This window comes from Gossypium hirsutum, chromosome A10 (assembly GCF_007990345.1).
Source record: "Gossypium hirsutum isolate 1008001.06 chromosome A10, Gossypium_hirsutum_v2.1, whole genome shotgun sequence".
NCBI lineage: Eukaryota > Viridiplantae > Streptophyta > Magnoliopsida > Malvales > Malvaceae > Gossypium > Gossypium hirsutum.
In genome coordinates this window covers 76882337-76953582 of record NC_053433.1, presented here as the reverse complement: position 1 = coordinate 76953582, position 71246 = coordinate 76882337, and the positions used below count along the sequence as shown (strand labels likewise).

Genomic DNA, 71246 nt, shown 5'->3' with positions numbered 1-71246 from the left:
AGAGCAAATAGCAAAACCAGGAGTGTTAGGGACTAATCTATAATTTTCCTTTTACTCAATTATCTACCTGTTCTTGATCTATACAGTAATTTATTTCCAATTATCAGTTATACATACTTATAACAGCTTATTTAATACAAATAACATCTTATTATAATTTTATTCAATTTAGTCCCTAATACCGAAACAAGTATAACTACCACAATTGAGATTTGTTTTTCATTCCAATTTAAATTATGTCCTTCTACATCCCTCAAAATTCCAAATTTACATGAATTTAATGTCACTTTTGACATATTCACAATTTAATCCCTAAATGCAAAATTAACAAAATTTACTTTATCAAATAATCCTTAAACATTTCATATCTTTCAAACCTACCATTTTCTATCAAAAAAATCTAAATTTTATCAATGGTAAATTTTAAAATCTTTAAAAATTTTGAAAATGAAGGTACGGGTTAGCTAAATTAAGCTACAATGATCTCAAAAACATAAAAATTACGAAAAACAGGTTTAAACATCACTTACATGCAAAGCTCAAAGGGTGAAAATGGAGAATCACAATTTTTCTTCTAACATTTAGCCAAGAGATGAAAATTGTACAAGATGACAACATTTTTTGCTTTTATACTATCATTAGTATTTAATCAATCTTAATAAATTAAACTAACCTTAATTAGTTTAAGTTAAACTTAATTAACCAATCCTTAGTGAATTCTTGCTCCATTTTCCACTATCTGAAAATACAAAATGGCTCAATTATTTAATTGGTCCTTGGAACTTCAGAAAAATTTATAGTGGTTAACTTTTATGAATTTTACAATTTAGTCTTTGTACTTAATTAACTATTTAAACACTAAAATTTCCGGTCCAAACCTCAAGTTACTTATATAATAGCTCTATTAATATTTAATGGAAATATTTATGAGCTCGGTTTACAAAAACGATGCCCTGATACCTCATTTTCCAAAACCAGTGACTTTCACTACGTGCCATTGTACTTTGACTAACTAACCAATAAATAAAATCTAATAAGTCACGATTCACTATTATATTATATTTAACTCATAAATATTAATTAAATATATCTATGGACTCTCTCGTTAGAATTGTGGTCTCGAAACCACTATTTTCCACAACACTAAAAAATAGGTTGTTACAATGCAACAATTAAAATAAGAAAAATAAAACAAACACACAACCATAAAAAAAATTTGACTAAACATGTAATTTTTCTATGAATGCCCCCCATACTTATATTACACATTGTCCCTAATGTGTATACCTCAAGAGAAGATAGAAAGGTTACTGGACTTCCCTGAATATCGTGAGTGCTCATCAATGTAGCTAGGGTCGTCCACTTTCTCATTGAAGGTCAATTTTTTCGTGTAATTCTCAAGTAAGTGGCCTACATAGAAAAACAAAAAACATACCAAAAATAAAATGTGCAATAATAAGAAAGTAAAAACTAGTAAAAAGAAAACTTATCAAATTTTGAGCGATCTGTATCCCTCCATAGAAGAACTTTCAAGAGGTCTTCAACATCTTGAATCATAGTTTGTTATTCATGAATAAATAAGGACCCTCCTTTGCATTTGAGCACATTGTTGTTGTCTTATTTTTTACCTTCTAGAAAGCCACATCACGAGCCACTTCTCTCCAAAGCCTAACCAACTCCAAAGCTTATTCTGAGATACTATAGCCTCTGGTATCACAAACTCGATGTCACAATGAGTCAAAGATACTCGAGCCTCACTTATCATTTCAAACTAAAAATGGATATACTCGTTAAGTTCATCAGTTGGCTCTTCCAAAACAATAGTTAGAAATTGCGTCAGTTCACCCACACTTTCACTTTATTCTGGTTTAGACTAATTTTGAATATCTAATTCTATACCTACTCCTAGTCCTAATCCTAATCCTAATCCTATGTCAATTGGAGTGAAGATACCTTCTTCATTTCTTAAAACCTCGTCACATTCTTCAACTCTAAATTTTTGTTGAACACGCATGTTCAACTCATCATTCTTAATAACGGTGGAATGGCCCTCATCCTTGAGCTCGAGAATATCATGCTTGACCTCTTCCATTGGAGTGTTCATTACAGTTCGGCATTGGACAACTTTCAATATTTGCTCACTTGGCATACTCGAGGAGGCATGGCTTTACATCCATTGGAAAATTTGGTCTAATCGACCATGTATTTGGTGCACATCAGCCTGCAACGTATGCACATTTTCCTCAAGTTTACTCACCAGAATAGTTAGGTAATGATCTTCATCAGGCTCTTTCTAATGTTTACCCTCATCCTCACAAGAATACAAGGAATATAGATCATATGTCAAGTTACTACCTACCCATCCTTGACTGTAACCATCCACTATATACGTGTAACCATAAGAAACATAAGGATACTCATATACTTGTCTCTCATAGTCATCATCATAAATCCAATGCTTCGTTGAATCTCCATTCGCCGAACTCAATTAACCTTCATAGTTGTATCGGTCACCCAACCACCTATATCCGTTGTTATTAAACATGATTAAGCTAAATCTTTAACAAGGCAAATAAAACTAAAAACACAAAAATAAAATATTATACAGTAAAATAAAAAGCATTATCAAATTTCATGGTCTTTCGACTAATATTGCTTCAAAAGTAACTAACCTGACTACACATATACACCGTCGCAATCCCCAGTAACAACACCAACAACTTGACCACCCTCTCGTTGCCATCACGAATGACAGGAGGAAATCAACAATTGAAGACAGCAATCAAATAAAATACTAAGTGCAGTGTCTACAAGTGTATCAAGTTAATTGTAATATAATTGTACAAAAGGGTATGGAATATTCCAAGGATCAAACCCAAGAGAGTCAGCGATTGAGCAAATCATAGCTATAAGCATGCAAAAAAAAAGAGTCTAACTAACTAATCACTAAACACTATAGAACGATAAGCCAAGAATAACTACACTAATTTATCAACTAATTAACACAATGACTAAATTGTAAAATATGCAAAGTTACTAAATTAACCAATGAATAACAAATGGTGGTTGATTGATTTTGATGTGGTTCACAAATCTTTCAATTAGATATCTAAATTTCTTAAACACCTAAAGTGGTTATGTTTTACCTCTCGGTCTTAACTTTACCAAATTAAACAAATTAGTCTGGTTTATCACTTGATCTCACTGGCTAACCAAGGACTAACGATGCAACACTCGAATTTCTAATTACCCAGAAATTAGAGACAAATGGAGGACTAAGTTGAAAGAGATTGTAGGTTGATGGCTTCTATTGGAAGAAACGGGAAAGCTAAAAAACTAAATTGGACATGGTTGAAATCTAATTCTGGTTCTTTTAATATGAAGCCAGCCAGTTTCTTAGTGGGAGACATCATAATTAGCCATGGACGGCTATTATAGGATTGGAAGTAGCACGAGAAAGGCTATAAATAGTTGGGAGATAGCTCTTAAGGATGATTTTATTTTTGACTTTGTACCAATTTCTCTCGTTCTTCATCTTCTTTAGTGGCTCGAAAAAGTAATCATGGAAGGTTCTTCATGAAGCAGACTTCATAAGGATAAAGCTGGAAAAGTAAGGAATCCAGCAAGCGGATAAGGTTCTTAACCCTTCTATGTATGTAAAAAAAAGTTAAGGACTTCAAAACCATTATAAAGGTTTTACATGTTTCTGGAAAATGGGTTTAGGTTAAGAATATTGAGAATAACCCATGATTTCTCGTTACAAGATACTACTTGGAGAATGGAAGCTCTAATGCTTGAGAAAAGGAATAAGATATGGGAACGATAAGGATTTAGGTGAGTTCTAGAATCTGAACCTGTTATTACGGCCTACGCTGTTCAAGCATGTCATGTTGCATAAGCATGACATATGATGATATGAGTATACATTGCATGTATATGGAAAAACCTTGAGGGAATAGAGGAAATTAAGAAGGGAAATAGGGAATGGCCCTATTAGATACCATCTTGAACGAAGTTCCAAACCTTGCGAAGGGAATACTGTAGTGTTCGAACATCAAGGTTAGGTGGTGTTAATGAGGTAATGGGAGGAGGATTCAGGAAATGAAAATTGTGGAATAGAATTTACTGCAACGACAGTATCGACTGGTCCTTCGAGGCAACACCGTGACGATGATATAGAGCGTAAGACCATGGATGAAAGATGCCATAGTAGCTAGTATAAGGCATATGGCGTAATACCATAGATGAAAGAGGCTATGGCAATCTGGTATATGATACATAACGTAAAACCATGGATGAAAGATGCAATAATAGCATGGTACACAATAAAAGGTATATGGCATAAGACCATGAAAAAAAGACACCATAGCCAAAAAGTAAATGGTATAAGGTATGTTGTATAAGATCATGGATGAAAGATATTATGACAGCTAGATTTGATGAGTAAGACCATGGTTGAAGGTAACTAGTAAGGTTGAGTGGAAAGCCCAACCAGAAGAAGGTATTATGATAAGTCGAGTAGCTCAAAGGATCGAGAGGAGTCCACAACCCTGATAAAGAACACTCACCTTGAGCGAGTAGGGAGTATTTTTATTTATATTTAATCTATTTTACATTGTTTACCCTTGCATGATAGGGTTATTTATGATCAATGTAATGACTCACTAAGTTCGTTTGAACTTACAAGTGGTTGACCTATGTTTGCAAGGATTATGAAGTTGATCGAGGACTCAGGGAAGGGGCCAAGCCAGCTGGAGTGGAGATTAGAGATTGCTGATGGATCAGGACATGCACATAAGAAGAGGGTACCAATAGAGGCTTCACCTCAGAAGTTATTATTGTGTATTTTGATAATGCCCTTAGGATTTGGGTAAAGAAATAGTTAGCTCTATTAAGTGTTGTAAGAAGTTCATCGTGATTAATCAATTAGACTAGAGATAAGAAATTTAAGAAACTAAATATTAAATGGCACAAAAATTTGGTTGTAAAGAAGTATTAACAATTTTACAATTTTAAATAGTTTTACAATAATTTGTTTTATAATAATTAAGTTTGCCAAATTTAAATATTGGTCCAATTGTGATGATGCATACTCGAATCCCGTGGATAGGTAAGGCATGGAGTGTGACAATGCATTGGTGCTCAACAAGATTTCCTCTCAGGCTCACTTGCCTAAATATTCTCTTAGAGGCGTCAATATTATGTTTTTACGTTTATTCAATTTAGTCTAATTTATTTCCAACTTAGTCCATCATCTAAAAATCAGCTTACCTACATCTCCATCAACTAACCCCGTTAGAGTTTAATTATCCATGCTAATAACTAAGCTAACAAACATGCAAGAAAAGGAACAGTCAACCATTAACATAAAGCTTGAGAAAAAGATAAAAGCTTGGATTTTTAATCTATAAAACTTAAAAGAAAAGTGTAGATGAACATTCAACAATAGAATGAAGTACAAGAAACATAAAAGTTGAAGTCTTTAACATATTAAACTAAAAGAAACTAAAATATATTAAAGTAAAGGCTGAAATGTCATTACAAGCAATGGAAATAGACTAAAAGTTCAAATAAACCTTAGCTACAATGATAACTAACTTGACTAACTTAAAGAACAATAAGAACAAGAAAAAAGTTGTAGAAAACTAACTCTACAGCTAAGGAAGATGAGAACTAAGAAACCCTAAAAATGAAGAAGAAGACCTAAGAGAACTAAAGAGAAAACTAAGCTAAACTAAGTCTAACGTGTATGTATCTCTCTCCTCAGCCAAAATTGGTTATTTTAGCAGCAATTTTTTACCCCTTTTATTGACCAAAATGCCCTTGAACGAGCCTTCATTGATTGGTGCTTTGGTTGGACAAAGACTACCGCTGGCATCATTTTTTATCCCCTCACGATAGCGATATCGCAATACCCAGGGTTGGATATCACGATATCGTCAACAATCTTGAAATGGAGTGCTCATTGGCAAGTGGGTATCGCGATACCCAAGGGAGATATCAAAATACCATTGTAGGTTGTCTTAATCTCGGGCCTGTTGGGGGTATCGCAATTCCCATGCTTCAATGTCATGATACCACTTCCTTTGGTGATGTTTTCACACAATTTCAGGCCACTTTTGAGTACCTACAACACTCAATCATATGTTAGGGCCCCCCAATGGCACAATTGACCAATTTGGGTCTAAAAATTGAGTAAAAAGAGGTATTTTCACTTCTTAAATTGAAAATCTAAAATCTACACTAAACTATGGAAAATATGCTAATTTGCCCGAAAATAAATTTCGTAAGTATAACGGGAAAGCCTAATTTGACATATAAAATTACAACAGCTCAACGATATTTGATTAATGTGAATATGCGTTGTTATCATATTATGTAAGCACCATTGAGCTCTTTTGCTCAGCATATGGATTGCTTGTTTCCGTGTGCAGGTGTTGATTTGGTCTCGAATTATTCGAGGAATGTCAACGACATCCAGCTCTCACATCTCAGCTCAGCCACATCTATGTAAAGTTTTGTTATTTTTATAAGTTGTAAAGACATGTACCTAAGTATTTAGGGTGATATATCGAGTCTTAATGTTGAGTTGTTGTTTTGATATATAGTTGTAAGCATGTTTTAGGTTAGTTTGTGACCTTTGATAATGGTAATTAGTTATATATGTGTTTTGGTTAAGTATCTAACCATGTATGTCCTTCTATGATGTATTGATTGTGATTATTTTAAATGCTAATGATGTATTTGTAAATGTTAAGAATATGTTTTATTATTGAGTGGAATGATGATTTCATATAGGTGTGATTTGGTAATCCTAATTACATGACCTAAGTTACATTTTTAGCATTTTACCATTTGTCTCGAGACAATTAGGTTATTGTCTCAAGGAATCAAGAACAAAATAATCATAATAAGCATTCCAGGGTATTGTTGTACTAGTTTTGAGACATCAATTGCCAAGTCTCAAGACAAATGTCCTTTTTGTCTTGGAACAAGTAAACATCGTAACTAAAGTAGATTTGTTATGTTTCAAGTCTCGAGGCAAGAGCTATTTTTTCTCGAGACATCTAAACATCGAATGCAATGGTCTAAAACATGGGAGCTAGATCATGAGACCTGTCTCGAGACACAAGACTTGATGTTCCAGAACATGAATCTCATGTCTTGAAATAAGCAAACATCGAAGCTAGGGTTTTGAAATAGGAGAAGCATGTTTCGAGACATGGCTTTCAATGTCTCGAGACACACTATTGAATTTTGTTAAATTGAGTTGAATTCGAATTCTACCTTCATAATTGAACTCGAGTAATTTTGGGACACATCAATTAAAGTGATAGGCAACTTCAATACATGAATACATTCGTAATTTAAAAATGTTTTAATTAATGCTTAATTATTTCATAAATCAACTAAGTTAATGTGGCAAACAAATCAAATGTGAAATGTCAAAAAAAACTCTTATTCTTTTCCTCTTTTTTTTAATATAAGAAAACTAGTTTCTAGTATAAATGAAAGTTTATCTCTCCCCGTAATCAGCTAACACGCGGCAAGATTAAAAGTAATGAGGTGGCTGTCGTTTATAGATTCACTGTACGTTTTCGGTTTTCACAATTCTCCATTGTTTTCTGTTTTTAAGATTTCTTCGAAAAATTCCATTTTCTTTGTTCCAAAGGTACGACCATTTCATTCAGTTATCTCTTGATTTAATTTTAAATTAATTAATTCTTGCCTTACACTGAGACCTGTAAATATTTTTCTTTTTCTTTTATCTCCCCCACAATTTTTCAAACTAAATTTAGGTTTTCTTTTTGGAACTTTTCATGATAGAGCAATATTCATTTGCAAGTGCATATATGTATAATTGAAGTGAAATTAATATGAAACTGAGAGACATTTAAATGCAAATTTTATGTTGTTGAAATTGGATCATGTGAAACAGATGGAAAGGTCTGAATCTCTGTCACCTCTAACATACAAAGGCTCAATTCCTGAAGCCATTCGTGAAGCTCAAAACCAGAAGAAACTTTTCGTGGTCTATATTTCAGGTAATGTCTTCCCTTTTCATTTGATATGTTTCTGCTTTTATGTAGTAGCAAATTCAAATTTTTGTTAGGTGTTAATTTACTGTGATCTGCACTCAATAAACTTGATTGTTCAGGTGAAAATGATGAGTCGAAAAACTTGGATCATTCAACGTGGACTGATCTTAAAGTATTTATTTTTCTTTTAAGTTTGTTTTTTTAAACATCAATTTAATTCTTTCTTTTTCCTTATAGTTCTTCTCTATATTTTAACATCTTGATTCAGGTAAAAGAGTCGTTGTCAAAGTATTGCATTCTATTGCATATCAGAGGAGGGACCACCGATGCTGCAAATTTTTCTGCCATATGTATCCTGATTATACCTGACAATTTGTATACCCATGTTGTGTTTGTGTATTTCGTCATATCATAATCGTGATTTAAGTATTTTATATTTCTATAGTTTTTAATATATTTTAATTCGTATGTCATGGATTTTGAAGCATTCATGTATTCCCATTGTGTAGTGTTAATTTCTTTGCATCATGTCATGTTTTGAGTTGTGTTTTAGTTATTTATTCTGGGTGGTATTCATATCATATGATCACATCTTATTTAGTATTGCCAAGTATATATTTAATAACATGATTCTCTTATGGTTACTCTAAAATCAACATTTTATATTTTTTGGCTTTTTGTTATAGATGCTAAGGGAATTTCTGTGATAGTTTTGCATCTAGCTGTGAATTAAGCTTTTGGAGTTGAACTGGTCTGCTATGTTGCTGAAGTACTTACTTTTCCTTGTTATGAACTGTTTTGTGTTGAGTGTTGGTGCTAAGGCTTATTTTATACCATTTACAGTTGGGTCCTTACAAAGAATTAATGTGCATGTACTCTTGAATCGTTTACCCCCCAATATATGAGTAGAAGAATTGGCTGTGGTCAAACTTTATTTTCTCTTGTTTGAAAGCAGTCTACCTCAAGGGTACTCTGTGCTTACTAAACTAGGTTTTTTGTTTCATATTACAGCTTTCAAGTTATCCTTCTTTGGATGATGAGTCATGAGTCCGTTGAAGATAATGAAAGCCTACTTCATTTAATTGTCAACTAATGTCTAATGGAATTGAGGAATAGTTCCAAACTATCATAGTTGTTATGTTGGCAGTCATGTGATATGCTTGATGGGAAAGAACAGTTGAAGATGCAAGTTTTAAGTGGGGAAAGGGAAAGAAAGCTTTTTTTAATTTTTATCTTTCCATATATTTTTCAAACTCAATAGTTTCTTTATTATCCTTTGATTTCTCCATCTTTTGAGATGTTGCGTCACTTCACCTTTGCATTAGCATTTCCTCCTCACTCAGTACTCTTTGTATTATCCTATGATTCCTCCATCTTTTGAGACTTTGTATCACTGCACCTTTCCATTAGCGTTTCCCATTAATACATCACAGCATCAACAAAAAGTTGGATGCATCACTACACGTCTTTGCTTTGTACATTGAATCTTTTCCTTTATTTGATATGGGGTTGAGTTCCCTTGTCTACTGTTTCAACGACCATTTATAATGTGCATGCTAAATGAAACTGGTTTAAGTTGATATTTCTTGTTTGCTATTGTAAGTACCTATCACCAGTTTCAATGAGAGAACAATTCCTTGCATCAACATGTTACAGATCCACAGAAATCTATCCCCTGCATAACAGCAATTGGATTTAATGGTCTACAAGCTTGGCAAAATGGTATTAAATTTTCTTCTTATGTAAAACCATTTTTCTCTTTTCTCCCTCCTTTTCAAGCATGTAATGTAATATGCACAGAAAAATGTTTTAAATGGTCAGTTTTTTTTCTTTTGGTTGAACTCTTCCAGAAGGGTTTGTCAGCGCTGAAGTTCTGGCATCCAGTCTAGAGAAAGCATGGTTGAGTCTTCATATCCAGGTATGCTAGTGATGGATGACTTTAGGACTATTATCCGGTCAGTGAAGAGGTGCTGTGTGTGCATTTACCAAATCTAGTTTATGATTTCCGGATTTCTTAACTGCAGGAAACCACAGCAGCAGTACTTGGTGCTGCACTTGCTTCAAAGAAACTTGAGTCATCTAGCTCTGGAGCTTCTACTGTTAGCCAGTCCGAGCAAGGAAGTTCAAGTACTTCTGTCCCATCAACCACAATGGATGGGGTTGACCGGTCCTTTGAGCCTAAACCAGCAGTTACTTCTGGGGTGCTAGAGGGAAAAAATGGTAGTGAAAACACAGTAAAGGTAAATTTAAATGGTTGTCTAGATTAGAGTTTTCTAGTTTTTGTTTGACTATGAGAGTTATGGTGGAAGAAAAGCACTTCAACCCAGGCTGTGGTGCAAAATTAAGGGGCTTGTTACCACCACCCCAAAAAGGGACTTACTTTGAAACTTGAAAAACTTGATATTGGATTTCATTATTTTCCCAACATTTCAGGAGAAAATTTCAGAATTGGTTGACCAGGGTACTTCAGAATCATTTAGCACTGACAACTTGACTAATGTTGTGGATGAACAATGTAATGTTTCTAATGAAGCAACCAGGACGGTTGGTACTTCTATTACCTTAAATCCAGCAGTTCCTGTATCTGAGGATACATCCTCTTATCCTGGAGGTGATTGTTTCATCTCAGTCAAGGGCATTGATCATCGGTCAAGTTTTCCCGGTGGGACTGCACCAGAGAAAGCCATGCAACATGGCAGGCAAGATGGTGCGTCTGAAAATACTGCAACCACAAATGTACCAACTGATGTTCATTTAAATATCAGATTACCTGATGGCAGTAGCCTACAAGAGAAGTTTCCTGTGGGCAACACCCTGAGAATGATAAAAGACTATGTGGATAGAAACCAATCAAGTGGCATGGGCTCTTATGATCTTGCCATTCCTTATCCTCGCAAGTTATTTGGTGATCAAGGTATGACTGTGTTTGTGTGTACATCTTTAAAATGAATGTAGCTTAGTTAGTTTTTGTCAGTTTGAGATTTTATTACTTTTAGTTAAACAGTGCCTGTCCTCGACCTCAAACTGGTCTTTAGAAACATGTTGCTCATGGGTGTTATGCATTGTAATTCCATAATTCATATGCCTTCCAGTTCTGTTTGTGGATCTTTCACAATATGTTGCTTATGTATTATGTTTAAAAGGGGTTGGACATATATACGTGTGTGTGTGTTACAGAAGATTATGTTTTTAGTTTTATATTTGATTGCATATCTAGGAAGATTATTGGTTGTTAGATGCTACTTGTATGCTTTATACAGATTAATGTTGTTCTTCTAGTACCTTCTTTTTCCTTCTGAATGTGTACTTGTTCTATTTTCCCTACTTTCACATTTATTTATAGATGACAAACTTTGTCGATTGTATTGCATTTGAGACGTTTTGGACTTAGTTGAAGTGTTTCCTGAAGTTTTAACTTAGCATTGCCTTTGCATATGAGGAGCGTTCCTTGTCTTCAGAATATGCTTATGAAATTGCTCTTATGTTGATAAAGGAGCATTACTTTGTAGTGTCTACCATTCACCACTACTATTTTCCTTTTGCCTACAGATTTGAGTACATCTTTATTGGACTTGGGTCTGCTTAACAGACAAGCACTGATAGTGGTTCCACGTCAGAGAAGCACTGGCTTCCAAGGGCAAAGATCATTTGCTGACCAAAGAAATTCTACACCTTCTGAAGCTACTGCAGGAAGCAATGGGGGATATTTTGCATACGTTAGAAGCTTTATGTCCTATTTCAATCCTTTTTCTTATCTTGGTGGTGGTACTGGTACCAGCTCTTCAACTACTGGACCGGAATCTCAAAGTGGCATCTGGGAATACAGTGAGTGTCTGGGCTGTTGATATTAAAATTTTTATACTTTTGGGCCTAAATCCTTGAGCTAAAATGCTTGTTCTATGACCCCATTTATATCACCTAAATTTATTTAAGCCAACCATAGACATGCATGCATTATAGATAGCCACAAACGCGGATAAGTGTTTTGTGAAGAGAGTTAGGGTTAAAGCATCGAGGCAGTCCCTAATGAAAAGGGCAATTTTTTTTATTTTTCTTGAAGAGTGATAAGGGCAATTTAATCCTTGTATTGTAGAATTATTAATTTAATTCTTGTACGTTTTGATATTGGTGCTAAAAAGTAAATTTGATAACAGTGTAATGAAAAATGTCAAAATGCTGGTGTGGACGTTTGAAAGACCTACAGACAGAATTAGAAGGGAAAGATAATATATTCTATTAAGGAACATATGGTTTTTCAGATTTTAGAAGTTCACATCGGTATTTAGACAGTTTTCCACTAACATTACTATCAAATTTACTTGTTTGAACCAATATCAGTAGTACAAGAATTAAATTACTTTAGCTTTCTAGTATGTGAACTAAATTGCAATTTTGACTATAGTACAAAGACGACTTAAATACTTAAAACCAGGGAGATAGAGAGCAAACTGGCATCCATATCCCTGATGTAAGAATAAGCAATTTAGGTTGAAGGTGATCGATTTGGTTTGTGGAATGGGAACCAGAACCTAGAGCACCACCTATGATTGAATATGGCATATGATCAGGTTCTTTTCTTTCCTTTTTTAAGCAGATTCATTTATTGTTGTGCATAGGATTTTAAGAATCATAATAGAAATCTTATGAGGTGGTGGCTATCTAGTAGCACGAGATTGCATTCATACGTTTTTTCTTTCTTTTTGGGATCTTGAGTAACCATGTCACAGCTCATTAACGATCCAAATTTTGGATCGTGTAATCCCCCATGAAACTCGTAGTGGTCAAACAGAAACTCTTGAAAATTGCCTTGGCAAAGTATTTTCTCATGTTTTCTGGATTGGCTGCATCTATAGGTCCAAACCCTACACTGCAAAATAACTTGGCTGGAGCAAACAGGACATATTCACCTAACTCGACAAACAGAAACAGTTCGACTGACAGCAGGAACAGACGACCCACAACATCCCGATATGGTAGCAATATTCACACACTAAAACACGATGAGGATGACAGCCGTTTCTCGGATAGAAATCCCTTCTGGAATGGAAATTCTACGCAGTATGGTGGCAATAGCGACAACAAATAATCAAGGTCAGCTAGGTTTTCTACCAAGGTGTTTCATTCTGGTAGGTTGAAGTTAAAAATATGATTCTTGCTCTTTTTCATTCGCCTGTTATCTCTGATGTTTTAAGTATCTGGTTCAATAGATTGATTGTTTGTGAGTAATTTCAAATTCATAATTTGTGCTTACCTTTGCAACTCTTATTAGCTTTATATATATATATATCATATCTTTCCATCTATCAGTCATATCTTTCTATCCATGTGTGTGAGAATTTCAAGTTAAATTTTAAATTTAACAAAATTGTGTTATGTAAACGTGTAAATTTATTTTTTTATTTAAACTTAAATTAATTGATATTTAAAAACAAAGTTCGTATTATATTAATTTACTTCAAAATTAATAAAATTTTAATATGAAATTTTAATTACTTTATTTACATTTCAAATTGTTTAATTTTCTCCAATTATGTTCAAAAATAAAATAAACCAATTTACTTAATATATAGTTTGTTAACTTATAATTAAGTTATTAAATTATAAAGTTTTAAAGTGGTTTTTTTATATAAAATTTGTCACAAGGAAGTTTTAAATTTTATTTATAAGAAAATTTTTAAATTCCAAAATTTATAGAGAAATTTATAGTAAATGAGTATTGAGAAGGAATAATTATAGGAAATTAGGAATATTATTTGGTACATTGCTAGTGTAGTTTTTAGATTATATAAGTAATTTTATGAGGGTATAATAAAATATTAAAAATAAATATTTTAAGAAAAAAATGTCAAATTTTTTAAATTGTACAAAAAGATAAAAGAAGTTTTATTGTAGAAAAATATTATTAAACATTTAAGTCTTAAATTCATACATCTGTTAATTATTAAAAAATAATGCAAATGATAATATTAAATGATTGACAACAAAATAATTAATTTCATAATTATAATTGTAAATTAAGTTTTTTATTTGTAGGATGCAAAGGTTATTCTATGTGCTAATCAATATTAACTATAAATTACTTCCCTCTTTTATTCTCGAATAATGAAAATTTTTTATTTTTCAGTGAGTTTGTAAGTTAAAACCTTAAATTCTCACGAAAATACAAAAGTAGGATTTATTTAAAATAACAAATTTCTTTCTTTTTTGACGGAGCAACTACGCTCAATAACTGGTATATTTGGACTTAGCTCAATCTTTATTTCTAGCTCTGAATCTATCAAAGGGTGGTTGGCACCTCACTTAGAAACATAGGTGTTGCGCCTATCATGTATCAAATGTGCTTATTGTGTTCATTTGTGTATTTAGTATTTTTATTCTCAAAGTTATATTTATTTGATTAGCGAAATTAAATTTAATTAATTTACTTAATTAATTTTTTTTTACACTCAATTTTTATTATGTTAAAGTTATGATTATTTTATCGTACTAAAATACATTAACAATAAAATTAGTTGTCTTATCAAATAAAATTACAATGAATAATTAATTTAATTTTCACTTTAAACTTTAATTATTTAATTAAAATTAATTAAATAATAAGTCAAAAAAATCAAATCAATCACTAAATTATCTTGTCTCATGCTAGAGAATGTATTCACTACAGATAATGATATATGCAATTTATTTCTCTATTCATCATTTTAATTCTTTTAACGTATTAGTTCAAATGCAATACGTATAAGGTTGTGTTGAGTTAATAAATGGGTCAATTGGACATATGCAATCAGAACTCAAATAATTTGTAATCAAATTTCAACATCATTTGGGAATTGAGACAATCTTTTAAAAATACCATTATCGAATTCTCCCTAAGTATATACCATTATGAAAACAACTTGTAACCTTTCTCAACTGACGGCATTGTTATATATGTGTTACTCGCATAAGATGTCATTAATTTCATTGGGTTAAGTCATTAATTCAATATGATTCTATTTTGTCTCAGGATAACAGTTATATTTTTTTATGGAAAAGATAACTACTAATACATAGCAATTACATCATTTGTCCTAGACAAATAACATGTGATCACATTTCTTTTTTATCAATTACATAATGCTACTGAGAGAATATTATTATTCATAATTGGGTTACGAATTTCACTATTGTAAATAAAGTTATGTCATGTGTAAGTCATACACCAATATATCGGCTTTTGACTCTATTACCAATTATATTCAAGCTTTCAACATGTCAAAATATACGAGTTACATATACATTGTTAGTTACTTATAAGGATTGAGATAAATCATATTAGGAACATCACAAGTGAATAAATCTATAAACAGGTCTAGAATAAATTCAACTTAAGTCCTATCCGATTTATTGTCAGTCCAGATAACCATACCTATGTCCTTATCTTTTTCAAACTTATCTGATTCGATATCCAAGACAAAATATCTCCACAATCGGACCTAATAGACGTTATAATAATTCTTTAAATTAATTTGCTTAATTTTGATTATTCAAAGTATGGATAATTTAGATTATTTATTAATACAAATTCTCTTCTCATATCATAACTCGATTATATAATACAACTTATATTAATTAAATGTTAAATAATTAATGAATTGATATTTATTTATATATTTTAATTTTCGTATAAAAATTATTAAAAAAACATATAAATAATAATAATGTAAGCGATGGAATTTTATTAAATCAATCTATTAAAAAAATTACAAACATTAATGATGGTAGATACCAAGAATTTAATTCCGCCTTACCAGTCACTTAACCTTTTCCGAGTATAAGTTTACCACTTTTATGAGCTTATGCGAGCTACTCCACCCAAGTACATATATGTTGGCCAGCTCCCTCACTCATTTATGCCAAGAAGAAGTGTTAATGGGTCAAATTAAGTTTAAATATAATGTTAATATATTTTATATTTATTTAAAATATGAGTTTAAAATTTTATTCGATCATATTTGTAATTGTTTAACTCAAACTTAGTTTAAATTTGTTCATATTATTTTTAAAAAAAATTAAAAATACATATTTAAATTATTTAAATTTAATATTTTTATACATATTTTTATTTATTACATTTTATATATAATTATTTTAACATTTTTTATGTTTATATTATAATAGTCTTATATATTACTATAGATTTGATTTTTATGTGTTATAAATTATAAATATATACAACATAATATTAAATATTACAAAATTAAAAACAGATCAATTTAGATCAAACTTAAATTTTAAATCTTGAAACTCGAATCCGATTCATATTTTAAATGAACTTAAATTTTTTACTCAAATCTATTTTTCAGACTTAACATTTTTATTTAATTTTTTAAAAATTTTAGATGAGCTTAGGAGTATGAATAAATAACCAACTCATAAAACAGGTGCAATATTACATTTAGAGGCCGGTACATATATGCTTGTATACATTTGAAACATGGGTTGATTAGCAATTTTGGCAAGCTATACGTATTTATATATATATATATATATATGTGATAGGAATAGCTAATATTTCCCCAATTGCACTAGTAGTCGCATTGAGGTTACCGAAATTTATTTTACTATTCTCTCTCATTTGTTTTATTGGGCACGCATAGCCACAATTCACATGCCTCTTCAAGCCACCCAACTTTTCATCTTTTCAGGTCATGTGATTTTCTACATAGAACATAATATTAAAAAATACTTTATAATAAATAATTCATTAAAATATATTAATTTTATAAAAATTAAATTTAATTATAACATTTTCTTTTTATTTACATTACATAATTGAAATGTATTTTAGTTTTATTTATTTTTATAATTAATTCGTGACTCTAACTAATATAAAATATCACATATTTTCTTTATATTTATAACCAAATAAAATGTGTAAGTACAAAACATAAAATATATTTTATGTACTTTTATGACCCAATCAAATTTATTTCTTTTGCCCATAAAAAATTATAAAAACGAAGAATGGGAAAATATAAAATAGTTTATTTTTATAATTTATTTTTTATGAATATGTTAATGTAAATTATACTATAAATTATTTATTTTATGTATTTGTATAAAAGGAAAAAATTGAAATAAAATATTTTTTTTTAAAAATGATATAATTAAATAGTATTATAATTAGATATAAATCTATAAACATTTTAATTACAAGAAAATGTATTATTTATTATTTTTATTTTTTATAAAAGTAAAAATGAAAAATGGAGAAAATAGAGAAGTAGGAATAACTAAGAAGTGTTGCATAGAGAAACATTTCATAAACCAATACTTAATTAAAACATTTGGCATTAAGACTATAATTATTTCATTAATAATTGCTATTATATTTTGAAAATATGTAAAAAAAATTTAAATTTTTAATTAATTTTACCTAATTTTTATTATTTAAAAACATAATCTATTAAGAAAAAAATCTTTCAAATATTATGTTTTAATAGTTAAAAATAATTTTACTTATAAATATTAAAAATTAATAAATTAAATTAGAATTTTTATTTAATGAAATAAAAGCTCGAAAAATAAAATACATATATAAAAAAATTTTATTTTTATAAAATAACCATTTTTATTTAACTTTAATATTATACTAATTAACTTGTTATTTTTAAATATTAAAGTAAAATATAAAAAAGTTATTAAAATTTGTCTTCAAAATAATTTAAATTAAATATATATATATATAACTTTAATGGAAAAATTCAATCAATCAACAACAGTCAATGTAGTGGTAAATTTATCTTTGGTTCATAAAGACAATGACAAATATCAAACAAAGTAAAGTGCAGTGGCAAATTTGATTATTAGCTCAAACATTTGGAAGTTTAGTGTAATTAACCCTTGGAGTAAAATAAAGGGAAGAAAAGAAAAGTAAGGGGTCATTACTTCTTTTATTGGCAAACTATACAAAAAGTCACCTAATTATTACTGTGTTTCTAAATTTAAAAGTTTCTATTTTAATCACTAATATTACGAAAATTTAATATTCTGGTTACTCCTCTCCTAGGTCACTAACGAAAAACTTTTTTTATTAGCATAATAACAATTTCAACCCTTCAATGTATATAGACTCTATCAATTTGTCTTAATTTTAAAAAGTTCAATAAATTTAACCCTCAATTTTACCCATTATGTCAATTTAGTCTTGATTCTTAAAATTTAAATTTTAAATTTGAAAAAATTACAAATAAAAAAATATTTAGAATTTCTTTTTTCTTATAAAAATACATAAGATTTTATAGAAGCGAAAAATATTTATTTAAAGTTTTCTTAGGTATTTTGAAGTTTTCTTGTATATTTTTATAAAAACAAAAAACTTTTAAAAAAAGTTTAAAGTTTTTTTTTCTCCTAATTTTTTAATAATCAAGATTGAATTAATAGAATGTGTAAAGTTGAGGACTAAAATTGTTGATTTTTTTTTCTTTTAAACCAAAACCAAATTAATAGAAGCTATCAACATTGTAGGGATGAACTTGTTATTATGCCAATAAAAAAGCTTTTGTTAGTGATTTAATGGGTAAGTGATCAAAATACTAAATTATGATAACATTAGTGACTAAAATGAAAATTTTTAAATTTGAGTGACCAAAACAGAAACACACTAATAGTTGAATGACTATTTATAGATTGTATCCACTTTTATTTAAGCAAGGAAAACTGAAGGGAATTGAATATCCTTTGAGTCAATTTTTTTTTTACCCTAATTTGAGGAAAAAATTAGGTAAAATAATATGACATTTCTTTTAAAATGCAAAATATATATATATTAATTATTTTATAAAAAAAGATATAATAAAAAAATCATTATCAACTTTTCACAATTTAACCAAACAAAAGTAGCATATAGGCAATTTATTACACAAATTTTAATTATAAAAAAATAAGCATATATTATTCCTTTATTTAACCTTTCATTCTTTTCATTTACTTTCCTTTCTCTTTTTTCCTTTATAATTATTTATCCGAACATTATAAATTATTAAAATAACAACCTAAAGTTAATCGAGATTCTACTATAATCGTAAAATGAAGTTTTGATTGAGATCATAATTTGAATTCGTTTATTGAAGATAATTTATTTCTCTGATTTTAAAGAAAAAGGTGGATGTACTTAAAAAGTTCCTTTTTATCCTTAAAGACATAATGATAAAATGACCTTTTAACATTTACACCTTCAAATAATTTAGGTATTTTCTTTTTGGAACAATTGTTCTAAATTTCCAGTTAAATTAATGGTATCGCATCCATGTGGAAACTTTTAAATGACGTGGCTAACACTATGTAGTTTTGGAGATCAAAATTTTTACGTAAAAATCTAAAATCCATAACTGAAAAATGCAAGCACTAGAAAGTCATTGAAGTTAATATGAAGAAGCTAAAAAAAGGCCAGAATCTGATGCAATTCCAACAAAATATCCAAATGCAGTTTTAAAGTTGTTGTGGCCAAACAATCTCCTTTGTGTTTCTTTAACAATAGTTTTGGGTAAATTCCACCATTAGTCACTAGACTATAACTAAATGTTTATTTTTGTCACCTAATTAAAAAAAGTTATAATTTAATCAATAAATTTTTCGATTTTTTTTTTGTAACTTGATTGACGGTTTTTAACTTCAATATTATAAAATAAATAAATATCAAAATAGGATAACAACACTGATATTCACAAATTTATGTAAATTCTACAATAAATAACTGGTGCTGTCTAACTAATCGGCAGCACACCTTTCCTCTTAAAAAAAACTATTTTTTTGTGCAACCTGACCAATCAATGGCACCCATATTTCAAAACCAAAATACGTGTTTTTTTACATATATAAGCATAAAAACAAAAAAAAATTTATTGGTGTCGTCGATGTGTTAAGCAGCACCCTATTATTTATAATAAAATATATATTTTTTAAGCTAAAAAAATTTATATTTTAATTTTCGGATATTGGAACCATAGCCCGTGACCGATAGGTCACATCCAATTTTTTTCAACTTAAAAAAGTTAGTTTTATTATATTATAATTATTATTTATTATAAAAGGGGGTTGGTTTGATCCCAAATCCCACACATAAGTTGTTGAGTTGAAGTGAGAAAAAAAAGTTGTGAAGCTCCGCCCCTGCCCCTGCCCCTTCGAAAATTGTAGTTAAGCCTCTTCATTGCTATTTTAGTAATAGTTTATTAATGTTATTATTAAGGTATATTATTTGTGTTAGAAGGTTAATACTAATTGTTTTGGCATTTTAATATTTTTTATTACAATTTATTTTGTTTGCTATGATTTAAAGAATAGTCAGATGTTTCTTTTTTTCTTTAAAAAAAAGAATAGTTAGTTATTTTATTATAATTGTCTGTTTTTACTTTTTGTTGTTATTTTATTAAGATTTTTTGTTCTATTTTTGCAGTTTCAGAAAAAAATAGAGAATCGATTTTTTGCAGCCATTCATTTTGGTCGTGTTATTTAGAAACAACCGTTGGTTGTATTTTTGAAACTCCCCTAAAAATCAGAATGAGATTTAATAAAAATGTGTCTGTTGGTGATATGAAAGAGAATGTCAGTGAAAAAATTTACTGACATTGTGAAAAAAGGATGACGAAACTATTCTACAAATTTCCAATTTAGTCAAATCCTATCAAATTTATCAAGATGGAACACGACATCGAGACAATGGTTGCAGTGTATTGCTCGCTAAGGAGGTTGAACAATGAACCGATTTAGTTATTTCACTACAGCAAAACAGTTTTTTAGCAGCGTTTTTAGTGACATTTGGATAAAGAAACGCCGCTATAGATCGAGCATTAGCGGTGCTTTTTGAAAAACGCCACAAAAAAATTAAGCACAATGCCATCGTTTTATGTAAGAGCTTTAGTGGCATTAGCGGCGCTTTTTAAAAAAAGCCACTATAGATTGAGAATTAGCGGCGCTTTTTGAAAAATGCCGCTATAGATCAAGCATTAGCGTGCTTTTTGAAAAACACCGCTATAGGTCGACCATTAGCGGCGCTTTTTGGAAAACACTACAAAAAAATTAAGCACAACACCGTCTTTTTATGTTGAGCATTAGTGGCATTAGCAGCGCTTTTTGAAAAACGCCTCTAAAAATATTTTATCTGTCTATTTATTATTTAACTGGTTTATTAATATTAATTAAATACAATTTATTTTTAATTGAATATTTAAATTCTTCAGAAAAAATAATAACACGTAGAAAAAATCTGAAAGTAAAAACATAGAAAAATATTTGTTAAAAATGAAAAAAATTAAAATACGATTATTTAAAATAATTTTAAAGTTTTTTGGGTATATGACTTATTGTTTTTTAATTTATATATTAAATAATTTCTTATATAATTGTAAAAGAGATAGTATTAACTTTAAAATATTGAATTAATTATCATTATAGTTTAAGGTTTAGGGTTTAGGGTATATGGTTTAGGGTTTAATGTTTAGATATTACTATTTTAAGGTTTATGGATTATGGGTTTAGGGATTATGGTTTATGATTTATGATTTATGGTTTAAGGATTGGGGTTTAAGGTTTAGGTGTTAGGGGTTAGGGGTTAAGGGGTAGGGGTTTATGTTTTATGTTTTATGTTTTATGTTTTATGATTTAAGGTTTAAGGGATAGGGGATAGGGGTTTTGGGTTTAGATTAATTAGTGTTTTTTAATTTATATATTAAATAATTTCTTATATAATTGTAAAAGAGATAATATTAAATTTAATATATTAAAATTATGATTATAGTTTAAATTATTTAAGAGATAATAGATAAACTTTGTATATCTTAAATGGTTTAGGACTTAAGGTTTACTTGAGATTTGTTAAATGATGAAATTTTATACAATCAATTAATGCTTTTATATTTAAAAATATTTAATCTGAACCATTTGATATATAAAAATTTCAAATTTTATCTAATTCTTTTAAATATTACTTAAATTTTTAAAAAATATTTATTTAAAATTGATATGAAAGATATAATAATTCAACATAAAAATTGTAAAAAAGTCAAGCATAAGCGGCGTTTATGATAAAAACGCCGCAAAAGGCAAGCACTAGCGGCGTTTATGGTAAAAATTAATTTATTTTAAACAAAACGGCGTCATTTTGATATAAACGCAGCTAATTTTTAGTTTTGATTGAAGGTTTTATTTCTCTTCCCCCAATTCCCTTTTCTTTCCCGATTCCCTTTTCTTTTTCAGCCATTCTTAGCCTGTACTTCTATTTCTCTCCCTCGCTTCCCTTTTCTTTCCCAATTCCCTTTTCTTTCTCAGCCTTTCTAGACCTGTTCTTCTATTTTATACCCGAAAATCCTCTCAACCTGTTATTCTATTTTATTTCTCAGTCTATTCTTTGATTTCTCGAAACCCTAAACGCCCAGTTTCCCGACGCCTAGCCACTCTACCCAACAGCGAACTCAGTCTTAGCAAGTATGTGAGGTTTTTTAATTTGGGTGCTGCCAGTTTCAATCGTCTTAGAAATTCCTGGTAGTTTTTTTTATTTATTCTTCTTAAAATACTTTAAAAAAAACATTTTAGATGATACTTTATGCACGGGTTGATGTAATGTTGTTGTCTTTGGCATTCAATATTACGTCTTCTTTACATTTTGATTTCATGATTTGGATGTTTCATTTTTTACAAACATTCCTTGTGTTTTGTTATCTGATTCTAGGTTTTGTGATGCTTTAATTCTACTAAATAGGTCTTTTACAGAGCAAGAATTAAATCCTTGGAATTTGTAGAATAGAGCTTTATAATGAACGACTGGCTTTCAAGGTGAATTTTGATTCTCCTGCGTTTTATATCTGGAATACTTAGAATGCTTTAAATTATTAAACTTTAAGCGTTGATCTTCAATGCGTGCTTTTTATGCCATCAATTAAGTTACACTTCTCAGGTGTTATCCAAAATGGTGGCAGTGGCAGATAAAATTAAGTTACACTTTTAATGATTGATTTTCATAAAATTAAATTAAATTGCTCGGGTTAGTTTAATCAGACATGATTAAATTCATTTATCAAATAAAAAATCAATTTGACATATTTGATTTCAAACTAAATTATTTATACTCGAGCTCTAATTCAAGTTGAACTTGGTTAGTCTTACAAGTTATTTGTAGTCAAATGTTAAAATATTGGAATTCAGCTTACTCAATAACTCAAGCTCGAAACAAGAAAACAAAATTAAGTTGAAGTTATTTTCTAAATCCCAAAGAGTAATAATGGTTATTTTTTACTTATATATATATACACACTTATTTTTTACTTATATATATATACACAATTGGATCATATCTATTACATTTTGCATTTGCTCAATAATAACATATGTATGGCTTGATAATGTCCATCTAGTTTCAATGTTTATCATCAAAGATCATGAGATTAAATATATTTATGATTTTATTGAATGTGTAAACTAATCTAAACCCATGAACTGATATTGAGATGTGGTTATTGATTGTTAAAATTTGCAAGCCCTTTGGTGTTGCTCTTGAAGAAAGCAAAACCTTGTAATTTGCCTAATTCTCTGTAAAACCCCACACCCGTACCCTATGCCAGGATGGCATACAAGGCATTACCTAATTCGGTCAAATTAAAACTTTTTCAATCTAAATCGAAAACTCCATAATAAAGGCCTACGAGGTTCCAAACGTTCATTTAAAATCATTCGGGAATGATTTGAGTCTTTCCACGAACTCGAAAAATTTTTGCTAGACACAGGGGCACACACCCATGTGACCAATTTGACATGGTCGTGCTATTGGCCGGTGTGGCTTACACGGCCTAAGCAATATATGGACACGCCTATGTCCCTACCCGTGTGGAATTAATTTTAAATTTACACCTACAGGGGTTTTCACATAGCCTGACACACACCCGTGTCTCTGGCCCGTGTCCTTCACATGGCCATGACACGCCCGTGTGCAAAATCCAGGGCATTCTGTTTCTGACGTCAGCAATTCTTAAGGGTCACACGGTCAAGGTACACGCCCGTGTGCTAGGTCGTGCCCTTTACACAGCTGAGACACACGGCTGTGCCTTTGCCCGTGTGTTTACTATCATGCATACTAACTTGCAATTTTTACGTGCAGAGGACACACGACCAGATCACACACCCATGTGGTGGGCCGTGTGTGACACACGCCCGTGTGCCTACCCGTATGGACAAAATGAGGCTATTTACCAAGCCTCTTTGCCACCCTTACATACATAACCTGCATAAAATCACTTTATGCCAATTCAGGGATACATCACATAGCCAAAATAGCCACAATGGACAACATTTCATTTGTGCAATTTACTCATCCATGAAAATATCATCTTCAATTTATATATATTAAAATGAGTATTAACCATTATCCATGCCCTTATACAAAATAAATGGATTTATCCCAAGCCAACACATTTGGCTAATTTCTCAATGACACAAAGTATTAAAGTCTAAGCCCTATACATGCCATACGCAAAAACAAGAATTCTAACTATACTGAATGTTTAGGATGACAGTGTGATCGTAGCCTCCGACATCCGATGATCCTCGAGCTATGTAGGCGACACTATAAGAGAATGGAAAAGAGAGGGAGTAAGCATAAAGCTTAGTAAGAAGCATGCAAATACATAGCAACAACTATACCATTCATCAATATGCTCTTAATATAAAATAGTTATAAGCATAACTTACCCATCACATCCCACTACACATCATATAATATATTTTGAACTCACGCATCATACATAGCAAATAGGTACCAGTACCACTCATAACACGGTTATACTTTTCTTTAAATTTTAAACCATAACTCTCACCGTTGAACCATTTAGAATATTACCGGATATTCAATAAACCTCAACATGGGATAGGATACCGATGCCATGTCCCAGACATGGTCTTACACTAGCTTAACTCGTAGCCGATGCATGTCCCAAACATGTCTTACACTGGCTTACATCTCGAGGCTGATGCATGTCCCAGACAAGTCTTACACTAGCTCTCGTCTCACTGCCGATACCATGTCCCGGACATGGTCTTACACTGGCTCTCGCAATGTGGCCGATGCATATCCCAGACATGTCTTACACTAGCTCACAATAGTCCATACATCATGGCATGAATATTCGATTTATTTCCCATGGTCCAAACGGGAATTCTGCTATCTTAATTATCATCATGCCTTCTCATTTCCACAATCAAATAATTCATGCTAAATTAACTCATCGCATATAATGACAATGTAGTTGTAATATTTTCATACAACTTACCTCGGTTACAAAATATGGTGTCTAGACGGTTTAATCAATTTGCTTGGCCTTCCCCCAGTCTAAGTTCAAATTTGGTATTTCTTAATCTATAATAACAAAAATTCACAAATTTAATCACTTTACCAATCTAGGTACCCAATAATCTATACTTGGGCAAAATGACCATTTTGCCCCTAGATTTTTGCAAAATGACCATTTTACCCCTAGGTGTGAAAATAGATTTTTATCGAATTTCCTCCTATTAAAAGCCTATCTGAACCATTTTTACTCTTATAGAAATCCAAAATTTCCATTATTTCGCTCGTTTATCATCAAACTTTCAACTTATGCAAAATAGTCCCCACTAGGGCTTTCATGAGAAATCCCTTCACAAAAGTTGTTTATTACACATCTATTACTCATATTCTTCAATAAAATTTCAGAAAACTACACATATGCTTTCATGGAAAAACCTTAAACTTTCAACCATTTTGCAAAATAGTCCCCTTAATAGAAAGTTTATGCTTCAAGGGGTCCAAAAATGTAAAAATCATCAACAAGAAGTATGTAAATCACTTACTTGCAAGAGGAATAAGTTGCTGAAATTTTTGAAGCTCAAAACCCCTAAAAATGGCTAAAAAATCGGTGGGAGAAGGAAGAATGAAAGAAAGAAAAGATGATAGCTAGGCTTAGGCATTTTTTTATTACACATTATGTCATTCATTTACCTAATGTTGACTTTTCAACATTTTTTTGCCTCCCATGGCCGGCCAAGCTAAGACCTAAGGGTATTTTTTCCCTTTAAAGACCCCCAAATTGAGATTCATAACAATTTAACACCCTTAGCTATCAATTTAAGACTTTTTCACTTTATGCGATTTAGTCATTTTTCACAATTGGGCTCATAAACGTCAAAATTAACTCGCCAAATTTTTCATACACTACTAATAACATGCTATGACTCCAAAATAATAATAAAATAATTTTTCTGACTTCAAATTTGTGGCCCTGAGACCACTATTCCAACTAGCCTGATTTATAAACCCTAAAACATCACAAAGATCCCATTACTTTCTCAGTCAGAAAAGGGCATAAGCACGTGACTGCTTGCATGTAAAACTACGTTTCATAGTTATCTTTTGTGTACCATCCCTCTTTTTACTATAATATACTCTGTTAATTTATATAACTTTATTTTGATTTATCATTTTGTATTATTTAGAGATTGCATATTTGGGTTTCTTATTTCTATTATATTAGCTCCTGGAAAACGGACACATTGTTGACGCAACCACGAGGAATTTGGGTTAGTTTTTCTTCTCCCTTTGCTGTCTTTAGTTCATCTGTAGAAGGTGATGATTTTGTTTTGCTTTTATTCGGTAGAAACAGTGATTACATTTGATTTTAGTGGCATTTTTGTTTATTCCTTTTGGGTTAGGATAAAATCAAAGTGGTGAGGAGCACAGACATTCCCTTTTTTACATGTATTCATTTTCCTTAAGCTGCCAAAATAAAAAAAACTAAGGACTTCCAATTCTGTGAATTTTCTGAGTAACTTTTTATTATTGTTGGGTGGGAAGAACGCTCTAAGTGTATGACTACTTAATTTATTTAAATTAAACCAATTTTAATATTCCTCTTCTCTTGTCTCCATCTGTAAAATTCTTTGTCTTTTATTCTATTTTTCGGGAAAAACTAAAATGAGAAAATAAACTCTATTGTGGGTTTTTCCAATAGACCAATAAAATAAAATGAATTCTGAATTCTTTGAATTCTTGACAAACCAAGGAAAAAGATAAGGTTGAGGGCCTCTTCAAAATTTATATTTTTATTAAATAAGTCTTATTTAAGCAAAAAGAGAGCAAGTTGTGCTTGTATGTAAGTTACCAAGCAGAAAGAGATCTAAATAATTAGTGGATGATAGAAATTTCTTATGATCTTGAATTTGCTGCTCCATAAGTGATCATTCTATTTTGTCCGAGACTTGTTTTCTCTCAAAGTAATGAATATGTAATTCTCTAGATGTTGATTGGCTGCCTACTTTTATAGGATTATGAGTATGCAAGTTATAATCCTGTTGCCTTTGATATTGCAAATCACTTCTATGAGATGGCTGCCGATTATACACAGAAACACCCCATGTTATGGATTATAGTAAAGATCCAGGTGAACCTTTTGGATCTCATTTTTTTAACCTTTTGGATCTCATTTTTTTTCTTTTGGATCTTTCTTTTGATTTTTTACCTGTCAGTTGTTACCTGCTTAAGGTGTAGGCGATAATACAGGGTTGTTAATGACTCAATTCTGCTTTAAGTTTACTATGCTTTTCAATATGTATTTATGATATGAAATTTAAATAATTCATTTGGATGAACAACTTATTATAGTGCCTGAAATACTGTCAAAAGGCATGCTTCTTTTCTTTTCTTTTTAATATTAAATTTTGTCTATTTATTCTATCAGTTAAAGCATATTAAACAATATATATATGCATATATGTGTGTGTGTCCCTTCTGTTAAATTCTTCGTTATGTATTTAATAAAGTCAATTTTATGTCTGGCTGTAGGCATTAGTGATAATAAGATATATCATTATCACTTAAATCTTAGAGGAAGCGTTTTTGTCAGAAGGCTAACTAGGCTACCTTCAATTCCTATGAATGATGCAAAGTTCAGGTATGCGCCATACTTAAGCATTTCTTTGATCTTAGGTTAATTTTAGATTTATGTTTTAATTATTATTTTTTAGTTTTAGAAAATGAAAATATTAGAAAAATCCCTTCTTTTATATTTGAACTTTGTTAAAACTTGAAATGCTTCAAAAATTATTGGTTTTACCTGTGAATTTTACCTTAATTTGTTTTTTTTACTGTGTTTTAGTTGTAGAAATTAAAATATTTGAAAAAATTTTCTTATTCATCAATTTACATTTGAGATAACCTTGATTCTAAAACCATGGTTTTGAATATTTTTCAGCTTATTAAGAGAGTAAGATGGCATCCACTTTTACAGCCATGTCATCAGTTGGCTCAATCGTTGCATCTAATGGTTTGGTCATGGATAAGAAGCTTTCATCTTCTTCTAATAGATTGTCATCTTTAGCATCCATTTCTTCATCTTCATTTCTTAGTAGACGAAATGTTGTTCTTAGAAGATTTCGTCTGCCCAAGATTTCTGCTGCAAAAGAGCTACATTTCAATAAGGATGGGTCAGCCATAAAGAAATTACAAGTGAGTCTTTGTTTCAAATGCTAAAAAGTAGCCTATCTGGTTAAGTATTCAACTGAACTTCACAGCCTTTATATGTTTGCTCTAGCTTACTTCATGTTCTTTTGTTGTAGACTGGTGTGAACAAGCTTGCTGATTTGGTTAGAGTCACTCTTGGACCAAAAGGCATGAATGTCACTTTTGCACTTCTGAATCTAACATGATTAGTAGTGGAACACTTTCTTGTTCTTTATATTTTGCATGCTAATATGTAGGGTTCGTTGATTATGTCAGGATACGGCTACTAAAGCAAATATTGAAGGGAAACCGAATAAGGTATCAAATCTCCATCGTAGCAACGATGAACCTGTTTAGAGTAGAATGCTTATTTTCGTTGTTGATTAATTATTGAAAATCCTTAAGATCTTAGTGATATATAAGATTTGCATTTTGCAGTTCAGTGTAACAATTTTGAACATCATTTTTTAGTGAAAGGAAGAAAATTAGTATTTACTGTTTGCTGTTTTTTATTGGTAGAAAAAATTTCAACTGAATTTTATTTAAATTGTGGTAATAAATTGAATTTCAACACATTATTTATAAAACTAATTTCATAGGGAACGCTATAGTTAATATTACTATAAGAACAAAAAATAAAGGTAAATGATGAAGAAAAATAACTGGAACTACAAATTATGATGAATATCAAATGTGAAACATGAAAGAACGATAAAAAGCAAAGAAGCAATTGGATAGTGGTGGATATCTCACTTCAAACAGCAAAGAAATTCGTGGCATTTGTAGGAAAAGCGCCGCTAAAGGTCATGTTCTTTAACTGCGTTTGTGGGAAAAGCGCCGCTAAAGGTCATGTTTTTTAGCGATGTTTTTCCACATAAACGCCACAAAATTTAGTGGCGTTAGCTATAGCGAGCGCCGCTATAGGCCTAAAAAACGCCGCTAAAAACCTCTTTTGCTGTAGTTTTGCTGAGTGAACAGATGCAAAGCCCGTTGAAAATGTAACTTAGTTAAGTCAATAATATGGAGTTGAAGACCTACGTACAGAAGTTCCTAGATCGTCTATATGCGATTTGGACATCGATCTCAACGTTGGATGTTCAGATCAGTATGGTGGTGGATTAAATACATCCAGTCGTTATTGAAACCAATGCACTTAGTGATAATGGATTCGATAATAATGGTTGTTCTGATTACGAATGTGAAGATTTTAGTGACCCTGATTTAGACGATATCCCAAACGATGAAGGACCGGATGATGGAAATGATCATGCCCCTTCAATCGAAAACTTGAGTCGTGGCATCATCATATGCAATGATCTTGGGGCCTATATGTCGAATGCCAGTCCTGATTCAGTGCATGCTTCCGAGTTCCCCAAGTACCTAGACATCATACCTACTCACCTAATGTTAGAAGATCTTGAATCGAAAAAGTTGTTTGTGAGTCAAAGATTCACGAGTAAAGACGAGTGTGCCAATGCTATCAAGTGCTATAGTTTGAAGGTATTTGCTGACTAAAAGGTCGTTGACTGTAATAGCCCGATTTTTAGTGGTGTCGAAAATTGTTATAATAAACTTTAAGTATTGGAACCCGAATCCATGATCAACCGGTCACGAGCTCAAGTTCCAATACCCAAAAATTAAAACGCAAAATTTTTTCAACTTAAAAAATATTTTTATTATAAATAATAGGGTGTCGCCAGATACATCAGTGACACCAATAAAAATAATTTTTTTTTTTATTTTTAGGCTTATACATGTAAAAAAACACATATTTTGGGTTTAAAATACTGGTGTCGCCGATTAGTCAGGTTGCACCTAAAAATATAATTGTTTTTAAGAGAAAAGGGGTGCCATCGATTGGTCAAGCAACACTAATTATTTACGGTGGAATTTACCTAGATTCGTGAATATTAGTGTCGTTACATTATTCTAGTATTTATTTATTTATTTTATATTATTGAAGTAAAAAACCCCTTGGTTGATAAGTGACAATTTTAATCCTCAACTTTTATTTTTTTTTTGTCAATTTGAGTCCAGTTTTTTATAAAAATTATTTTAAAAATAGAATATCTTATATAAAAATCTAGAAAAATAAAATCTCGAAAATGTTATTGTTGAAAAACTAATATGTATGAGAAATAAATAAAATTATCATTTAATAGAATCCAATAACTAATTAAAAACAGAACAAAAAAAAAGGTTAAATTGTTATATGCTTCCTCAATGTTTCTCAAAACTAAATTAGTAATATTTTAAGTCAAGTTCCATGCCCTTGAAGAACAACCGAATCCGGTATTATAAAGTCTTGTGAAATTGACTCTGATGCTAATTTTTTAGCAAAAGAATGTAAAATTTCCTTTATTATACTCAATTCAAAATTTCAATTCATTTAAATTATTTAAAAAAACTATATTTTCAATTTTTTTCTTGTAATGAAAAAGCCATATCATGAAATATAAGCGGTAAAAATAAAGAACCAATAATTTTACTTAATGTTTTTATTTTTTTTCAATGTGTTTTTAAAGAATGGATATTAGATATTTTTATACAGATAATACAAAGAAAATTTGAAGGTTTTAAAAACAATTTCCCCTCGTTTCCTCTCATTGAAATTTTTATTTACTTTTACTTTTATTTTAATTTTTAGAAATTTTTAAAATTTTAAAAGGAATTTCAATTTTTATAATTTTATATAGGCTTAAAGGTGCCAAAAGTCCTCAAATTTTTTCAAAAAAAGTAATTAAGCTCTTCTTTTTTTTGCACTCATTTGGGTACTTAAACTTTTAAAATGCATAAAAAAAGCCCTCAAACCTTTTAAAAAAACAATTAAGCTCGTACTTTTTTTTTGCACTTAATTGGGTGCTTGAACTTTCAAAATGCATTAAAAAAACTCTCAAATTTTTTTCAAAAGAAGCAATTAAGCCTATGCTTTTATTAGAAATTAGAAAAAATTAAAATCAATAAAATGTATAAATATTATTAAATTTTAATATAAAATTCAAATATTAAAATTTATTAAAAATTAGAAAAAAATATAAAAAATTGTAAAAAATTATAAAATATATAGTGCCGAAACCACCCCTTTATATTTTATTATTTAAATAAAAAAAGCGGGGGAATCGACTTTTTGAAAATGGAAATATGGAGTCACCACCGATCTCTTTATTTTGGTGTGATCGGGTCACCTAAGAATTTGGTTATTTTAATAAAACATTTTTGGTTTACCTAAACAACGATTCTGGTCTATGAAAATACGAGAAAATGGGCTCGGGAGTCGGTTACGTATGAGGAAGGATTAGCACCCTCATTACGCCCAAAATTGGTACCAAATCGATTAAATACTGTCCTTATGTCTAAAATTAAAAATGTTTTTGAAATGTGGTTCTTTTTAATAATATTTGAATAACCCGAGTTGATTGTCAAAAATCTTCTTGTTTCGACGTCCAAAAATTTATAGTTTGAAAATCACAAAAGGATACTCAACTATTTAGTCCAACGAAAAATTGAAACACAGCATAGTAGGGCACGATTCTTCGAATTTCCGAACACCGAATATTACCTCACTTTAAAAAATACGAGTGAAATTCCGAAGGGATCTTCGATTGTTTTGAGAAAATGAAAAAGCGCAGCCCAGCACGATAGGGCTCGATTCTCAAATCGCCAAACACTGAACATCGCCTTCGTTTTGAAAGGTTTTTAATAAACATGAATGAAAACCTAAAGGAATATTCGATTGTTCTGAACAAACGAGGAATCACAACCCAGCACGATAGGGCATGATTCCCGAATTTTCGAACACCGAGTATTACCTTTATTTTAAAGGATTTTTAGAAGACCTGAGGGATATTTGATTATTTTAAACAAATGGGAAATTGTGACCCAACACGTTAGGGCACGATTCCACAAATTGCCAAATATCGCATATCGCCTTCGTTTTAGGGATTTTAATAGACATGAATGAAATTTTGAAGTGACATTCGATTATTTCGAGCAAACGCGAAATTGCAACCCAACACGTTAGGGCACGCTTCCGCGAATTGCCAAACATCAAACCTCGTCTTCGTTTTAAAGAATTTTTGAAAGGCATGAGTGAAATTTTGAAGGGATATTCGATTATTTTGAGCAAACGCGAAATTGCAACCCAATACGTTAGGGCACTATTCCGTGAATTGCCAAATATTGAATCTCGTCTTCGTTGTAAAGAATTTTTAAAAGAATACTTGTAAAACTAGCTTAAAACGCATTAATTTGATTTGAAATAAAACGAAATTAATCCTAAAATTTAGATTTTGTAAAACCACATTTCATAAACCAAGTGGAAAATGATGATATGAGGTAATAGGCACATACGAGATACAATCAATTAGCAAACAAACAATTAAATATGGCTAACCTAAAAAAATGCAACATGATTACAATAATGCATGGAGAATAATAATACGATGACGAAGATGATAATATAACAATCACACAAGCAAAACAATACATACGATAATGTACATAGCATGGTATAGAATAACTAATGCAAGATATAGGAACAACATAGCAATGGGAAGCCAATGTGCTATAAAACGGTTTCAAAATGATAACGAATAAATGGACCCGTATATATGGGTTGACAAATTTGCATAAAAACTAGGGATATATAACCATAGAAATAGATATTATAAAATAAAAGTTCGAATCAAATTGCATATAAAATATTTTAAACACGAATTCACTTAAAAGCTGACAAAGTATATGATAATATATATGATACAAAAGAATAATAAAGATGCACAAGATGGATTTATAAAACATATGTACATGTAAACTTACTGTCAAAGATCATAAGATTAATAATAATATATATGAAAACTTTAAGTTAGTCTAAAAATTATATACACACCCTTTTGTAAAAAGATATAAATGTAGTGTCGAGAAATACTCAAAAAATAGTAATTTCAAAGTTACAAAGATGACGTTTCTAAAAAATAATTTCATATATATATATATATAAAGAAGATATTTAATAAATCATAAAGCAAGAAATATTTTATTTTAAATAAGAAAATTTATTAAAGTAATAAGTGTGTTAATATATATATATATAGATTTAAAAACAAATACCTGGAAAATAACATAGGTATGATAATATGTATAGGGCTAAATTAGTTTTATTATATATTATATACATAATATATTTAAAAACATACTTATATATAAGGAGAATTACATATATAAAATGCATGGATTTAGTAACATATATATATAGATTAAATATGAGTATCGATAAATAAGTATATATGTATGATAATAATTTAAAAGATGTATTATGCAAGACTATATAGCAAAATGCAAGAATAAATTTGGAAGGAATTATAGATATAAAATAATATAAAATTAATAATATATACATGAAATAAAATTAAATTTAATACGAGATATATACATATATAGACTAAAAAACATATTCATATGTACGAACTATTTTTTTTTTCAATGAAATATCTATTAAAAAAAACAATCACACACATATAAAAGGAAAATACTTTCAATAACGCATACATCATGAAGTTTTTTATTATTTTTTTTATGACAACAATACATAATAAAACATGTTATATATATATAGTTTAAGAACATGTACGAGAAGATTCGAAAGAGAATATGTATATATAAGGCAACATGGAATTGATAATATGTATAAAATAAGAAACTAAATTAATCATGAAGTTCATAAGTATAATAGTATATGAGAATATTCAAATGAAGTATTTATATAAAAATATTGTAAAATAATATGATAATAAAGTAATGAAATCATCATGAAAGTTTAAAAAGTATGCATGCACATGTATATAAAAGAGATTAAAGTGAATTTACAAGGGTAATGAGCTGTACAAATCAATGAGATCTAATGAAAAATTCAATCAAAATAAATGGGCTAATTTATAAATAAAATAATCAAAAAGAATGACCAAAGTGCGGAGCGCGCAACTATGTAAGGACCTAGACTGGAAATTATCCAATTCCCAAAACGCAGTGTTTAGGCGCGGATTAAATCGCACTTATGTATGAATTTATGGGGCGAATTTAGAAAGAACGAAAATAATACAAAATGGCTGATTGAAATGTCGCACAAAAGAGGAAGGACCTATGCTGAAAATACCCCCTCACCGCGGAAATGCGCGGATCCCAGGGTCAAAGGATTAGGTCGGGTCAAATAGGCTTATGCACCGCCATTTTGAGGCCGTGTGGACAAAGCCTTCAACGACGTCGTTCCCACGCGCATATAAAACCCCCATTTTATCAGACTTTCAATGCTCCGAACCCTAACCCCTTTTATTAGCCGCACTTCAAATCTCTCCCTCGAAAACACCAGTCCGCCGCAAGGTGCGGCGTCCAGCGCTCGGGACTTCGGAGCACGGTCTATTTTAGCCTCAGATTCCCCTTCTAACTCCGATTTCGACGAAGCGGAAGGGTACCGATGGCCTAGTAACGAGGTGAGTCTCTTATTTTATTTTTCTTTTGATTTAAATACAACAAAAGGGAAGAAAATCGAAGGGAGTAGATAAAAAAAACGTAATGATTTCAGAGGTTCAAAGCAGAAAATCACCTTGCTCTGTTTTTGTTCTCTATTGCTTCTGTATGCGTAAATGCGCGTAAAAAAGGAACCCCCTACAATATAAAATCATCGGCTTTATAGCCGAATGTTCAAAAAAGAAATAAAAAATACAATTTTGTTCTTTTTCGTATTGGCCATTGTTGCTGTTGTCGTTTTGTCCATTTCTTTGCAGGTACAAGTGCGTGGTGTGTGTACGAGGGCGTGTGCTGGCGTACGGGGTGTGGGCGTGGCGCCAGGAGGAGTGTGCGACGCTGGGGGTTGCTGGTGATTAGGGTTGCGGCGCAAGGGAGACAGGGGGTGATTTAGGGTTTGTCTTGGTTTAATGTTCTGGGCCTATTGGGCCATGTAAATTTGGGTTAAGTTCAAATTGGATCTTGGGTCATGGTTTAGTTATTGGGTCTGTAATAGGACATTAACTGAATGGACATTTATTTAATTATTGGGCTTTTTACTATTTGGTTTGAGGCTAATGGGCCGGGCGAATTTGGCTTACTACATATAGAAATGTAAAAAAATTATAAAATTTTATAAAGTTGTAAGAAAAATATACAAAATGTAAAGAAATATATTTTTTGTAAATTTTTTTTATAAAAATTATCATACCAAAAGAAACATTTTATAATTTTTTTTATAAATTTTATTGATTTGTATTTTTTATCATTTTTCACCATACGTTATGATGTGTTGTGACACGTGATGACTTTAATTGAAAAAACTAGGGGTTGTTTATTTTTTTATGATTTTTATAAAATTTTACAATTTTTTTATTTTTTACAATTTTTATAAAAAAATCTAATTTTTAATAAATTTTAAAATTTTTATTAAAATTTAATAATTTTTCTAAAATTTATTATTTGTTATTTTTTCTCTAATTTTTATTAAGAGCAGGGGCTTAATTATTTTTTGAAAAAATTTAAGGGTATTTTTGATGCATTTTGAAAGTTCAATTATCCAATTGAGTAAAAAAAAGCATGGGCTTAATTTTTTTTTTTGAAGAAGTTTGAGAGTCTTTTTAATACATTTTAAATGTTTAAGTGCTCAATTGAGTATAAAAAAAAGAGGGGCTTAATTGTTTTTGTACAAAAATTTTGAGGGTTTTTTACGCCCTCAAACCTCTTATATATGATTAAGTCAATTGATTTAAAGTATAAAAATTGAGGATTAAAATTATTATCATACCAATTAAAAATCATTTAAAAAGTGTAGTTTATACGATAGTTTGAAGCGATAAAAATTGAGAATCAAAACTCCGATGAAGGCCAAGAACTACTGGGGGAAATTGTGGTTAGATTATAATTTAAGTTGATTTTTTTAATATTTTTAATTGAACTTGAAGGTTTTTATTTTTTAATTTCATCTAATGTATTAGGTGTAAAAATTTTAATCTCTAAAACTACGTAGTTTTAGGCACGTCAATAAAAAGAAATTTTACGAGACACTAACACCGTTATTTTTTCTTAATAAATGACTTGAAATTGAAATGATAATTTGGAAGGGTTATTATTATATTATTATTAAATGAATGAATATATTATTAAAAAAGTTTAAAATGAAGATTTAGTATTTAAAAAATAATAAAAAAACAATAAATTTTAAATTTTAATAAAATAATAAAGATAGAGGCGGCTGGCGGGCAAAAGACATCTGTATTCATCACCTTAAAAACCCAGTCATAATGAACCTTTATAATTGATTAAATTATTCACTTAATAAAGAGAAAAGCCTTGAATTTGAAAGTGGCTTGTTATGGAAAGAGTGGGTCCCAGGCTTAACAAATTTTTGATCCTTTTTAAGACTCTCTCTATCTTGTTCAAAAGAAAAATTCTGCCCTATCTCTTATCACCCTCGGTGCTGACGGCGCCTCCACTCTCATTTCCCTCCCAACCAAACTGAGGAAAGACAAATTCACAACCAACACACTGTCCATATAAACCCAAACTCTTCCTCTTCCTCTGTAATTCTCTGTACCTTCTCTCCTTCCATGGCTTCCTCCATCTTAATTTCCTCCAAGTTCTCTCCCTTTCATTTTCCATCTCCCAAATCCTCCCTTTTCCTTCCTTCTCCCACTTCCCTCCACTTCCCTTCTTCCAACCCACCCCATTTCCCTTGTTTTCCTTCCAAATCATTACCCAAGGCCAAGTCTCTTCTCATTTCCTCTTCTTTAGCCCCTACTCCCCCCACTCCCCTCCGCCGTCCTCTTTATATTCCCAACCATATTCCAGACCCCAACTACGTGCGCATCTTCGACACCACTCTCCGCGATGGCGAACAATCTCCTGGCGCCACCTTGACTTCCAAGGAGAAGCTTGATATTGCTCGTCAGCTAGCCAAGCTTGGCGTCGATATAATAGAAGCTGGGTTTCCCGCTGCTTCCAAGGACGATTTTGAAGCTGTTACGGCCATTGCTAAAGAGGTTGGAAATGCGGAGGATGAGAATGGGTATGTGCCTGTCGTTTGTGGACTCTCTAGGTGTAATGAGAACGATATTAAGGCCGCTTGGGAGGCGGTTAAGTACGCCAAACGGCCCAGGATTCATACGTTTATCGCTACCAGTGGCATCCATTTGGAGTATAAGTTAAGGAAGAGTAAAGAGGAGGTTTTGGATATCGCTAGAAGTATGGTTCGGTTTGCAAGGAGTTTGGGTTGTAATGATGTCGAGTTTAGCCCCGAAGACGCCGGCAGGTTCTAGTTTTTATCTCTCTCTCTCTTTTTCTTCCTATGATATGTTCGTGAAATGGTTGTTCAAGGATAAGATTATATTCCATTGTTCTCTATATTTTTATTGGAGAAATGAAATAACAGAAAGAGGAAGATTAAATTTTAAAATCAAAATAAGCAGTAGAAGTTTAAATACGGATAAAGATAATCTATTGTTTAATTTATGTATATTTCTTTTCTGTATTGAATTGAAGCCTTTTTTTTTTTGGTGAAAGATATGTGCTTGGTCATAAAAATCGCTGCAATAGGGGAGCATGCATGTTATTGTAGAAATGGGCGTTAAAAAAAGTTTGTTTTGTAGAACTGACCATTTATGTATTTGTATTGTGCTTGTATATTTTGTCTGGTAATTATGGTATTTTATATTTATATAAATTTTGATATGTTAATAATTTGTACTATCTAGATTCTAAGACATTCTTCTATTAATGTTGTCTTGTGTTTTTTTTTTTTCCTTTTTCTGCTTTGTGTAATCGAGTTGTGTTTAAGATTGCCAGAGGCATTTTGCAGTAGTATCAGTGTATGCATCTCCTATATGCTACTATTGAAATAAATAAATGAAAAAGGGTAGATTTTTTTCCCTCTTGCTTACATGATATTGTTGTTCCATTGGATCCAACCAGATCTGACAGAGAGTTTTTATATGAGATTTTGGGTGAAGTGATCAAGGCTGGAGCGACAACTCTCAACATACCTGATACTGTCGGCATAACTATGCCTAGCGAGTTTGGCCAATTAATTGCTGATATAAAGGCCAATACCCCTGGAATTGAGAATGTTATTATTTCAACACACTGCCAAAACGATCTTGGGCTTTCTACTGCCAACACACTAGCGGTATAGTGCTGGTTTACTTTGTTAATTAATCCACAGTGAGGTATACTTGGGCAGTATTTACATCTTTGCTGCATGAATTCAGGGAGCTTGTGCAGGTGCAAGGCAGGTGGAAGTAACAATCAATGGCATTGGAGAGAGAGCTGGAAATGCTTCATTGGAGGAGGTGAGCTTTTGCTTTATGCAATATTATAATGATTGTGAATTTGGGATTTCAGTTACGCAGAAGTAGATGGGAAAAAGCCTGGTTTTCTTTAGCACAGTATGATGTTCTTGGACATTTAAGGTGAATAATTCATGATCTTGAGTCTGTACAACCTAAGACCTCCTGTTGTCAATCAAATCTGCTTTAGATGGAGACACATTGCACTGAAATTCAATTGACAAGGGCTCATTGCATGATCATGTGCTTCTATATATGAGATATGAAAATTATTTTACATTAATCCACTTCATTTTTTGTCTGCAGAGATAGAGAGGGGGAACGGGGTCTTGACAATGAGGGTGCTTATGCATCCATCTGATAACTTTTGTCTTTCTAGTTTTGCAGTCTGCCTATGTTAAGCATTTAAATTTTGTAAATAAAAGTCTTTTAGCTGTCAATTTCTTTATTCTTGTGTTGTGGCGACTTAAGAAAAATTATTTTGGTTGCAATTGTTGAAGGTTTTTCCCTAGTTGGACAGTTTTTGTAAATTGTAAGATTACCTATGTCTTGTTTTACTGTTTTGATTCCGTTGGGCTGCTACTTTTGTTTATGCAGGTTGTGATGGCAATAAAATGTCGTGGTGAGCATGTATTAGGAGGTCTTTATACTGGAATCAATACTCAACACATTGTGATGTCAAGCAAAATGGTATTCTTTTGTGAACTTTGCTTCAATTAGTTGGCCTTACTTTTGATTGAATTAGCTCTGGGAGTTATTGTTGACTTAATATGGTTTTTTAGGTAGAGGACTACACGGGGTTACACATACAACCTCATAAGGCTATTGTCGGAGCGAATGCTTTTGCTCATGAAAGTGGTATCCACCAGGTTGGTTTTTCCAACATTTGATTGCATATATGTTGTGAACCACTGAACCTCTGAATGTTTTCTGTTAATTGGTGAAGCTTTCTTTATGGCTGATCTCATTGATTAATTTTTGGAATTGTATTTACCATTGTAGTTGAAAATTAATAGAATGCACTAACATGTGTTGTGATTTTGTCCATCTGTAAATTTTGCTACTGTGGATACAGCTTTGTTGTTTAATCTTAAGAAAACTAAAGTTATATTCGCTTTTGCCTTCCATTAAGAGTTTGCATGAAGTTTAGATGCATGGTAGAAATTAATAATGGAATCTGTACATCTTTTCTTTTATTATTATTTAAAATGCTTGAGGGTGTAGCTCGCTAGTAGCTATCTCTTGCTCTGGGGAAACAATGTTAGCTGAGGAGCATGTTTGAGCTTGTAGTCTATTTATTGTTTGGGCAGAATTTAGTGGGGCAAACTGAGGATTAAATATAGAACTCTTTGAGGACCATTCTTACAAGATTGGAGTTTGATGCTGTTTACCAAAGCCCTTGTTCAGCCAGAGTGCTTAGAAATTAAGTTGCTAATTTTAGATGATAATATTAAGTCATGCATGTGTAATGATATCTATACGTGTTTGAAGTTGCAGGTGGGTGGCTAGATTCTGTAATCTTTCCATTGTTTGGCCCTTTATTAGCATTTTTATTTGATCTGTCAATTCCTTTCTTGTGTTGCTTTTTCTCCAGTTATGCTTGTGTATATGTATATGCATATATGCAAATATGAGGATGTTGTTGACCGTGGAGCATTAATCTCATGTTATCGTTGCGTGAGTGAAACAATGATGACAAGAGATAGTAATACACAAGTATTTTCTAGCATAATTCTGACTGCAAGTCTTAAAAAAATGCGATGATAGCATAAATGGGACCACAATTTTATTATTCTAGTCAAGGTTATCCTTAGAAAGTAGTATCCATTTATGCTAACATGGCAATTTCAAATGCTGCCCTCACCATAATTTGATGGACCACCAATTGATGTGGTAGGAACGTAACACTTTCTCCTAGCTAACTTTTTTTTACGAGGATTACTAATGTGCTTTTTAAGTTTGCTTGAATGTGTTTTACTGGTTTCCCTTCTGTTTTCTTTGTGTTTTCTTCATTTCTCCTCTTAAGTGAATATTTACAATATTAGTCGATAACACTTTTGATACGTTTAGCTACAATGGTGATTTCTTCTACAAATCAGGCTTGCTCAGTGAAATTGTTGACAATTATTGATGGTGTAATTAAGACCCAACTCCATCAAACTCACTTTTAATTCCAAACTAATTGTGTTGGTTACAAGAATCTAAATATGTATGCTTACTAAAAGTTAAAAGCAATAAGAAATATAATCCATATTTGCTTTCTGTTCTATAGGATGGAATGCTTAAGCACAAAGGTACTTATGAAATTATTTCGCCTGAAGATATTGGGCTTGAACGGTCTAATGAAGCTGGTATTGTCCTAGGAAAACTTAGGTGGGTATTTCATCTTTCAAAATTTTTCCTCCATTTTTGTGGTAATATATATATTTCCGTTTGATATGTTTTAAATAGTGTTTAAAGCGATGTAGATGGATCATAGTGATATTTTTAGAGCAGAACATTCTATATGTGGTTTAGGAGTTGATTTTCAATGTTGGATGTGATGTCACAACAAATCTGACAGAAATGGTTGAGGACTTAACATATTTACATATTTTTTTGAATATATCTTATACCAATCTTGATAAGTATATTTTCAACTTTATTTGAGGATAGTGGAATCCCTACAGTAGTTGGGGTGATCTTTTAATAGGTTTTTTCCTTGGCTTTTTTCTTGTTCATATGAAAAAAAAGTGATCATTCACATTTATTAAGTTAGTCAAATGAGGTTATTAATATCACCTGAGTTGCTAGGCAGAAGAAGTATTTCGGCCTGGTACAATAGGTTGTATCTTATTAGTATATTGGATAAATATATTGAACTTTACCTAATATTCTTGAATAGCTCGGCAAGTTATAAAAAATATTTGATTTTTGAAGCATAAAGGGTCACTCCATTTGTTAGATTTCTGCTAAGTTTCTGTGTGTCAAATACAGACTTCTTTCTCTCCCGACCAAAAAAGAGTTGTCAGTTTCTTTTGCGAGATTGATTCCATCTTCCAATATTTAATACTACTTTAATTTATGCAGTTCTGTTGTTATATTTATGACATTCATGTTGTTGGTATCTTCCTATTCTTTTCTTTTTTTTTTTTACGATTTCATTTGTTACAAAACTCATGATTTCTCTCTTAATTCTTTTTATTCTGCAAATATATGGTAAAGTGGACGGCATGCTTTAAAAGACCGATTGAAAGAGGTATGGTGCTATTTAGCATGTTACATGTAATTACCTCTCTTTTCTTCATCTAAGCACCTAGTTCTTGTTGTTTATCTCAGCTTGGTTATGAGCTTGACGATGAACAGCTGGGCAACATATTCTGGCGCTTCAAAGCAGTAGCTGAACAAAAGAAGGTGACCAAAATTCTCTACTGATTTCCCGGATTTCTTTTCCTGTAATCTCATCATTCAGGCAACTATTTATAACATTCCAAACTGAATGAATTGTGTTTTAAAAATGAGATGTCTTCAACTGTGGAATTCTCCTTTCCAATGATAATATCTAAGAAAATGAAAATTGAGGAGAGGTTGTACATAGAGAACAAGTCTGTATAAAAATTTCCCTTGGCATAACAACAATAGAGTAATGGATTTTACCTTTTGACTGTTTTTCTAGTTCTCGATACCTTTTCAGTAATTTTGAAAAACTGGTTTTCTAGTCTCAGCAACTAAACTACTTATCTGTATGGAATGAAAAAACGATTGGGATACAATACTGAGACAGGAAATAGATAATGCTTTTATTGTTAAATGTATTTTTTCTTTTTCTTGTTTACTATATGCTGGGGCAGTCATAAGCTCCATTTTCGTTGTTGAATGTAATTTTAACTCAATAAACACCAATCTTTCTCAATCGATCATGGAATTATTACATGGTTAACCTTTTAATTTAATGGTTAAAGATATGATGTTGGTTTGAGAAATTGTCTGTGGGCTTAGAGAATGACGACATAGGGGTTGCTGGCAGGTGATTTGTTGCAAGATTTTCTGGGTATCCCTGGTTTAAGGATTCTTGTTATCAGGGATGGCTTAGCAAATAGTTAGTGACTGATGTAGGTGGATTTGTGATTCACATAATTGAAAATATATTTTCAAGATCATATAGTGATTATGAAAAGGTAGTGGAAAGTAACAGTCTTTGTTGGTTATGAATGCTTGTATCAAATTTTGTTGGTTATGGCATTTTTAGTCAGTTTGTTTTAGCTGAGTTATATTCTTTTGTACTATATTTTGATCTTAAAAGGCAACACTAACTGTTGTTCTAAAGCGATGCTAAAAATGCATGATTTCTGTTGTTTGGAAGTTTTGTTTATTTTAGCTGGAGTGTGTTCTTCTTTGCTATATTTTGATCTTAAAAGGCAACACTAACTGTTGTTCTATACATGTTTTATTTACTGGTGTTCCAGAGAGTCATTGATGCTGATCTAATAGCCTTGGTTTCGGATGAAGTTTTTCAACCTGAAGTTGTTTGGAAGCTTCATGATCTGCAGGTAACAAGAGATAGTTGAACCATAGTAACAGGAATGTGACATGGATGTCCAAAAGGTTTTTCATGGTACAGTGGACGTACGCTTCTCTAATTCTATTTGGATTGCAATATTATATGAAGCATTTTTGGGGTTGTATTACTTTAAACTCTATATATTTTTTGCTTTTGGTTTAATTTGAATAATATAGAGATAAGTGTATATGTAGTTTATAGTCGGTAATAGACATGATTATAAGAAAATGCATTATATTTAGATTGGTTGCTTTCAGTTTACTTAATTTTCCTCTAATGAGAGAAAAATTATGGTATATTTTGTAGTAATTTTTCCTCATTCCCTAAACGACGTGTTTATTTACTTACCAGTGAAAAATCGAGAATAAAGCTCCGCAATTTATAAGCTTGATTAAACCCCGATAAAAAATTTATGAACTTCATGAAGCCCCAATAACAATTCAAAATTCAAAATAATGGCTTTAATTCATGTTCTCTTAACCTCCAGCTGTTCTGCCTCACTGTTCGCACCCCATGTTAGAAGTTTCCAGATTCTTCTGTTTTCTTTTTATTTTTGATTGGTCACATTCTTTTCCTATCAGATCCTCTTTTTCTTTCTTCCTATTTCACCTATCAATTTAGGTCCATGGTTTTGGTGATCCACATTTGCACCAAAGTGATCCAGGATGTAAAATAGCCATGATCTGTGATATACAATTTGGATTTCAGTTCTTGTATAGCAGCAGTCCCATCATCTTATGTGAACTTAATTTTTAATGGAAAACATTAAATGCAGGTTACTTGTGGAACTCTTGGTCTTTCTACTGCCACAGTTAAACTCATTGGTGCTGATGGCGAGGAACATGTTGCATGCTCAGTTGGAACTGGGCCAGTAGATTCAGCTTATAAAGCTATTGATCTCATTACAAAGGTTTGATACTGAAGATTAGAAGTTTTCCTTTGTTTTCTAGAATTTTCTGTTGGGTATGGGATAAAATATGATGCACGATTCAGTGGTAGGGTTATTAAGAAATTGTCGGAGTTCTTGATTTTATTATCATGAATGTCCTTTTGGGATTTATTTTTTCTTTATAGGGTTTCATTGGCTCCAACTATGGAGCCATTTAGTTCATAATTTTCAGTTTCGAATATTGAACCTCAGTGTGGTCTATTCATCATTTAGTGAACTTTCTTTCCTTTTCATTCACTCCCTTCTTCTCTTCATGTGCCTATGTTACTCAAGCTCTTGTGTGCGAGTGTTGGATACAGGTACGTGTATGTTCAACTTTTTCTATATTTGTGCGATCTTTAGAAGGTCATGTACTCATATATACGTCCAAAAATGTGCCACATACAGATGGTTCAACAAAAATGAAGAGCCGGAGCAACATTGTGTCGTGTTACCTGAATTTAGTAGCTGAGAATATGGCTTGTATTTATTTGATTAGTCGGTCAGTAGACATGTTTTATCCAAACTTATCTTGTCGTGCTTGCCATAAAAATAAAAGCTCCTTACCTGCTAGTAGAAACCTGTGGTTCATCACTAGGACTTATAGGTTGTAACCTATAGTCAATAAAATTTTTGTTAGAATTTAAAGTTTCCTAATTGACTATCTTCTGTTTTCTTTGTACGCCGTTCCCCTTTCCGCCTTGTGTGAAAATATTATTTGAACTTGAAGTTTATTTCAATTGGTTCGTACAGCCACTAGTAAGGAATGGCATCCAGGAGATCTGGAATTCGAATTCCAACATCCATAATCTCAGGCTGCAGGCTCTTTGGTACCATTCTGAGTATTCTTTGGTGAATGGTTTCCCCTGTCCATAATGGTGTTCTGTGGCATTTATTATCTAAGGAGGGATTCAAGTTGAGGACAATAGTTAATAATTCTGCCCTTTGTTTTTCTGGGTTTCCACCATGCACTCCATCTTCCCAACCCTTCTCGGTGTTTGAGTGCTTCTTTCTTCTTTTTTTGCTGATATTTTTTGGTAGTACTTAAAGCTTTTTTTCCTTCATTTTGCAGGAACCAGTTACACTTCTTGAGTACTCCATGAATGCCGTTACAGAAGGCATTGATGCTATAGCCACCACCCGCGTTCTAATTCGTGCTGAGAAAAGCCGCATATCAACTAATATTTTGACCGGTGAAATTGTTCAGCGAACATTCAGGTATGTTTTCTTCATATTCTTGTTTCCATTTGACATGTGTACTTCTTCCACTTCCACCTCTGAAATTCAGTGCATAAAATTGATCTCCTTTTTGTGCTAGTGGAAATGGGGCAGGAATGGATATCGTTGTTTCCAGTGTCAAGGCTTATATTGGTGCATTAAATAAGATGTTGGGTTTCAAGGAACAATATCAGACAAAAACTTCGATAGAACGAACCCCGGTTTCTGCTTAAGGCGGGTATCGATCCCGTACGTGCATGCATCATGTCAGTTTTGTGAATACATGTGCTCTCCTTTTAGTGACAATGCTTTGAAAGGTACTTGTGTATACAAGTTTCATAAACAGATATGTTTGTTTTTTTTGCTACATCATAGACAGAAATGTCAAGTAAAGACAATGTTGGTTTTTTGTTATTTCTTGTGAATTTGTAGTAAGAAGTTGTCAAAACTTAGTGAAGCGTCAGTTGTTATATTAAAGACAAACAAGTTTCTTTGGACCTAGGTTTCTTGATCATGGAATAAGAAACTCAATTGTGAATAAAAAATGGGTGGTTGGATCTTAAATAGTTTTTATATATATTTTTTCTATAAAGGACCAAATTTTGGAATTGGAGTGAGCAAAACAATGATGCTTCTGTACTAAAAATTAATTGAGGTATCAGTTTGAAGAATAGCATTGAATCGATTAAATTGGGAATCAATATGCCGATTGAATTGGGTTTTTCTATTATTTTTTATTTTTAATAATTTTTTATTGAATTGATTGAACTAGTTGAATTGGTTGAACTAGCCAAGTGGCGGCCTAACCGATTCAATCATTAATTCGGTTTTGAAAGTATTGAGCAGAACTCAGTTCGATTAAAAGAATCGAAAAAAGCCTAAATCTCAAGTTAATTGAATCGAGCTACTAAATTTTTTGAATCAACTTCAATAAATAATTAGATTTTTTGAATTCAAGTCCAGTTAAATTTTATAACTTAAATAATTTTAATTACTCAAATAATAAATTAATATAAAGGCCTCTTAAATTTTTGCCAATTTTAAAAATAAAAAAACTGACTTCTCTCATAAAAATTATAAACTATTTCAAAATAATTTTAAAAAATCAAAATATGTATAAAAATTCCACTATCATATGAACGCCAATGTTACCCAAAAAAAAGTACCACTAAATAAATTTGAAGTATAGAATTCTTCTAAACATGACTCTAGCAAACTATTTTTTTTTTCATCACCAAGTAAATGTTTACTAAAATATTTTTTTTAATATAAGGTGTTTTTTTCTTTTTTTAAAATCAGAGTGTTCACTCTTGGTAGCAATGATTAATTTTCTTGTTGTAAGTGCTCTTCAAAGAAGTAAACAATTAGTCATGAAATGTGCTACATTCCCATGCAATAATCTCTATAGTATCTTTATAGTACCATGATTAGAATTTGATGATGTGACATTGGCAACCAATTATACAATGATATGTAATAGCTTCATATCATGACACGAGGCAAACCCTAATAAAAAATTATAATATTATAAATTTATAAATATATATAATTAATTCTCAAGAATGAATTTGGGCGTTCGTTTGTTCATATTTATTCTCGAAGTGAAATAATTTTTATATATAATTTTAAGGGTAAACTATAAAAATGTTTACTCAACTATTAACATATTTCTGTTTTGGTTAGTTACCGTTAAAATGATAATGAAAATAATGACGGGATATTTTTTAACTGGTATGATAACCTATAAGTCTTCAATACTTACTTATTCTATCAATTTAATCCTAATTCTAAATAATTCAATAAATTTAACAATTTACAAATCCTATCGAGTTTATTCTTAAACACATATAATTACTATATAATTTGAAAAAGTACAAAATACAAAATTATTATATATTGTATAATAGATGGAGGCAGTTATGAATCTTTCACTTTGTAAGCTTGGTATTATAGATCATGATTGATTTTGGTTCTAAGTTTAAAAGAGTTCAACTTTTCTTGACGTTTCCTGGGAAAATAAATAACGGCTAAAACAAAGGCTTGATAGGAAGAAGACACTTTTATCTAGAAAATGCAGTTTTTTAAATAACAAAGTGCAATGTGTTATAATTGATGTTAAATTTTAACAGTTGTAAATGTCAATCTTCATTGCCTTATAGCTTTGAAATGTTGGGTACTATTCTATCCTTCTATTCTTACCCTAAATTTTAGTTTTCTATACAGTGTATTTGATTAGATGAAAAAGTTAAAAAGGATGAGAAGGGGAAAGAAAGAAAAAATGGAAATAAAATAAATTTTGAGTGTGTTTGATTGAAAAGAAAAATGAAATGAAAGGAAAAAAAAATAGAGATTATCATTTTTCATCTTGATGCATAAATATCAATCCTTTTAAATTGAAATGATGAGAAGAGAGAAAATAAGAAATTTTCATTCAATTTTTCTTTTTTTCTTTTCATTTTTCTATCCTTTTTACCAAACGACTCATCTTTTTAATTTTCTATCCCTTCAATTTTTCATTCCTTCAATTTTCTTTCATCATTGGATGTGGTGGAGCAGTATTGCAAATCATCTGGCTTACAAGCCATTAGTTCAAAGTCTCATTGATGATGGGTTGAAACTTAACAAGAAGCATGACATCCGTTGGCACAAAACATTTGTTCTATATGTTGGTAGGATACTCAAAATGGAACATCTGGTTGAGGAGATTCTTGATGGAGTAGGAAACCTTTTGAATCTTCCTTTTCAAACTTCATATTATACTCTCATTCAAATAAATACATAAATTTCATATACCATTAATAAATAATAATACGATACATTATCATTAAACAAAATAAAAACAATAAAATAAATTCTAATAACTTTATTTAAACATAATTAAATTATAATAAATCAATATTCTGTAAAATGATGTCATGGGTTTGCCATATATGAGTTTCAATAAATATTATATAATATTTTATTTTATACATTTTCAAAATATATATTAATTATATTTATTTTTATGATAATTATATGTGTTTAAGGATAAAATTGATAGAATTTGTAAATCAGAGGGTTACATTTTTTGAATTATTTATAATTAGAATTAAATTGATAGGATGTATAAGTATTAAAAACTTAATTTGTTATTATACCAGTTTAAAAAAGGCCACATCATTATTTTTGTTGCCATTTTAGCGGTGAATAACCAAAAAAAAAGAATAGTAACATGAGTGCCTAACTTGATTTTCTTATAGTTAAATGATCAAAATAGAAACGTGCCAATAATTAGTTGACGATTTGTATAATTTACCTTATTTTAAAAAAAAATAGATTATATAGTTTACATATTTTTAATTAAAAATAATAATATAAAACCAGATTTTTATTATAAATAAATAAAATTATTAAAACAAGCACTTTCAGATTGAATATGAATAAATTGATGTCCAAGTTAATCTACTTCTAGACAACCATTTGTCTTAGTTCTTTTTTTATATGAAAAAATTTTAATAAATTTATATATTTTTTAAATTTTAAATTTTTTTAATTTTAAAGTGATAATATAAAAAGCTAATATTTTATATAAAAAAAATTTCTTAAAAAAAGTTTAGAATGAATGCACGCAATTAATTGTCCATGTTCATTCTCAACTTAAAATAAATTTTATATATTTTTTTATAAATTTATAAGTTTATATATTTTAAAAAATATATTTTTACCAGGACTTTCAATGTGTTATGATGTGAGATTGTTTACTTAATTAACCTAATATATATATTTATAAAAATAATTTTGTTTGAAAAACTATGATAAAAATGACTTAAAATCTACAGTGTCAAGCAGTGCCGACTATCTCATCACCACCCTCCATCATTCCCTAATCATGCCATAATAATTTCCCTGTACAATAAAAATGATATTTGAAATACCTTCAAAAAATATGGGTATTCTACGATTTAAAAAGAAAAAGATAAAAATAGTATTTTAATAGGTGTCGTATTGAAGTGGTCGGCACCAGTTAAAAAAATGATTGAGGAGGAAGAGAGCTACACTTCGATTGTGTCAATTAGCTCGAAAGATGTCAACAATGACTGACTGCATAGTGGAGTGAAGGAGTTGGCTAGGGCAAATTGAGAAGAAAGAAGAGGAGTAAAGAATGAAAAAGAAAAAAGAAAAAAGAAACCAAAACTCATCTGTAACCATTATTGAGGAATAGTTATTAATGATAAATCAATAAAAGAAAAAAATAGTGAAAGCTGCCTTAAATACAATAATAATTAATTAACAATTATTTAAGACAAATCAATAAAGAAAAAGAAATATTTTTAATTTAATAGTCAAATTTAAAAAAATCATTGAATGTATGTACCTTTGAGATTAAAAAAATATAAAAATATTACTAAAACACAAATAAAAATATTATTAGTAAAAAAATTAAAAGTTAAAAAGTTAATAAATTTAGTCATTTTTATATTAATGCCTACAGTAACAAAAGAAAATGAAAGTGAAAGTAAATACAAGGTACCGAGAATATACGCAAACTAAAAATATATATTAGTTTCCATAAAACATAACAAAAATTGAAAGTAAAAATAGGGAAATATATTTTAAAAATCAAGAAATTGAGATAATATCGTTAAAAATGATGTTATATAGTTTTTTTTAGAGTTTTTTAAAATTAATATATCTAGTTATCTTCAACATAAATTAAAATATATTTTTAAAAATTTAATCAAATAATTAAAAATAAAATTCTAAACAAGAGTACATATATGCCTAAATATATTAAATATAATCAAATAAATTTTAAAATTTTCTATTGAAATAGATAATATTTACATGGACTGATGAAATATGTTTAAATATATTAAATATATCTATTTAAAGTTATTTATTGCTTTTCAAATAATAAAGTAAATAGGGTCCCAATTAGAGGTGTGCATGGGCCGGGCTACCCAACCCTGCCCGAAGGCCCGCCCGAAAAATGGGAGAGTTTGGGTAAAAATATAGGCCCGAAATATGGGTTTGGGCACAAAAATGAAACCCGTTTAGAAAATGAGCCGGGCTCGGGTAAAATTTTTTGGCCCGGGCCCGGCTCGGCTCGGCCCGTCCCGAATTATATAATAAATATTTTTTTTTTATTTTTAATTATATTTTAATTTTAATATAATTAATTTTTATTATATTTTTCAAATTGTGTATTGTTTTAAGAATTATTTTAATATATTTTTTATTTGTTTCTTGTTTTAATATTTTTTTAAATGTATTTGATTATTTAATATATTTTAAATTTTTTTATTTAATAAAATAAGTTAAAAATTTTTAATATGGGCCGGGCCGGGCCGGGCTTGGGCTTCACAATTTTATTTGGGGCTGGGCTTGGACAAATTTTTAGGCCCATATTTCGGGCCGGGCCGGGTCCAGGCCTAGAAAACGGGCCTAAAATTTTTTGTGAACCCGACCCGGCCCGGCCCATGCACACCTCTAGTCCCAATGTTATTTTTTTGGTTTCTATAACAGTTTTCTTTTTTTATTGAGCTTTTATTTCCTATCCTCCTTCTCTCTTCAATCATGGTTACAGATTGTTTTTAGCTTTTTCTTTTTTTATTCTTTACTTCTCTTTATTCTTCTCACTGCCTTCACTCCACTAGGCAATCATCCATCACCAACCTCTATCAAGCCAACTGATACAATCGGAGTTCAACTCTCTTCCTCCTCAATCCATTTTTTTTATTTTGAACCGATACCGGCCACTTCAACACCAACACCAAAAAACAAAAGATCATTTTTTTAAAGTTCTGAACTGGTGCTGGCCACTTCAACATCGACACCCAAAAATGCAAAAAATCATTTTTTTTTTAACTTTGAAGTGGTATCGGTCACTTCAACACTGTCACCAAAAAAATAAAAAATTATTTTTATAAAAATATTAGTTTTTTCCTTTTTATTTTTAAATTGTAGAACAACTACATATATATTTTTTAAGGTATTCAAAAAAGTACATATGGGTGCCGACTATTATAGTGCCGGCACCAAAAAAATATCATTTTTTATTGGACGGGACAATCATTAAGGCATGATTAGGGAATGATGGAGGGTGGTGCCAACAGTGAGATGGCCAGCACCGCCCGACACTATAGATTTCAAATTATTTCCATCATAGTTTTTCAAACAAGGTCATTTTTATAAATATTTATTTATTTTAGGTTAGTTAGGTTAAATAGCCTATTACTGGTTACCAGTGCTACTTTGTCAAATTCTAATGACATTACTTTAGAGGTACTAAAGTGTGTGATGAAATCCAAGTTCAGTACAAAAAAATATATTTAAGTACCAACTACTTACAAGTAATCAAATTCAAGGGGAAAATATATATTAACCCTACTAAAAATCCATAATTGAGTTAGTGTCACAAGTGAATCGGTCATTAACTCAATTATAAAATTACTAAAAAGTCATTCATTTCACAAAATGAATTATTATAAGAATGCTTTTTTTTTATAAAATCAATAAAAAAATTCATATGGTAAGACTTGCATTTAGACCATTATAATTTTTAGACCTTTAGTTTATCATTTCAACCAAAGACTTATTTGATTCTTACGTAAATATTTTTCATTCACATTTAAATTGTGCTATAATCTAATTTATCTTATGGTCTTGTAACTTGTCTGTGTCATTTCATATTTAATTATTTAAATAATATTTTTGTACCATATTTTAGTGTTATGGATCATAGATCAAAACCTGCGACGATTGCGCAAAAAGCGTTTCATGGAGGTCAATTGATGAAATAAGGTTCAATTTATCCTATTTGAACTCACCTGACTCATGAAACATATGGAGAAACCTAATGAAATACTCCAGTAAAACTAAAGTTACCAGTGTAAATAGTGCAATTCTTAAAGTGATAAGATTGTTTATAGTTTAAATCTCTTAGGATTCTCAATTGTAGATAGGCTCTAATCCTGACCGTCGATCTAACTCAATATGTACCGTTGGTTTTGGGAGAGCTCAACTATAAATAGAGACCTCCCACTTCATTTGTAATGATTCCATTCATAGTTGTGAATGTATTTGAGAACATTTAATTAAAAACATTTGGTTTTCACTCTTTCGTTTCGAGTTTGCTTCCGCTTTGTTTCAATGACTTAGAGAAATTCTACAAAAATTCTCATTTTGCGAGAGTAAAGCTGACTTAGGCAGATTTGAAGTAAAGAAATCGCCTAAGGTTGCGCGGTTTGGCAGATTAAAATTCTAACCCTGTGACATTGACAATAATAACAACGTCAACCGAGCTATTACTCAATTGACAAAATTAAAGGAAATTTTGGTTCAAATGAAAAAGTTAAAAATATAAAGATCACATAGTTATAGGTTTCACCATGTATGAGCTTTTTAGTAATTTTATATATATATAAAATCTTATAATAATACAATTTAATTTGTAAAAAAAATAATTATAATCATTACCGGTTGAATTAATGTTCAATTGGCTCTTGGACCTTAGGAGTTTAATACATAGTATAGACTAAACTTAATTCACAAATAGATATCTAAATTATGTTATTTTTCACATCTTGATAATTTTTTTTTGATCACACGTGATATTGAAATTACTTTTTTTTTTCTTCAAGTTGGTTACTCATTAATCAAACCGTTAAATTTATTTATTTTTTTAAAAAACCTTAACCTATAAATTTGTACTTAAAGAATTTTTTTTCTAAGTTGGTACGTAAACTCTTTCTTGATTACAAGTGGCACCTTAACTGTTCTTCCGTTAACCATTTTACACCAAAATATTATATCCATTAAAAAAAATTAGCCAATAATAGATTGTCTTGTCATTATAACTTTTAAAAATATTTTTTTGATTCTTTTTTATTTTATTTTACATTATTTCTCTCTTTATTTTTTCTATTTTATTTTTTCCTCTTTTATAATATTTGACAATGCCAACAATGTTTGAAATTGGTCCTCTCGAGATTGAGACGCTGGTGATTAATTCTTTTTTCAAACTTCACCGCCTACTTGCTTAGCATGATGGGATCAAAAAAGTTATTTCATCAATCAAAACCAGTGTTTTTAGAACCAAACTGGATCGATCAGTTGGTAATTTTTTTTAATTAGTTCGAAGATAAAGATTAAATCATTGGCTGACGAACCAAAACAAATCAGCTAAACTGAGCTAAAAAAATCGGTAGAACCAATAAAAATTAGTCCTCTCTATTTTTTTTTAATTTTTTTGAATTTTTAATATTTTAAAGGCAAATACAGAAAATAATATAATTTTTTGCTACATGGTAATTTTTAATTGGTTATCTTTTAAAAAAAAATAAGCTTAATGGTTTGACTAACGACAAATGTACCAACTTGGGAAAAAAATAGTTTAGGTACCATTTATGACAAAAAAAATGTTTAGGTACCAAAATGAGAACAATGACATAGTTTAGGTATCAATTAATGGGTTAAGCCTTATTAAAAAAAATAGACTTGCTGATTTGACTAGCGGTGATACTAACTTAGAAAAAAATAGTTTAGGTACCATTTCTAAAAAAAAAAAGAAAAAAAATACTTAGGAGTAATTGAGTATAATTTAAGTACCAATATATGAGTTAATCCTATAGACTACTATCTATACTATTAATAAAATCCATAATTGAGTTAGTGTCATAGGTTATTCAGGTCACTAACTCGATTAAAAAATTATGAAAATGTTCTTCTATAATTAAAATAAGTTATATTATTTGAAGATATTTTAATTTTTCATTTTAACAAAAAAAATGTATACAACAAGATTTTAACTCACACTAATTAGATTAATAATTGTAATACATTTTAAAATTTTCTTCATAATCTTAAAATTTCCGGTTCAAACTCTTTTATTCAATGTACAAGTTTTTATATAGGGTAATCTAAACAAATTCCATTAACAAATCTCTCTCTCTCTCTCTCTCTCTCTCTATATATATATATAATTATTTATTAATCATCAAAGAGAGAAACTAAAAAAGAAAAGAAAAGGTTAAATTCTGCTATTAGTCTTTATACTTTGTAAAAATTATGCATTTAGTCCTTATTCTTTAATTTGACCAAATTTAGTCTCAAATTAGTTAATTTTGATAATGTACTTTTTGAATTTTGAAATTTTTTCCTAACCCAAATAATAGCAATTAAATTTGTTGGGTTAAATTCAATTACTAATCCTATACTATGCATATAGTTATGGATTTAGTCCATATTCTTCAATTATATCATTCTAACTCTATTTACTTATTGAATTTTGCAATTCCAATCTTAACACACATGATCGTTATTAATCCATTAACTGAGTAATATGTGAAAATAACAAGTTGACAAAGCATTGTGCATACGATAATATGTTCCCCACATCAGACTTTGGAAATAGAAGAACTTAACAAAATGAATTGAATAGTACCACTTGGTGAGGACTGAAATTTTAAAATTCAAAAAGTACAGGGACTAAAAATATCAAATTAAAGCATATGGATTAAATCCACAACCTTGACCAAGTAGAGGGAGTAATGGAAAAGTTTAACCAAAAGAAAAACTAAAATTAAAAAAAGAGAGATGTTCCATTCAATTTTTATCATTTCGCGCGCTGCCTTTCTGTCATTTTTTTCTTCCATAAAAAAGATTCAAAACCGAAAAAAAGAAAAGCCTTCAAATATCAAAATCTTCCAATTTCATTCTATCGCTGTTTGTTTCTCTCTCTTTCTCTCCAACACAAAATTCAAAAACCAAAAAAAAAAAAAAAGAATTTATAACAAACCAACCCTTGAAAGAGAAAGAGAGGAGATTTTTATTTGCAATAAAAAGGAGAGGAATTTGAGAGAAAAGCCAGGTATTTCTTTTTTGTTTTGAGAATTTGAGGGTCTTCTGATTCTTTGATTTCTTTCGTGAATTTTCATGGACCCATTTTAGAATCAAGGCTGGGTTGTCGTTTAATCTTTTATTTATTTGCATTTTCACTTTTAATTCTCTGTTTTCCTTTTTAATCCAAGGCTAGTTTAATTGGCGTGGCTTGTTGGTAAGCCTCAATTTTTCTCTTTTAATTTTATATGTATTAAATTTTTTATCGAAAATTCATCTCATTACGTTTAATTTATGAATTATAATTAATTCAATTGGACTTTAGTTTCTTCTTCTTCTTTTAATTAAATTTATTGCTTTTTGATCAGATAATGCTGTGGTTTAATTATTTTCCTACATATTTATCAACATTTTCTTTTTCTTTTTCTTTTTCTATGTTCTATTTTAAATATGTTATTATTGGAGTTTTGACTGCTTGCATTGTTGGATGAATGTTGAATCTCTGTTATGTGTCGTATCATTTTTAAGCTTGTTTTTAATCCCGGCATTAGGCAAATTTGGTTGCACCGCATGTGGAATTAATTATCATAGTTTACTTAATTTTACAATATGTAGGATTATGAATGAATGTCTTATGGAATTATACAGGTACATGCTCCTCCTCAACTAGAAAATACTGACGATTTGTATTTGAAGAAAAGAGCAAGGATGCGTCGGTGGCTTTGTTGTACCCGTCAGGTAAACGAGAATTATCGATCACATGAAAGTGAGCACTTGAAGAGCCCCGTGTTTCTATCAGACGGTATGTTATTTTGATGTTTACCTTAAACTGGTAAATACAAATGCTATAATATATGTGATAGAGTACTCTTTGTATGTGTGTATGTATGTCTTTGTCAATTGACTTTTGTTCAAGTACTCTTGATTTATGCAAAGAAATTAGGAAGTTCTCTATTTTCTCATGATTTTCCTTTTTCTTTTGTTTCATAATGTCATATTTTGGTTGAAATATACCTTGCATTCTAATCATTGCATTTCAGAATGGAAGCTTCTATGTTTCTTGTCAATATTTCCTTCATTATTCAAGAATTAGGGATTAATTTTGGTTGCTTTTGATCAGTTTCTCTTTTAATTAAACGAGAGAGGGATTAGGTTGTCTAGATCCGAACCTTGGACCTAATGTCAACCAAGACTTCAAATCTTTCTTTCTTTCTGAATTTTATTTTTAGTATTCCTCGAATGGGAAAAAAAAAAGTTTGCCTCAGTTTATTGGGATATGTTGTCCAATCTTCTAATCTGGTACCTTAAATTTGATATTCTGTCAATAGTTTTTTAGAAGAACTTTTTTCCTTGTTTCTGTTTAATTGTTCAATTTCTCATCAGTTTTGATGATATTCTAAGTTTTTTTTCTGATCTCTCATGCTACATGTTTTCAGGGCAGGAAAAAGACACAAGGGTAGCAGCTGATGTCAAACCCGAAGTGCATAAATCAGCACCACCTATTGAAGTGCCCGCACTATCACTGGAAGAGTTGAAAGAAAAGACTGACAATTTTGGATCAAAGGCTTTGGTTGGTGAGGGTTCCTATGGCAGAGTTTATTATGCAAATTTGGACAATGGAAAAGCTGTGGCCGTGAAAAAGCTAGATACTTCTGCTGAGCCTGACTCAACTGTGGAGTTTTTGACCCAGGTCTGTAAGCAATTCGAAAGAAGGGTCTTTAATAAGTTTTTTCTTTCTTTATTCTTATCGTTAATGCAGATTCAGATTGTTGTCGTATTGTGTTTTCCTCTTGTTTCATAACACCTTTAATCGTACACATTTAATCTGTTTAGGTTTCCATGGTTTCAAGATTTAAGAATGAAAATGTTGTTGAGTTGCAAGGTTACTGTGTTGAAAGAAATCTCCGCATCCTTGCATATGAGTTTGCAACTATGGGATCACTACATGACATATTGCACGGTTTGTGTGGCCATCCTAAAATTAGTTCCTGATTTAGATTTATCCAACTAACGTTTTGTTATACAAAGAAGGCTCCATTAGCTTGATGTTTTTCTTTTCTTCTTTTTTCCTTTTCCGGTGATTATAGGAAGGAAGGGGGTTCAAGGGGCACAAGCAGGTCCAGTGCTTGACTGGATGCAGCGGGTAAGAATAGCTATTGATGCCGCAAGGGGCTTGGAATACTTACATGAGAAGGCTCAACCTGCTATTATACACAGAGATATTAGATCTAGCAATGTGCTTCTCTTCGAAGACTTCAAAGCAAAAATTGCAGATTTTAACCTCTCAAACCAATCTCCTGACATGGCTGCTCGTCTTCATTCTACTCGAGTTTTAGGGACATTTGGTTATCATGCTCCAGAGTATGCTTTCTAAGCTCCTCTACATTATGTTTATTTGTTCTGAACCAGCCTGGCATCCCTGGTGCTGTGTGTTTATTTGGTATCTTGTATAAGATTAGTTAGGTTTAATGTCAATATGCAGATAATTGTAACTGGTTTGCATCTAGGGTTTATCATATACTTTTTTTTTTATTTAACTTATTGGTGTTGACTATTTCCCCCAATTGATGCTGCTACTGGAAAGAATTGCCAACCTTTTCTGCCACTTTCATGATAGATATACAAACGCAGCCTAGCACCAATGGGTCGTTTCCTGTCTGTAGAGTCCACTGTCCATGTTGCTAAAACTAAGGGATTTGAAATTGAGGGGGAACCAGCATTTTTTTTTGTAATGCATCACTATGCCTAAGGAGCTGCAGCTTTATTTACAATTTTAGCTGATTTATGGCAACTTTTTCCAGATATGCAATGACTGGACAGTTGACACAGAAGAGTGATGTGTACAGTTTTGGGGTTGTCCTTCTAGAACTTCTGACTGGGAGGAAACCTGTTGACCATACAATGCCTCGCGGACAGCAGAGTCTTGTTACATGGGTGAGCTTATTGCTTTAGGTCCACCGTTTCCCTTCCCTTTGTCTAATTTGATGGTGCATTTCTGTTTCCTTTGCATGTTGTTTCCATGTTACTCGAACTTGAATAGTGTCGGACACAGTTATGTGTCTATATGGTATATCTTTATTTTTATTTTTTGTCTAAAGCTTCTATGCCAGGTCATATCCCTGTACACATGTTTGAATGTGTCAAACATAAGTATTGGATACTGAGTACCAGAAAAAATGAAAACTCGGACTTGATCTTTTCGTTTCCTTTTATATTTGATTAACTCTTCATTTCTGTTTTCTGTATCTCCATTTAGGCTACTCCGAGACTTAGTGAAGATAAAGTTAAGCAATGTGTGGATCCAAAACTAAATGGAGAGTATCCTCCTAAAGGATTTGCTAAGGTATTTTTTATCTTTTAACGCCCAAGTATAAATTTGTAACTTAGGGATGGGGGTCGGTTTTCAGTTTTCAAATTCTCTAAGACATGTACATGCAAACCAAACTAGCACTCGGCGATTTCCATTACATATATTTTTCTGTTGATGCAGCTGGCAGCTGTGGCAGCATTGTGTGTGCAGTATGAATCCGAGTTCCGTCCAAACATGGGCATCGTCGTTAAGGCTCTCCAAACTCTGGCAAAGGGACAAGCTTCAGCAGCGGCATCAGAGACATAAAAACAGATAAATGCAGTCCTTCACCTTGGATTGAAATCTCTGCAACTTATGCACAGTTCATTTCCATTCTGACTACAAATTCCATATGTATTCAACATATTATATGTATTTACTTCTTTCTGCCTTTTTTTCTTTTTTGTTTGTTTGTTTGTTTTTGGTCATATACGACAACCATGTATAGGGTTGGGTTGGATTGTTTAACATCACCTGATATATGATATGATCTCTCCTTCGCCGGTTTTGGTCACCGGCTGCCGATGGCCTTTTGAGTTGTGCAATTAAGCAAGGGATTGGGTCTTGTGGTACATAGAAATGTTAACAAATTATTATTATTATTATTATTATTATTATTATTATTATTATTATTATTATTATTATTATTGCAGTCCGGTTTATTTCCCAGCACAATGAAGTAAACCAAAGTCTAGCTCTATTCTGGACCAGTGATTACTTCTTCACTAATTAAATTATATTATTTTTATTTCTCGTCATCTTAATCGTAAATAATTTTCATGAAAAATGATCTTCTATTTTATAATTTAAATTGAGAACTTGTTTCTTTTTTAAATTGTAATTACCTTTTAGTATTTTTTTTTATTTTCAAAGTAATATTTATTAAATCAAATTAAAAAATATGCAGTGTCTTCAGAAAAAAAAAGTTTCTGATGTTAAATATAATATAATGGGTAAATTAAATTATCATTTACTTTGTTAGAATTTTGGTCCTTAAATTATAAAAACTTTAAATTTTATCTCTAATGTCTTTAATTGATTCTGTTTTGGTTACCTTAAGTTAAAATGTTAATAAATATTAATGAAAATGATGATATGTCATTTAATTTGCATCAGTATAATAACATATTTAATCCTTAGCACTTATAAATTCTATTAACTTTGTCTTAATTCTAAATAATTCTAACCCTTCAAATTTTCCTTTGATTTCTAATATGTTTATGTTTGTTATTCTAGATCCTTACGAACAGCTTCAATCCAGTCCAACTTTTCTTACTTGTTTTCGTTCGTTCCAGCATTTGAATTTAAATGTTAGTAATGGAATAAAAATTGTAGTTTTGATTATCAAAACAAAAATACTCTAATAGTTAGGTGACTAGTGCGTGGTTTACCCTAATATGATATTTTTATTTTTTTAAATTTAATTGTTTCGTGAAGATTGTTTTTTATTACCTTAATATAACATTTGGTACCTGAACTTGTCAAATATATCTAATGTATTATCAACATGTGACGGATTACATGGAATTTAATGGCAAAAATTGTTAATATTATTTGAAGTTTCCTCTATTTTGCAAAACAATATCTTGAATTTTACTTTTCATTAGGGTTGAGATTACATAAATGATTCAAGAGAGATCGCATGCTTAAATCAAGGTATTGTCTTCACAAAGCCCTCAATTCCACAAATATATCATTAGCATAAGATGAAATTCATGTTAAAAAATTATGCTTTGAGCTAACCTTAATGATGACGTTGAAGAAGAAAACTAGAGTGTTAAAAACCCAAAATAAAAGAAATTTGTTATGTTAAATTAAAAATTAAAATAAATTAAACTAGAAGTAATTGAATATTTAAAATATAAAAAAAGTTCGATTTCCTTTGTGACATATTGGTTATATATTGGTTATTTTTATTGTCTCATAAACAAAATATTGTTTGTTTATAGGAGTAATTTGTATAATGTTTGACAAGTTTATGTATTAAATTGGACAAAAAAAATAAATTTAGATATCAAATTAGAAAAAGTGTCAAATTTAGATATCAAATATTAAAAAAAGTCTAAGTACCAAATTAAAAAAAAATCAAGTTCAAATATCAAATATTATATTAAAGGAGTTATATTTTCAATATATTAATTCAATTATAATTATTCGTAGGCTAACAACCTATAACTTTTACTCAATAGATCATTTAATAATTTTTATTATTTTGAAATTACTTATGATCATAACAATTTAATAGTATTATTGACTATTACGTAACTTTTAAAAATTGAGTTACTAAAACATAATTTTATTATAGAAAAAGCATAAATAAGTTCATAGAATTAGGTTTCTTTTGATGTTTGAAATTTTAGTATAATTTATTTGTTAACATGACATCATTAAATCGGTTTTGCCTAACCTTTATCACCTCCAAAGAGATGTACTTTGATGATGATGTTACTTTTTGTAGGTTAATTACTTTTGGATTTGCACACAATTAAATTTAAATTTTTATTTATTATTTAATTTTATTTTTATCAAAATTATGGTTTTGAAATAGATGAGTAAGGAATTGTAGCTTTATATTGAATATCGTAAAATTTCGTGGAATAATTAGGGAATGATAAAAGTATAGGAGAAATCAGATTTGGTAGAAGTTCCATTGCAGGACATCCAACACCTTGAAAAGGAGATGTAGGATATTAGTACACTAGCTAATGAGAATTATGATGAAAGCTGTAATCATAGTTGCATATTCTTTTAAAATTTGTTTTCTGATTTATGATTGAGAAAAAGGTTAATAAAATTTATAAATATAAAAAATTAAATTTATTGAATTATTTAAAATTAATATAAGATTGATAGAATGCATAAATAATACCAATTAAAGAAAATGCAGTGAGCTAAATTCAAGTGACAAAAAAGGAGTAATAAAATCCACAAGCATAATGGAAAATACTTTGAAGTAAGAAAATGCGTATAAATTATGGGCCGAATGAAGAGAAAACCGAATAAACCCAATGCAGTCAGTTTATTCAATTCGATTACCTCTGTTGCTCCTCTATATATTTCCCTCCCAAGTCCCATCCTAAAACCCCAGCGTCTCTTTCCAACAGTTTCTTCATTCGCTGTTTCTCAGTAATGGCTGATTATACGATGGAATCTGATTCGCACGTTTGTTCTAAGCGTAGAACAACTTCTGGCTCTGAACAACAAGAAACTTCTCTTCCCCCTCACCTTTCCCCTTCTCTCTATGAATCCACCGCCGACCACCGGGATTCGGGCCTTCAAGATTGCCAAGAAGTAACAGCTATGGATCATAGCAGTCCAAAGAAGAAACCCAAGTGCTTTTCCCTTCTTTCTCAGGAAAACCAAGAAATGGGTCTTCATTCTTTCGCTCCAAAGGATGTCTCTCTTTCTGGGTTTTTCGAGAAAGAAAAGGTGGATGATGTGGAAAACAAAGAGGGTTCTTTTGGAGTTCAAGAAGTTGATAACCAAGTCAACACCATTGAAGCTAATAACAAGGAACATCTCGGGATCGGTTTGGAATTTGAGGAGAAAAGGGTGGCCAAAGGAAAAGCTTTGGAATCTGAAAATGTCTTGGAAGCTGAAAAGAAACGACTTTTGACTGAGCTTGAAGTTGGAAACATCTTTGGTTTTGCAACGAACTCGTCCAAGATTGATGATGGAAACGGCGTTGGTGGTACCAAAGGTCTTGACTTGCCTGTTAAAGGATCTTTAAAGATTGAAGTCATCGATGATACGGCTTTGATTGGATCATTTCCACTCCCCAGAACTGGAAATGGAAGTGTAAAAGATGAGAAGAAGAAGAAGGGGGAACATGAAATTGATGGTAAGAAAGGTAAAAGATCAAGAAGAAAGGGAAAGAATGTAAAAGAGGTCTTAGGGGAATCAGTCACTATGAGACATATGGAATCAACCAAAATTTTTGAAGTTCAAAAGGGTAAGACAGAAAGCAAAACTCAAAATAAGATAATGTACTCAAGAGAAGAGTTAGAGGCTTTGAGGTTTGCCAAGGTTGGGGAACAAAGGAGTTTTTGGAGGGATGTATATAATAGTCTTGGTAAAGATGTGATCAGAGAGTATGAGGACTTGGGAAGCTGGAAGCATCAGAAGAACACCGGTTCAGGTTCGGGTTCGAGCTCTGACACGCGTCATCGCTTTGGAAAGAAGGCAGAGTCTCCTGCAATTATAAGTACGTTTTGTTTTATCTCTCTTTTTTTTCTCCTGATGTGTTGTTTCAACATTTAAGTGCTCCTTTGGTTGTATTTATCACTATCTATTACCTTGTTGAATGTCTATCTACCTTAACATAGCAAGAGTCCAAAGCATTAGTTCTAATACATCATATGATAGAGTTTTATTGATGTTATTTGGGATTATGGTTTACTTCTGCAAAATAAATACATCAATAATATCAATAGTTCTGATGGTGATGAAACTATATCACTCTTTTGAATTTTATTGTGTGATATATAGTGGAAAGCTTTGTGTGGTGCCCTTCATTCCCTTCTGCTTTATATTTAGTTTTGAACCTTTCATAAGATTGTAGTTTCTCGGAATGAGTCTGTATAGTTTTATACCAAATGTTTCAGTCTTTGATTCCTGAAAAATGGATGATTGAGATTTTGATACATAGTTTGATAACTGGTATAAAACATGACATACTGTGAGTGTGATACCATAGGTTTTCCTTGGTTTAGCTCAGGGGTTTTCTTGTATAAGTGATTGAAGCTTTAATGAATATCATTTGATATGAGAAGAGGCCTTCTATTTTGTAGCATATATTTAGTCATATTCCTTTCATACTCTACCGACTAGTTTTTAGTCTACAATTTGGTGCCAGACCTTTGGTAACTGAAAAATGGGAATTTTTTGTTTCATCCCAGTAGTTCTCATTTTGTCATTCAAACTACAGCAGAGATTTTATATATTTTATGAATATTTCTTTTGTCCAAGTTAAAACATGGGAAGGATTTTGCAGACAAAGATTTCATAAATTCAGTATTTGGTATGACCTTTTGGTTGGCTTTGATAACTGCAAGTAGGTTTCTTTAACAGAATTGCAGCTGGTTTTGACGGCAAAAATGTACTTTGCTTTAAGGACTTCCATCTAATTTCCTTCTCTTTACGCTCTTTTTTTTTTTTTTACTTCTTAGAGAACATTTGTACCAAAAAAAAAATCATAGTTTTATCTTTAAAAAAAAAAACTTTTCCTCTATTATTCAGTTCTTTTTTATATAAAAAAATAGTGTCTTTTAATTGATATGGAAACTCGTAGACATTCTGAGCAGTCATCGACCAGAATCCAGCTCATTTAGTGTCAACTTGATGGGTTCATTTTCTGTTGTAACAGGTGTGGTTGCTGGAAGAGGAACAAGGAATGGTCTCAATATCTTTGTACATTGAAGAATGGCCTGAATCGATCTGGAAAAAGACCTTATGTTCAACAATTGAACTGATAGGATTTTCTTGTGTGTACTTAGGTGCATTATTTCTGTGTTTACTACCAATAGGCTATTGTCCGTTGGAGTGTTGCTGTTGGGTATTTTAGATCTAATGTGTGTTAGTGGTACAGATGATATGCTACATTCTTTGTAACTAGAAAGTAATAAAGTGATGATATTCTTTAATGAATTGCGATGGAAAAGCTTTTATTAGCCATTTGCTGTTACATGCATTTTGCAATGTTTTCTTGTGCTGTTACTTGCATGTTTATAATGTTTTGCTGTTGGCTTTTTCTTGCATATTTGAAATGTTTTGCTGTTTATTTGGATTCAATATTCTGATATGCACTAGCACTCGTTAAATATTTCGATCCCTTTCAGGGGATTATTCTGAAAATGTGGGTAATGAACTAGAATACATGGAGGATAATGAGATGGAAAATATATATCCTTTCAGTTTTTCTCCTACTCGTGATGTTGAAGTTGATTCCTTTGTTGACGCGGAAGAAGAATGTATTGAAGATGATGACAGTGATGAAGATTACACCAGCATTCTTAGGCCTGCTTTCGTGGTAGAAGGGGAACCTGACTTCGAGTCTGGTCCTCCGGAGGATGGATTAGAATATCTTAGGCGTGTCAGGTAATCCTTCCTTATCTCTAAATTGTCAATTAATTTATCCATTTTCTTTATTAGCAATGCTGTTTTGCTTTCATAGGTTTATCCATTTTCACAGACCTATTCCTAGGTTCGTATCACAGTTCAAACTATGCTAAAGAAAGTACAACAGCTGCTGAACTCTCTCAAACATGTCCTCATTTAAGTGAAAGAATTTGCATACTTGTAGAGTTCCAGTACTTATTAGCATAATTTCTGTCCTCCCCTGTAGCCTTGCAATTGCAACATTTCAGGGTCAAGCTTCAGGAAACCTGAACATATGTCTGAGTCCGACTAATTTAAGATTGTTGGAGTGTGGAGGTGCAGATGTGGAAGCTTCAACACTTGTTTAGGTCTTTAGTATGGAATATCATCTAACCTTGGCTTATAAGTTTTGGCCCTTTGGCCTGTTGCCAATTCAATGTTATGGCATTAGAATGGTTTTGATCATCAGACATTCTTCCTGTGCTTTATTCTCAATATCTCATGGTGACTTCTCTGCTTATCCTGTTGGTTTCGTGGAGCCGTAGATACAAAATTAAGTGTTACTTGTAGTTAATTTTTGTTAGGATAATAAATCATATTGGAAACCTCTTCGACATTATTGCATTTATTTGCGAGATTTCAAGTCTAGTTTTCATTGGAGTTGCTTTTTGATTGACAGTTGGAGATCTTACGTTACAAAATAGAGATTTTCTATGGTTAATACGAGTATTTTAATTGTATCAAACTTATAGTCCTTAACTTCCTGTTTAGGTGGGAAGCTGCTCAAATTCCAAAAGTAAAGATCGCCAAGCCTGACAGGACTATATTGAACAAGGAACAAAGTGTTTATATGCCACAGATTCCTGAAATTGCTAAGTGCCCGGAACATATATTGCCATTGAAACATTGGGAGGATGCATTTCTTGCAGATTTTTCAGAGCTACGACTGGTATGTACTTTTGGGTTTTGTTTCTTCTGCCATCATTGCTTGACTTTGTATACTGATAGATAATCTTGAAGAGAAACATGTAATCTTGAAATTGGATATATTTATATATATATTTATAATATATGAAGTGCATATTGAGTGAATGAACGATCTTAGATCCCTTAACAATGCTTATTTCGAACCTTTTCCCCTTCCTCTTTTCAAAGTGTTTAAAACTGAATTTTCTGGTACAATGGAGTCTTTAAAACTGAGTTTTTGCACATATTTCTCCCTAATCATGTTCAAATATATATCAAACATGGATGTCAAACATGGGTACAACAAAAATAAAGTTGAAACAACATAGGAGAAAAGCTTTCATTTCTTTAAATTCTAAAGCTATCTTTTAAGATTTCAAAACCTGAAAGAAAAATTAACTTTTGTTTCCTTTCTTGATCTCAGGCCCTGTTACAAATGGAGGATCCCAATACTGAGATTTCTTGTAAGCTACCAAAATTATCTGTTCGAGAGGATGATTTGTTTCAGTTGCCGGCCAGTGGCGTTATCGAGAAATTGAACAGTCATGCAACCGGTGAAGTCCGTTCTGACCAGGTACCTTTGTTGAATGCTGCAGACAACAAGATTTCCTCGTCTCACAACAATTCATGTCCTAAAACCTCTATCAGTGATGCTTGTGGTGACTACCCGACCTTGTCCACAATCCAAAAGATGGACTCAGTAGCTCGAGTTTTGATGCTTAGGAAATGGATAAGTTCGGTTGAGAACATGAGCTCACTATCGAGGAGCAGCTGTGTGTGGCTATTTGCTTTATGTGCAGCAATCGACACGCCTTTGGATGCGGATACTTGTGCATCTCTTCGTAGTCTGCTCCGGAAGTGTGCTAACTTGAGAGCTGGGAAGTGTGAGGTCGATGATGAAGTTATTATGCTAAACATTTTGGCCACAATTTCAGGAAGATATTTCGGTCAGTCAGAAACCTGAAGGGTTTGCTTGATATTTATGAAACATTTCATTTTAACATATGAGGAAAAACTTATTTAATATATCAGGATTTTAATAACATCAGTCACAAATTGTTCATTGTTCAGTAGACGAGGAAAAATTACATGTTTTGTTACTACTGGTTAACTACAGTTTTTTCTGTTTGTACATGGTAGGGATGATACCGGTTCAGTCTGTTTTTTTTTTTTTTTGGAAATTTTAAACTATCATAATTTGAGTTTTAGATGAGAGTGATTGTAATCGCATGTTAGAAGAGAATCTTAAGTCGGGTTTGGTTTGTCCTGTTGTAGATGAGGATATTAAATCCACTATCTTCTCTATAGCTATACTGCCAAACTCTTTCAAGCATTGGGAGCTGATGTGGTGAGGACTGTCAATTTTTTCTTTGATTCTGGTCAGCTGTTAGGGTCTTTTAGTTATACTATTCTTGCTTTGGCCCCAAACCCAGCTCAAGTTCTTAAGTATAGACCAAGTTCATGCTTGCTATCTATTATATCTATTAATCATAGTGCTTTTATGGAGGGTTGGAGTTTTGTAAATAATGCTCTCCTGCTCAAGAGTTGGTAAATGGTTGTGATGGGAAATTTGTCCCCTCTTGATACGAGGAAGGCCTTTGATTCCATACATCAGGATTTCCTTTGGTTAAAATATGCCATTAGTCCATGTACTTTAAAAGTTAAAAAAAGATTTAATCCTATTTTTTCAATTTAAAATTTTTTAGTTTAATCATTATTTGTGTAATTTTTGTCAAAATTTGACAACTTAATATGTTTATTTTTTTGTCACTCACATGTAACATCATATGACAGTAATCTAATCAACATGACAACGTGGAAATTTTTGATAGAAAATACTAATAATATTAATGATTGGACTAAAATTTTTAAATTATAAAATTAAAATATCTAATTTTCAACCTTTTAAAGTACATTAAATTTCAAAATTTTTAATTACATACTAGGGCATTAGAATTCCCCAAAGATTTTAATTGGATTCAAGCATGTATAACTCGAGTTTTCAATTTTCAAGGGAGGTTTGATAGGGTACTTCTACGGGTTTAAATGAGTAATGCAAGGGCCCATGTCTACTTACAAAAATTGAAAATTGAGATTGAATTTTGTGTATTTTGAAAGAAATATGGATCTAATATTTTGATATAATTTTAGCTGATGCATGTGAATTATTAAATTGTAAGCTATAGTTTGCGAGATTAATTGCTTAATGATTTGTTTAAGAACAAAATTTTTAGACAATGCAATTAGGACAATTCTTTGTTAATGTTGGTGAATTTATTACTTGAACTTTCAATGATCATTGTAAGTTAGATTGTCAATGTGACTAATTATTTTAAAATTTTATTTTTATGTACAAATAATTAATAATTAAATGCCTCCCGTTAGTAGCTAAATTATATTCTTTTAGAACAAAAGTTTATGTAAGTATAAGGATATGATATTTTATACGCATCATGCCAATAAGTTTTAATAAATACTCTCCATTATAGTTGGTTTTTGGTCAGAGTCAAATACAATGTATTTTAGAATTTTAGAATGTGCAATATATGTTTAAGTTGTTTCTCCACAATGCACAAAATGAATATTTAAAGACAGTTGATAATATACCTTAGTTATGAGTCTCCTTGTATTATTGAGACTCAATTATGACATGATTTAGTGATTACAATTTTGATTTGGCAATTTTCCTAACATTAGGGGAGAGAAATAATAATTAGATGGATCGTCATAAAAAGTAATATAAATCAGAAGTTCAAAAAGGATAACTCATTTTATTGCAAGTTAATTGCAGATGTATTTGAATCAAAGTCCCAATAGCAGAGGCAGATACAAGCGGGGGCTGGCAGTGGCCTAGCCCCCCTAAAATGGAAAATTTATATTTAGGCCCTTGAAATTTTTTTAAACTTTTAAATTAGTAAAGATAAAATTATACTTTGGCCCCCTCTAAAATTATAAAAATACGATTTAGTCCTTTAAAAATTATAAAGATATAGACTATAAAAAATTAAATTTTCATTCACCCCCCCTAAAAATTTGTTCTGGCTTCACCTCTGCCCAGTAGGACAGTTTGTTAGAATAAATGAAAGTAATGCATGCTTGAAGTGTGATAGATCGATCGGTTCCAAAGATAAAAATTCTTATAAAAGAAAATAATAAATCAAGATGATTATATAGTGGAGGCGAGTGCTCTTGAAGAGATCTAAGACATAACTAATTATTAAAACTTCAGAAGAGATTCAAGTACCTGAATATGAAAATAATGAAAATAAAGATATCTCAATAAGTTGTGTCAATATGAGAAAATATGGGACCATGAGAATAAAAAGTTGCTGATAATGATTTTGCATCCAATAGTATTATTGAAATAATGAAAAAAAAAAATGAAGATCTTGAATATGTCAAGAAATACAAATATGGAATAAATTGATCAAAATAAAAAAGACAATTCAAATAGAATCAAATTCATAAAGTTTTTAGACCATTAGCCTAAACATCTAAAGGTATAAAGTCAGTGAAGGTACATATGCCTAATCTTGCGAAAATGAAAGAAAAAATTGAAGGTTTTCGCTAAGTCCCGATATTGAAAAGATATAATATTCTTTTGTGGTGGATTCAATAAACTATTAGATATCTCATTAGTCTGGTACTTAATGAAAGATTTAACACATGTTTAATGGTTGTTGTTATGAGCTTTATATGATTACTATTTAATGGAAGTTTATATTAAGAATCCTTGAAAGATTTAGAATGATAGAAGCTAATAAAAATTCTCTGGTATATTTGACTTAGTGAATAGTAGTTGAAGGAAGATTATAAAATGATCCAAAATACCTATATATATTTTTTATAGAAGGATCATGATTAAAGTTTACTATAATTATTGTTAAAATTTCCGAAGAGCTAAAAATATATTTCTCCCAAATTCTGCCTCACTTGTAACTTTAAAAAAAATAATGATATTAGAGTCTATCAAAATTGTTCAAGTGATCATTTGAAAAGTTAGTGTTCAAGATTGGAAACGTACAAATTGAAATACACGTTGTACTCTTTTTCTCTTAACCGAGATTTTGTCCAATTGTATTTTCCTAATAAGATTTTTAATAAGTCAGCATGTTATATATATTATAGATATGTGTATTCTTTTTCCTTCACTAAGATTTTTTTCCTCACAGATTTTTTATCTTTGTAAGATTTTAATGATGTACATTATCTACTAATAGACATCCAATGGGAGTATTATGACTCTTTTACTCTCTTATTTCTTGTTCTTTTATTTTTTTATTATTTAATTCATAACAACAATATATTTATTTATTACTTGTTAAAAAGTTCAAATACTAAATATTTATAATTTTGTATTTACATATAAATATATTTATACAAATATGATAAAGTATATTTTGGATGTATATATAATATATAAAGAAAAAATAGATTATGATATATATATTTAAATTACTTGAAATTTGACAAAATCGAGTTGATACAACAGACTACATTGAAATCGATAATATGGATATCTTAACAAAGTAATACACCTCTATTGTAGACCTACTTAAGGGTTGGATTCAAGTTCAAACGTTGGTCCGAAATTTAGTAGGATTTATAAAAAAACATTTGGCCTATAAAATGTGCTTAGGTAAAAAAGCTAGGCCTATAGGTCAAGTTCAGGTTTTAATATTCAAAGCTAAGCTAGCTCTCTTTTTTTTTATACAATATTAGGGATAGGGGATGGGAGTAGCACAATTGAAACTCGAATCAAACAAGAGTTTAACAAGAGCTTTAACCACTGCTTCATTCAAATTAAGAGAAGCTCAACTCATTTTATATATTATGTAATTTTTACCATATGAAAATTAAATATACTATATTATACTATAAATATGAAAAGATAGTAAAATTATTTGGTATACTGCCAGTTGAATTTTTAAATTTTATAAATAGGGTTTTGAAAGTGACGTATATTCCTGTTGAGTAATTTCTCTCGTATCTTATTAATGAGAACATTCAAGTATTTATATATACTATTACTATTCACGACTGACCCAACTGTTCATGACTTGACCTCACTATTTCTAGGACTGAAGTACTAAGCGAAACTCAGGCATGCTGGACACGTGTTTCACTCTAGATTGCTTGCCATACCACGTGATCTCCCCTTCTATGAGCTACTTAGGTATATGCGAACCGAAACCATGGCTTTCTCTTGGTTCGTATGAGCTCTCATTGCGAGCTGGATCAGCGAGCTCCCCTCGCTGTCCTCTCACGGTTCACCTCATATTCAATTATCGGGTGGGACCTATCCAGGTCACGGGTAGGCGACTCGGATCCTATCTAGGATTCAGGCTAGTGATCACTGATGTATAACAATCTAGTCCCTCTCATAGTGAGCATAAGGAGTGTTACAAAGTAGCGCTCTTTAATGCTATCATTTCACATTTATTGTAGCTTGTGGAATACGCAGCAACT

General features: G+C 30.8%; 5 protein-coding genes and 2 long non-coding RNA genes across 15 annotated transcripts; 6 read left to right on the top strand and 1 right to left on the bottom strand.

Moving 5' to 3' along the window:
- Window positions 1-7453: 7453 nt before the first annotated feature.
- Window positions 7454-13289, top strand: LOC107903767 (plant UBX domain-containing protein 11). 2 transcript variants are annotated; one of them, XM_016829923.2, is made up of 10 exons: window positions 7454-7590; window positions 7940-8045; window positions 8159-8211; window positions 8308-8389; window positions 9696-9761; window positions 9890-9957; window positions 10064-10279; window positions 10473-10953; window positions 11589-11864; window positions 12893-13289. In XM_016829923.2, the coding sequence occupies exons 2-10, from the start codon at window positions 7940-7942 to the stop codon at window positions 13123-13125; spliced, it is 1581 nt and encodes a 526-aa protein (XP_016685412.1). In that variant the 5' UTR covers window positions 7454-7590; the 3' UTR covers window positions 13126-13289. The 2 variants fall into 2 exon arrangements, with proteins under 2 accessions (XP_016685412.1, XP_016685411.1); XM_016829922.2 differs by having other exon boundaries at window positions 7521-7672.
- Window positions 13290-22211: 8922 nt separating this feature from the next.
- Window positions 22212-29034, top strand: LOC107903769 (chaperonin 60 subunit beta 3, chloroplastic). 4 transcript variants are annotated; one of them, XR_001685952.1, is made up of 7 exons: window positions 22212-22559; window positions 22777-22850; window positions 26538-26621; window positions 27365-27481; window positions 27883-27991; window positions 28292-28545; window positions 28656-29034. XR_001685952.1 is itself a non-coding variant. In XM_041079205.1 (5 exons), the coding sequence occupies exons 3-5, from the start codon at window positions 28309-28311 to the stop codon at window positions 28827-28829; spliced, it is 303 nt and encodes a 100-aa protein (XP_040935139.1). In that variant the 5' UTR covers window positions 26640-27481; window positions 27883-27991; window positions 28292-28308; the 3' UTR covers window positions 28830-29034. The 4 variants fall into 4 exon arrangements, 1 of the variants encoding a protein (XP_040935139.1); XR_001685951.1 differs by having other exon boundaries at window positions 22212-22850; XR_005903531.1 differs by lacking the exon at window positions 27365-27481 and having other exon boundaries at window positions 22212-22850.
- LOC121208478 (uncharacterized) lies at window positions 24382-26153 on the bottom strand. Of its 2 annotated transcripts, none has more exons than XR_005903532.1 (2): window positions 25896-26153; window positions 24382-24633 (listed from the first exon to the last, which is right to left on the bottom strand). It is a non-coding gene; the product is annotated as an uncharacterized lncRNA (long non-coding RNA). The 2 variants fall into 2 exon arrangements; XR_005903533.1 differs by lacking the exon at window positions 25896-26153 and adding an exon at window positions 25337-25774.
- A 5590-nt stretch (window positions 29035-34624) lies between the features above and the next one.
- Window positions 34625-35600, top strand: LOC107903770 (uncharacterized). Its single transcript, XR_001685953.2, has 2 exons — window positions 34625-35024; window positions 35319-35600. It is a non-coding gene; the product is annotated as an uncharacterized lncRNA (long non-coding RNA).
- Window positions 35601-36842: 1242 nt separating this feature from the next.
- Window positions 36843-46044, top strand: LOC107903771 (2-isopropylmalate synthase 2, chloroplastic). 3 transcript variants are annotated; one of them, XM_016829924.2, is made up of 12 exons: window positions 36843-37828; window positions 38488-38701; window positions 38784-38864; window positions 39459-39551; window positions 39644-39730; window positions 41134-41234; window positions 42066-42099; window positions 42180-42254; window positions 43307-43390; window positions 44177-44311; window positions 45402-45547; window positions 45648-46044. In XM_016829924.2, the coding sequence occupies exons 1-12, from the start codon at window positions 37128-37130 to the stop codon at window positions 45778-45780; spliced, it is 1884 nt and encodes a 627-aa protein (XP_016685413.2). In that variant the 5' UTR covers window positions 36843-37127; the 3' UTR covers window positions 45781-46044. The 3 variants fall into 3 exon arrangements, 2 of the variants coding, with proteins under 2 accessions (XP_016685413.2, XP_040935138.1); XR_005903530.1 differs by lacking the exons at window positions 45402-45547; window positions 45648-46044 and adding an exon at window positions 44738-44831 and having other exon boundaries at window positions 44177-44649; XM_041079204.1 differs by lacking the exons at window positions 45402-45547; window positions 45648-46044 and adding an exon at window positions 45083-45257.
- A 9161-nt stretch (window positions 46045-55205) lies between these two features.
- Window positions 55206-59347, top strand: LOC107903775 (PTI1-like tyrosine-protein kinase 3). 2 transcript variants are annotated; one of them, XM_016829928.2, is made up of 8 exons: window positions 55206-55397; window positions 56015-56168; window positions 56803-57056; window positions 57200-57326; window positions 57454-57727; window positions 58168-58300; window positions 58623-58709; window positions 58857-59347. In XM_016829928.2, exons 2-8 carry the CDS (start codon window positions 56075-56077, stop codon window positions 58980-58982), a joined length of 1095 nt encoding a protein of 364 aa, XP_016685417.2. In that variant the 5' UTR covers window positions 55206-55397; window positions 56015-56074; the 3' UTR covers window positions 58983-59347. The 2 variants fall into 2 exon arrangements, with proteins under 2 accessions (XP_016685417.2, XP_016685418.2); XM_016829929.2 differs by lacking the exon at window positions 55206-55397 and adding an exon at window positions 55427-55583.
- Window positions 59348-61712: 2365 nt separating this feature from the next.
- Window positions 61713-66888, top strand: LOC107903773 (uncharacterized). Its single transcript, XM_041079203.1, has 4 exons — window positions 61713-62919; window positions 64553-64811; window positions 65583-65760; window positions 66202-66888. Exons 1-4 carry the CDS (start codon window positions 61845-61847, stop codon window positions 66739-66741), a joined length of 2052 nt encoding a protein of 683 aa, XP_040935137.1. The 5' UTR covers window positions 61713-61844; the 3' UTR covers window positions 66742-66888.
- Window positions 66889-71246: the final 4358 nt, after the last annotated feature.

Bases quoted from the DNA above. Each gene is read 5' to 3' on its own strand.
- LOC107903767 (XM_016829922.2), top strand. From the start codon at position 7,562: ATGAGGTGGCTGTCGTTTATAGATTCACTGTACGTTTTCGGTTTTCAC. The intron at 10,954-11,588 runs GTATGACTGTGT...TTTTGCCTACAG, and splicing joins CAAGTTATTTGGTGATCAAG to ATTTGAGTACATCTTTATTG. The intron at 11,865-12,892 runs GTGAGTGTCTGG...CTGCATCTATAG, and splicing joins AAGTGGCATCTGGGAATACA to GTCCAAACCCTACACTGCAA.
- LOC107903769 (XM_041079205.1), top strand. From the start codon at position 28,309: ATGGCATCCACTTTTACAGCCATGTCATCAGTTGGCTCAATCGTTGCA. The intron at 28,546-28,655 runs GTGAGTCTTTGT...CTTTTGTTGTAG, and splicing joins CAGCCATAAAGAAATTACAA to ACTGGTGTGAACAAGCTTGC.
- LOC107903771 (XM_016829924.2), top strand. From the start codon at position 37,128: ATGGCTTCCTCCATCTTAATTTCCTCCAAGTTCTCTCCCTTTCATTTT. The intron at 37,829-38,487 runs GTTCTAGTTTTT...GGATCCAACCAG, and splicing joins AGCCCCGAAGACGCCGGCAG to ATCTGACAGAGAGTTTTTAT. The intron at 41,235-42,065 runs GTGGGTATTTCA...TATATGGTAAAG, and splicing joins ATTGTCCTAGGAAAACTTAG to TGGACGGCATGCTTTAAAAG.
- LOC107903775 (XM_016829928.2), top strand. From the start codon at position 56,075: ATGCGTCGGTGGCTTTGTTGTACCCGTCAGGTAAACGAGAATTATCGA. The intron at 56,169-56,802 runs GTATGTTATTTT...ACATGTTTTCAG, and splicing joins CCCCGTGTTTCTATCAGACG to GGCAGGAAAAAGACACAAGG. The intron at 57,728-58,167 runs GTATGCTTTCTA...AACTTTTTCCAG, and splicing joins TTTGGTTATCATGCTCCAGA to ATATGCAATGACTGGACAGT.
- LOC107903773 (XM_041079203.1), top strand. From the start codon at position 61,845: ATGGCTGATTATACGATGGAATCTGATTCGCACGTTTGTTCTAAGCGT. The intron at 62,920-64,552 runs GTACGTTTTGTT...GATCCCTTTCAG, and splicing joins AGAGTCTCCTGCAATTATAA to GGGATTATTCTGAAAATGTG. The intron at 64,812-65,582 runs GTAATCCTTCCT...CTTCCTGTTTAG, and splicing joins GAATATCTTAGGCGTGTCAG to GTGGGAAGCTGCTCAAATTC.